Source organism: Rana temporaria, chromosome 2 (genome assembly GCF_905171775.1).
Source record: "Rana temporaria chromosome 2, aRanTem1.1, whole genome shotgun sequence".
Lineage (NCBI taxonomy): Eukaryota > Metazoa > Chordata > Amphibia > Anura > Ranidae > Rana > Rana temporaria.
The window spans coordinates 153,157,311-153,229,399 of NC_053490.1; positions in this window are offsets into that span (position 1 = coordinate 153,157,311).

The window sequence follows — 72,089 nt, forward strand, 5'->3', positions numbered from 1 at the left end:
AAATAAAGGAAAAAAGGTCATTTAAAACCGGCTTTGCGCCGCCCCCTCTGACGCAAGGAGAATGTCTGGGCTTTCCCAGTGACGTAGCAGAGTGTGCGTCAGAGGGGGACGGGGTCACGTGATGGGTGGCCCGCCTCCCCTATATAAGAAATGTCAAAACTGTTTCCAGCGGAGAGAGAAGGTCGGCGATGCTGCTCTGGATGGATGGATTTCTCATCGCTGGACCGGAAAGATCACCCGTAGCTTGATACAGACAACGTTGGACCGGGTAGCCGGATCGAGAGTGGATTTTTTTATTTATTTTTTATTAATAAAGGACTTTTTTCTACGGTGTCTGTGTGTTTTTTTTACAATAATTTACACTTCCTTCGTGAAATGGTAGGGGTACAATGTACCCCATTACCAATTTACATAGGGGGGGCAGGGTCTGGGGGTCCCCTTTGTTAAAGGGGTCTTCCAGATTCTGATAAGCCCCCCGCCCGCAGACCCCCACAACCACCGGGCAAGGGTTGTGGGGATGAGGCCCTTGTCCCCATCAACATGGGGACATCCTCCCCTTGTTGAGGGCATGTGGCCTGGAACAGTTCAGGAGAGGGGGGCCGCACTCTGTCCCCCCATCTTTTCTGCGGCTGGCCAGGTTAACATGCTCGGATAAGGGTCTGGTGTGGATTTTGGGGGGAACTCCACGCCATTTTTTTTTTAATTTGGGGTGGAGTTTCCCTTAAAATCCACATCAGACCTGAAGGGTCTGGAATGGATATTTGGGGGGAATCCCACGTCATTTTTTTTTTAAATTGATGGCGGGGTTCCCCTTAATATCCATACCAGACCTGAAGGGCCTGGTAATTGAATTTGGGGGGACGCCCACGCTATTTTTTTTTTTTTTATGAATGAATCCTCTCTGAATTGCCGAAGCCGACAATTCATTATAGCTGCAAAGCTGGTTTTAAATGACTTTTTTTTCCTTTCAGAAATGACACTTTGTGCAGTGCCATTACATAGCCGAACTCCGAACTCGAACCCGAACTTTCAGCAAATTATTCGGGTTCGGGTCCAAAAAAAAACAAAATTTGTGTTCGCTCAACTCTACTTTTCTCCACTCGAGAATCACACACTAATACCCATGAAGGACCATTCAGACTAATTATGCAATACGGAGCCCAATGGAAGGAGATAGAGGCCATCTTACGTAATCAATGGCATATCCTCAGACATCTGGTTGGTCTGATGGACATTGTGGGATCGAGGCCACATTTGGTGGACAAACGTGCCAGTAATTTAAACAACATATTGGTTCATTCTGAACATGTCCACACTGTCAGTAGAAATTGGATCACAAATATGCCCCAAGTTAAGGGTATGCACCCCTGTGGCCATTGTGGAATGTGTTGGCATGTAGATCGCTCTGAGACCCCGTACACACAAGAGGATTATCCGCTTGAAACGGTCCTCCGGACCGTTCCAGCGGATAAATCATATTGTGGATTTTGATCTGATGGTTGTACTAACTATCAGATCGAAATCCGTGCGGAATCCATCCACGGTGACGTGTCGCGCCGTCGCCGCGATGATGACGCGGCGACGTGCGCGACGCAGGATGATAAAGACTTCCACGCATGCGTCGAATCATTATGACGCATGCGAGGGAGAGGAGCGGACGGATTGATCCGGTGAGTCTGTACAGACCACCGGATCAATCCGCTGGACAGGATTCCAGCGGATAGATTTCTTAGCATGCTAAGAAATTTTTATCCGCTGGAAATCCATCGGCCGGAAATATATCCGCGGAAAAATATCCGCTGGGCCATACACACCACCGGATCTATCTGCTGGAACTGATCTGCGGATAAATCCCAGCGGATAGATCCGGTGGTGTGTACGAGGCCTGAGGTGTTCACTGATTCTGAAAGGAAAAAATAATTCAAGATTCAACAATTTATTAATTGTGTGACTTCTCGAGAATTGCATATTCTTGAATGTCCATGCAAAAAGCTGTATGTTGGCAAGACTAAACATCAGTTCCGAATAAGGATCAGTGAACATCTCAAAAGCATTAAACTAACCGAGGAGACCCCCGTGGCACAGCACTTTTTGGAATGCCATGGTGGTAAATCCTCAGGTCTGAGGTTTCAAGGCTTCTTTGCTTTGAACCTCTCAGCACGCAGAGTGACTTTGATCGTGTCCTGCTAAAAAATAAAAAATCCTGGATATTCAGATTAAATACTTTACAGCCGAAAGGGTTGAATAAAGAGCTAAGCATGGACTAGCGGTCTGTAGGCTGTCTATCTAAAGTGCCCATCCTGTAATTTGACAATTAGGAGACATATAGTACATCACAACTTTGTCCCCTTTTTCCAAGCCTCATGTAAACCTATAGCGCACACTTATGAACATGGTATGTATGCAAATCCTAGGAACTTAGGATCTGATTTAAAGATTTTTTTCTGCGGCTTTTTTTAGACGGGAGTTCTTTAAATTACACGCCACACAAATGATGTCTCTTGTTCATTGTTTTAAACCACTGCAATTTCCATTGTCACCACAAGATGTCCCCCTAACTTTACTATGACACAGCACAATCTGATTGGATATTGATTCCTTTAAAAAGCAGACTAAAATCTTTGTCATTTGTTCTGCATAAGTGCATGGTTAGTGCACGAAATGCATCAATGCAGGGGTCGCTAGACTAGCCCCATGCTGCACTATGCAATCCGGCCAACGTGTGTAACATCTCTGCACGTTTCCCACCTGTGGATCCATCTGGATTAGTCTGCTGTGTCAGGACTTTTGAGACCTAGGAGCCACCATACCTAAAGAACTTTTTCAAACAGCTGAGTAAACAAATCCCTATACTCAGCAGAGATACTACACCCCCTTGAACTGTTTCCATAGACTTTTACAGAAATTGTGTTTTAAATATTAACATTGGTTGTGCTTCAGAAATGATCAGCAGTCATCAATTAATATATCATCAGGAGAACTACTCATGGACTAGCTACGATGAAAACAGTCTTTAATAGACATTCAGAGCAATATCTCTTTTGAGATACAGTCCAATTACCAGTATCTAATTTCCATGCTAATTTTAGTTTACCTGATACATAGCAGCACCATCTAGTGTGCTTAGCTGGACGTACATGTGGATGTGTAAGTGTGGGGCCCTTAGGTCTGGCGCCTTTAGTGTGACAACGTTGTCTATTTTTACTGTTTTGTATGTATGTTTTTTATTGATGAATATGACAATGAATATTCCTCATATGCAACATTTAGCATTTAACGGAACTATAGCACACCTTTTGATACAACAATAAAGTTTATAATTAATTTCGGTAGACCGTGGCTGATTCTCCATAAGGGCTTTTCAGGGGCCCTCACTTGGCCCCATCTCCCTCACTTGGCCCCATCTCTATCTCTTTTTTTCTATAAAGTAAACTGTTGGCTGTCAACACCAAGCTGGCCAACCATGTCAGCAAAGAGATCCGGTAGCTGGGGAACCACACAAACAATCTCAAGGACAAAATGGATGCCGCAGTCCCGGTTATTGAAAATCATGAGCAAGATCTGACCGACATAAAAAAGGAAGGTGCTGACACGCTACTTCGCCTTGAGGACTTTGAAAATCGCTCCTGCCTGGCAATTTGCAATTTGCACCTCCTGAAACCGTTAAAGACCTCACTTCCACAGCAACAGCCTTGTTTCAGGAGTTGGTGCATGCCATCCCTATAGACCCCCTCGAATTTGACCGTATACACCAATCCCTGGTAGCTAAAAGGCCAGAGGGCCATTGTCATTAAGTTCACATACTTTTGCAATAAAATAAACTATTCTTCTGTCTGCCAGGTACAGATCTGACTTAAACTTCCAGAGGCACCGCTATCAGCTTTACTCGGATGTCTTCCAGATCACCCTCCAGTTGAAGCCTTTCGTTTGAATATCAGGGCTGAAATCACTCCATCGCTACCCCTGAGGAGGCACAATCTACTCTGTAATCCCTGCATCTCCTGCCAAAGGGTGGCACTGCCCCCAGTCCTGCACGCCTCTCCAGATCCCAACCACGCTCCAATCAACTCAGCAGCCTCTGGGAGAAGATGCCGGCCTGCAAGTGGTCCCTCCCTCTCACTCCTCCACGCTCAAGCCCTTCCTGCTCCTATTCAGGTTAAATGAGCTAGGGAGTTCCCTTTGACGCAATCTAATACCTGGTCTTCTTTTGAATGCCATTGCTCTAACCATGAGTTTTGGCCAACCAGCCACCTTGTTCCCTGTTCTCAGTTAACTGTTACAAAGTGGTACTATTTTTTTCCATCCCATCTACCCGAGGCTGACCCCCTCTCCACTAATCCCATCTGGATGGATGCTGTGCTACAACTCATGGGGGAACTGGGTCTGTGTCTCTTCAGGGTTTGTTGCCTTCCTTGCGCCCCCCACAGTGGGAGGTTTACCCCTTCAAGACCAGTGAGTACTTCTGGTTGTTATGTGATGGATGAACACCTAGCACCTCCAGACTGAGTGTCCTGTTGATATACCCCCTGGGCCTTTGTTCTGGAGTTTGACCTCCTGGTCCTGACAACCACGTTCTTGAGTTTTGGTTGTCTTGGAATACCTATCTCCACCTATGTGGCAATGCCTGCTGTGCCGCTCTAGTGTTTTGCCAGGGATGGGTTGGCCTCCACGCCTTCATTAAGTCTCTTCTCCCCTTCCCCCTCTCTTTCCCCTTCCCAGACTCTCCTGACCCCCTCTTACCCCCCCCCTTTTCCGACCCACCCCTTTTTTTTATATTAATGGTGATGTGGCGGCCACCCCTTCTCTAATGGTAAGTGACAATGATAATGTGCTCTTTATATACAGTAGGTTTACATAGGCAATCATCCAGGGACCTTGGGGTGTTGTGGACTCACGGTTATTGGTTTTCTGTATATATCTGTTAGCATTTGATAAGTCTTGTTGCCCCTCTGACCTTCCCAACGATGTGAATCTCCCTAACCCTTCCCTTCCCCATTCTTCTGTCTGTGTCTGTCACTCCATCCACCCTCCACTCCTTCTCTCTTTCTGCAAGGTATGTTGCCTTTTCCTTTCCTCATGTCTCTGTCTGCCTATTTTTACTTTCTATGTGTACTTCCCTTGGGCCTGGTAACTGCCCGTTTTTTTCCATCCCCAAGCCATCCCCAAGCGTTTTTCACACCCCCTGTTGGTTTCCATGAGTGCTCCATTGTTGATGATTTAGCAGCCATGTGTCCGGTGGCAGAGCCATCCCTCTAGATATCCTGACCAACTAGGATGCTATCCACCAATGTTGTGGCTTTTGTACAGTTTATATTTTTTTCTTTTTCTTCCTGTTATCTTCTTTCCCATCCTCCCTCTTCCCGTATGGACTCAGGATTAGATGGCAGTTTGATGGGCCACGCCTCATACCTTTTGTCCTAACTTTTTCAGCTGATCCAGAATACCTCCTTCTGCCATGGCCATGACCTAAACAAGACCAAGGATAAATCCAAGGACAAATCCAAGCTTAACCCACTGGCCAGCCCGCTGACAAACAAATCAACCTATCTAACAGTATGCTTTAAAATAGGGGTTTAGTCTGCACACATTTGCAAATACATGCGTAAGCCACAGAGCCTCGTCACGGCACCCTGATATCTGTGGTCCTATCTCTAGCTTATGAGAGACTCCACAATGGAAGCACATGCATTCTGATGGATAGGTGGAGGTCAGGTGGACTGAATAGAGCCCATCCCTTCTTAAAGGTACAGGAGCACAATGAGCACCCAGCAAATCACACAATGGCTGCAAACGTGTCAGTGTGCTGCCTGACCAATATAGCAGTAATACTACATCAAAAAAATGGTGTACACCACCCCCACCTATAACTGGCCATTGCAGCAAGTAGGCTAGGAAGGCAACATATGATATAAACATGACCAAGGATAAATCCAAGCTTTACTCACTGGCCAGCCCACTGACAACCAAATCAACCTATCTAACAGTATGCGTTAAAACAGGGGTTTAGTCTGCACACATTTGCACATACATGCGTAAGCCATAGAGTCTCGTCATGGCACACTGGTATCTGTGGTCCTATCTCTAGCTTATGAGAGACTCCACAATGGCAGCACATGCATTCTGATGGATAGGTGGAGGTCAGGTGGACTGAAGGGTGCCCACCCCTTCTTAAAGGTAGAGGAGCACACTGAGCACCCAGAAAATCACACAATGGCTGCAAAGGTGTCAGTGCGCTGCCTGACGAATATAGCAGTAATACTTCAACAAAAAATGGTGTCCACCACCTCCACCTATAACTGGCCATTGCAGCAAGTAGCATAGAAAGGCAATATATGATATAAACAAGACCAAGGATAAATCCAAGAAAAAATCCACGCTTTACTCACTGGCCAGCCACCCTTACGGCTGACTGCTGTGGATGGAACGCTGGTTGGTTCAGGAAGGCATCCACTGAAGCACCAACACAGATCCCACTGGGAGCTAGAGAATAATATTCCCCAGAGCACGGAGTCTAAGAGCCAGCAGGTGTTCACCAGATGCTCTGCTGGTGAGGATGGACTGCGCTGCAACTGGCTTCAGGTCACCTCCCCCAGCTCACATGCAATCCAGGACAACAAGGGATAGTAAGGAGATAGTCCAAAGGTCGGGGCAACTAGCAGACAAGGAAAGACAGAGAACATGCCAAAGATCAGGATCACAAGCAGGCAGAGATAGTCAAGAACAAGCCAAGATCGGTCTGGTAAAACTACCATTCATAATGGAGTAAGCACATTCATCACGCTGTAACAGACAAAAAAGCGCAAATCGTCTTTTACTAACAACGAATCAGCTAAAAGCAGCCCAAAGGCGAATAGAACTTCCCCTTCAGAGTGCCGTCGTACGTGTTGTACGTCACCACGATTTGTTCATCATTTTTCAAAAACAATGGTGTGTGGGCAACATAGTTTTTAATGATGAAGTTGGAAAAACATAGTTTTTTGGACATGCTGAAAAACAAAGTTTTTTGGACATGTTGAAAAACAACGTTTTTTTTCATGCCGCAAAACAACCGTGTGTACGCGGCATGACATGCGCAGCTGAGATTCCCTTGTTTTTAATTATTTAGACAACATTGTCTTCTTTTTTAATTGTGTAACCACTCTATCCATCTGCCACTTCCTCTCCTATTTGACTAATTATTGCTGTGTGTTTTTTCTTTAATTAAAGTTCATTGTACTATCCACAGTGTTCTGTTTTGGTCTTCTTTGAGAGAACTTTATTCTCTTAGGCCCAGATTCTCGTAGAATGGAGTAAATTTGGGTGGGCGTAACGTATCTCATTTACGTTACGCCGCCGCAAGTTTTTCACTCAAGTGCTTTATTCACAAAGCACTTGCGTGTAAAGTTGTGGCGGCGTAGCGTAAATCACCCGGCGTAAGCCCGCCTAATTCAAATTAGGCGGGTAGGGGGCGTGTAGAATTTAAATGAAGCGCGTTCCCGCGCCGAACGTACTGCGCATGCCCCATCCGTAAAATATCCCAGGGTGCATTGCTCCAAATGGACGTCATTGGTTTTGACGTGAACGTAAATGGCGTCCAGCCCCATTCACGGACGACTTACGCAAACAACGTAAATTTATAAATTTTGACGCGGGAATGACGGCCATACTTAACATTGGTTGCGCCTCATATTCGGGAATTCGCGTATCTAGCTAATTTGCATACTCGACGGGGAAAACAACGGAAACGCCACCTAGCGGGCAAAAAAAATGCAGTTAAGATCCGACAGCGTAAGAGCCTTATGCCTGTCGGATCTAATGGATATCTATGTGTAACTGATTCTAAGAATCAGTCGCATAGATACGATGGCCCAGATTAGGACTTACGACGGCGTACATGGCACTGCGCCATCGTAAGCCCTTTGAGAATCTGGGCCTTATTATTTTGTTATTGGCCCTTGGCCATCAGAACTGCATTTCACATAGCGTTCTTTGTGGATAAAGTTTGGATAGGTACACTGAATTATTTGTAGATTTACCCATACCACCTTTATGTAAGGTATTTCGGTTGATCCAGGCACCAACCCACATTTTTTGAGGCGGATGCCCGCTGGAAGGCACGCCCCTGCGCTTTACTTGAAAAAGCTTGTGATACTCTGGCCACACGTGTCTACTTCCCAGGCTGAGAAGGCCCTTCGGTGGGCCAGACATGAATTCTACACTTGTGCTAATAAGCCTGGACCCCTTGTTGGCCAGGAAAATTAATTCTGCTGGTAAACCGTATTGGTCTGTGTGGATTTGGACACATGCAGATGGCCTCACTTCTAATCCAGTGCAGATTGTTTTAGACTATGTGGAATTCCTCCCTTCCCTATATGCCAAACCATGCCCATTTCCAGCAGATACAGCAGAGTCATTTTTTTGCAACCTTAACCTCCCCACTTTATCTACTGCCGCTTGTGAGTCTCTTAATGCCAGCATCTCTGTAACGGAAGTGCTTCAGGCAATTAAATCCTTGAGTAACTTTTGGGCACAGATTGAGCCAGGAGATGGGATGGGGTGGCAAGTGAATCATAATCCATGTTTGCAGGATGTCTTGAGATATCATAATCCATGTTTGCAGGATGTCTTGAGATATCACAAGTTGTTGGCTTATTCAATGTGGGGACACATTCTTTTGAAAGGTGTTAATTGCATCTACTCCTAGACAGTTCATTGTCCCTTGTATAAAGATGTTAATCCAGGTCTGCTCCCAGACCTATAATTATGTATGCTAAATACTGTTTATGTGTGGAATGTACTTGTCGGAGACAGAACGTCTGTCTAGAGATGTGGATTGGAAGGAGATCATTGTGTGATGGTGTTTTGTTTGAGTTCTGTTAATGAAAGAATGTGATTGAAGCTTCCCCACGGTGTGATGTGTGGATGGGGACAGTTTGATTGTTCATGTGCCTTGAAAACTGTATAAAATCTCAGAGTGAACCATTAAAGTTGTCTACTTGACCCTTCAAAACGTAGCCCCATCTCGTTCTTGAAAGGGCATTCTATGGGACTATTATTCTGCTATTTTTACAGCTGCACCTGACTCTCTCTCTCTGGATCTCGTGGATGGGGATATACTGGCTGTACTTGCATATCGCAACTTGCCAGGGAAAAGGACGTCTCCAACGGGTGATACCCTCTCACTAGCTGGGTAGCCGTTACATTGGTGGCAGCAGTGGGATGGTCCTTTTATCCAGACAGCAAGTTCTGAATGGAGTCGCAGTACGCCAGGCTGAAAAAATCCACACTAAAAGATTTATTGGAGAGTCGTGGTAGGAGTGCCAGCAACAGACCACGGAGGGAGCTGATAGCTGACCTGCTGGAGCTGGACGAAATGGATGGATCCATGGAAGGAACGGAGCCCCTTGCACCGGTCAGCGAAGAAGATGTAATTACTGGTATTTTGCAGCGGAGATTATCCTTGTATCCAGAAACGTCCGTGGAACTAATCAACCAGCTGTTCCGGGAAGAAAGGGAGGAGATACAAACTAAGAGGGGACAAGAACTGGAACTGGTAAGAGCGAGACAACTCATTACACATGCAGTTCCTACTCCCCCACCTGCTGCTACAGGAAAGAAAATACCGTTCACTGCATTTAAAACTTTTGTAGAAAGTGAGGAGGAAATCGATGGATATTTGGTGGACTTTGAGAGGCAGTGCTCACTACACCAGGTACCACCAGACCAATGGGTTACTATTTTGTCTGGGAAATTGTCGGGCAGAGCCAATGAAGCCTTTCGGGCTCTTGCTCCAGAAGATATTCTACAATATCAGCAAGTTAAAAAGGCACTGCTAACCTGATATGCCGTAACTCCAGAAGCCTACCACCGTCGCTTCCGGGAGTCCAAGAAGAAGGCTGTGGACTCCCACATGGAATGGGCCAACCAGTTACAAAGGATGTCATCCCATTGGGTCCAAGGGTGCAAGGCCAACAATGGGGAGGATGTATTGCAGCTATTCTTAATGGAACATTTCTTCCAAGACCTGGCCGCATACATACAAGACTGGGTACGAGATCGCCGTCCCGCTAACTTAAACGAGGTGGCTTGGCTAGCAGATGAGTACGCAGAAACAAGGAAAGTAAGCCAGGGTACTACACGGCTGGATCATAAGGTAGAACCGCGTACTCCAACCACCACCCCACGCCCAGAGTTTCGGGCTCCAGTCCCACCAGGACCACCACGCCCTCAGGGGCCTAACAACTACCCCCGGGATTCGTCGAGGGTGACGTGCCACAACTGCAGCAACACGGGACATATTGCTCGTTATTGCCCATTGAGAGCTACCAATAACAACTGGAGACGCACAACACCCAACACAGAGGTCACTCCATCACGTCCCTCTGCGGCCCACTGCCTAGAGACCGAGGGGGGCCCTGAGGAATGTCTGGGAATTTTGTATGAGGCAGACCCAATACAAGCTGCCTCTCCAGATAACCGTCAGCATCACCGCCAGGAGGTACGGGTGAATGGACAAGTAGCACAAGGCCTAAGAGATACCGGGGCTACTATCACTTTGATTCAAAAACATCTGGTAAAGCCAGAGAACGTGTCTACTCGCACAGTTGCCGTCTGGGTCGCAGGGGGTGCTGTATTTCGCTTACCCACCGCCCGGGTTCACCTGGATTGGGGGGTTGGTTCGGGACATGTGAATGTGGGGGTGATGAAGGATTTGCCAGCAGATGTACTACTGGGGAATGATTTGGCCCCCCTTGTTTCTGCGTACGCCCCGATGTGCCCCGCTGAAGCCCTCACAGTGACTACCTGTGCCCCAACCCGCGTTGCTGGAACCAACTCGCTTGCTGCTGAGACCCGGGTAAGACTACCTTCCCCAACATGTACTGTAGATCTGGCACAATATCACAGTCTAAAATGGGAATGTGACAAGTTGGCCAGTGAGAAATCAGAGATGCTACGTCATGTATTATGAGATGTCCCGTGGCTTGAACATTGAAATGCACAAACAGGCTGAAATTGTCAAAAGATTAAATGGGATTTGCATCCAGGTGGTGCCTTATCTGTCCCAAGAGCATCAGCAACAGGTTTTGGGAGCCATTGAGAGAGCAAAGCAAGTGACTGTTCCAGAACTGAATTCCATTATTCACCTTCACCATCAGCTACCGACCTGGTACGCAAGATGGCAATGCTGATGGTTTATCCCGGCAAACAGACGTTATCCTGGCCTCCTAGTTCCGGACATCCCCAAGTTGACCCGAAAAGGATTAATCCGGGTCTGCCGGAGTGTTCCACAAGGAGGGAGCCATGTAACAGGAGTGACTTTTGGGCACAGATTGAGCCAGGAGATGGGGTGGCAAGTGAATCATAATCCATGTTTGCAGGATGTCTTGAGATATCATAATCCATGTTTGCAGGATGTCTTGAGATATCACAAGTTGTTGGCTTATTCAATGTGGGGACACATTCTTTTGAAATGTGTTAATTGCATCTACTCCTAGACAGTTCATTGTCCCTTGTATAAAGGTGTTAATCCAGGTCTGCTCCCAGACCTCTAATTATGTATGCTAAATACTGTTTATGTGTGGAATGTACTTGTCGTAGACAGAACATCTGTCTAGAGATGTGGATTGGAAGGAGATCATTGTGTGATGGTGTTTTGTTTGAGTTCTGTTAATGAAAGAATGTGATTGAAGCTTCCCCACGGTGTGATGTGTGGGTGGGGACAGTTCATGTGCCTTGAAAACTGTATAAAATCTCAGAGTGAACCATTAAAGTTGTCTACTTGACCCTTCAAAACGTAGCCCTGTCTCGTTCTTGAAAGGGCATTCTATGGGACTATTATTCTGCTATTTTTACAGCTGCACCTGACTCTCTCTCTCTCTCTGGATCTCGTGGATGGGGATATACCGGCTGTACTTGCATATCGCAACTTGCCAGGGAAAAGGACATCTCCAACGGCTGATACCCTCTCACTAGCTGGGTAGCCGTTACACCTTGAAATCCTCCACTACCCGGGGCCCTGACGTTTTTTACAGCTTGTACTATGAGAATTTTGCACCCCTTTTGGTGCCCTATTTGACAAACTATTTCAATGCATTGAAACAGGGTTCCTTTCTTTCTGCGGATGCTCTCAGAGCACATATAACTATGCTCCCCAAATCAGCGGATGACGCATTAGAGCCACAAGTCTTTAGACCTATCTCTCTCCTCAACAAGGATTTGAAAACCTTGGGGAAGATCCTGGGCAGCTGTATCAACCAATACCTAAGCCTCCTGGTCCATAGGGACCAGGTGGGCTTTGTTCCGAGTAGGCAGGCGGGCGACAACATTCGGAAAGTGACCCATCTTATTGATCTTCTCAACCACTGTAAAATCCCTGGGTTTCCCTTCTCCCTAGACATCTACAAGGCGTTTGACTCCCTGTCACAGGACTTGTTGTGATTCGTGTTGGGCCACTGGGGGTTTGGAGAAGCTTTTTTGACATGGATTATGGCCTTGTATTCAGTCCATTCAGCCATGGTCAAATATACAGGTTACTTTTCTGCCCCTTTCTCGATTCATAGGGGTACTACACATGGCTGCCCTCTCTCCCCGACTTTTTTTATCTTAGCTCTGGAACCCCTCGTTCTCGCACTTTGTCATGACCAAAACATAACTGGAATCCCATATACTGGACACAAATATAAGTTAAGCCTTTTTTCAGATGATGCACTTTTTATGCCACGTACACAGACCATTTTTAATGGTCTAGAAAAAAAATGTTTTTTCATAATGATTATTGTTAAACAGGCCTTGCCTACACACGATCGTGAAAAAAAAATGCTCTAGCAAAGCGCGGTGACGTACAACACGTACGACAGCACTATAAAGGGGAAGTTCCATTTGGATGACGCCACCCTTGGGGCTGCTTTTGCTGATTTTGTGTTAGTAAAAGACGATTTGCGCTTTTCAGTCTGTTACAGCGTGATGAATGTGCTATTTCCATTACGAACGCTAGTTTTAACATAACAAGCACTCCCATCTCATAACTTGCTTCTGAGCATGCACATTTTTTCACGTCGTTAAAGCCCACATGCGACCATTTTTTTTACGACGTTATAAACAACAACGTTATAAACAACAACGTTAAAAACAACGTGAAAATTTAGAGCATGTTCTAAATTTTTAATGCCCATTTTTTACGTCGTGAAAAATGCCCTGGAACCCACACACGATCGTTTTTAATGACATAAAAAATGTAATTTTTTACATCCCGAAAAACAGTCGCATGTATGCAGCATAACTCTGACAAACCCCATCACTACACTTCCCAACTTGCAGAAAGTCCTTTCTTGCTTTTCAGCTATCTCAGGCCTGTACATTAACTTAGACAGACAGTGGCTCTCAACATCACTCTTCCCTCTGACTTAGTTACATGCCTACAATCCCATTTTCCTTATTCCCCTATATCGCTTACTTGGGCATCAGACTGACACCCAATTACCAATCTTTATTTGTCGCCAATTATTACCCTCTCCTCCACTCCTTGTCCTCCCTCATGCAGTCATGGGAGTGTCCATACCTATCCTGGCTAGGCCTCATCAATTCTATAAAAATTACAATCCTGACCAAGATCCTGTACGCATTCTGCACTCGTCCAGTGTGGGTTCCCTCGCACTTCTACATCTAGTGCAGAAAAGGGTCCTGCATTTTGTCTGGGCTGATAAGTGCCCTAGAGTTCCTAAGGCCACCCTTTTTTATGCACAGACTCCAGGGCGGGCTGGGGGTCCCGAATATCTGCAAATATTACTTAGCAGCCCAGATCTCCCAGATTTTTCTCAGTAGACATACCCTTGTGGGTGCTCTTGAAAATTCCTAACTGTGTGCTTCTGCCTCTTCAGGTTCTCATTTGGCTTCCTCATAAACTACACCTGTCCACCCGTAGCCCCCTTATGCAGTATAGCCTGAAAACATGGGATTTTGTTAAATATTCGAGTAACCTAATGTTTCCCTTCTTGCCCCTCCTGCCCATTGTCCACAATCCCTTCCTCTGGGTATGCCTTTTCTTGGTGGACAGCCTGTGGCTTCTCGTAAGTCCAGCATTTTCTGACCTCACTGTCTTTTACGATGTAGGTGTCTATTCAGGAGACGCATCGGGCTCCTTGTTCTAAGTTTTTCTGGTACCTCCAACTCCAGCAATGGATTTAATCTCTCCATCGCACCTCTGCCTACCCCTTTTAGAAAACGGCCTTCGAACACATATGCGAACACTCTCCAGGCTCGTCTGGTCTCATCTCCACAATATACACATCCTTGAACAATAGAACGCCCCCTACTTGTCTCTCATTTGTTTCTCAGTGGGAACAGGACTTAGCGTCTGAAATAGACCTGGCAGACTGGAGCAAGGCCTGGTCCTCCATAGCAAAATGTTCATTTAACACGGTCACCTTTAAGGTGACATATAAAGTACTCCTATGCTGGTACTGGACGTTTTACACATCTGGTGGACTTGCCCACGACTGACAGGGCATCGGATGCCTGTGACTGACTTGCCCATCGATCACAAGTCCATATACCTCCCATGGCATCCCCTCCTTCCTTCCTTTTTCCCCTGTATTAACTTTTTCTCTTCTTATGCCTCTCTTCTTCTTTTTTGGGGTTAACATTGAACTCCCTGAGATAATCTGCATCACTATAAGGGTTTTAACCAGTCCAGTTTTGACATTGATACTCCTACGGATTTCCCTGGATCCCACTTCAACTTTCTAAATTTGGCGCATAACCACTGCCACTGTGTTCTTTCATTTGGTGGCCTGTATATGATGTTTTCTGTGCCTTGCCCCTCCAATGCTCACTAGATCGCTAAACAATGGAGGGGGTAGAGGCAGGCTCAGGCTCTCAGCGGTGCGCATGTGGGGAACAGGTCATCTTTTTAAGGCAACCACAACAGCAACTTGGCAAAAACACAATTTAAATGACATTCTTGGGAGAGGCCTTTAAGCTGTATGCAGTGTTTTTCCTGAAGGTACTTTGGAGAACAGCGGCCATGTGTTCGGCTGGGATTTTGCGATGCCTATAACAGAATAGCAGTGGCGCCTATTTTACTTAGTATTACAAGACTAAGACACTCTGTATACCACCCCTGTTACTAGGACCTCTTTACCGTGAGCAACATTTTTCTAGTGCCCTTTATTGATACATCTGGACTTAATAGCCTGAGATGTTAACCCCTATATTATAGACCAAATGTGTGGCCCCCTGGTGGAGCTCTTTTCTGGCTTGTGGGACCTTTAGGCATGCACCACTGGGTGCCCATTTTGCATCTGACTGCTGTGAAATGTGAAATGCCTATTGCAGCCCTCCTCGAGTTAATGTGTACTCACTCAACTCTATTGTATCATTCCCCTCCAAGTCCCTGAAGAAGCTAACAAGGTGAAACACATTGGATTGTATTTCTCCTCCTGTATGTGATTTATAGCTTTGTGTATAGTGTGATCCCATTCTATTAATGAGTGTCAGTTACACCACTCCTTGGGGAGGAATTACTATCTTTGGGGGGTGTTTGGTATTGCAGTGAGTTGTGATGAATTGTTCATGGTTTGAGGGGTTGTCTATTATGAATGTGTATGCTCCTCAAAGTTTTTCCGATGGGAAAACTGCCAAAAAAACGCCGGACAAAAAAGAGAACTGGTTCTCTTTTCTCCCGCTGGGAAAACCGTCAGACTTTTGCCTGGCGGTTTTTGGCAGTTTTCCTATGGGAAAAACTGTGATGGAGCATGCACACGGCCGGGATTCCCAGCCAAAGCTCCATCACAATTTTCCTGCCAGGAAAACCGGCCGCGTGTGGAGGAAATACTGAACCGAGCAGGTTCTCGGCTTTCCCATCAGGATTTCCAACGGTAACTTTTCCCGACGGAAATCCTGTACGTGTGTACGAGGCATAAGAGTTGGTTTCAGCACTTGTAAAATCCCAATCCTTTTCTCTTTTTGTATGTCATTATTGTGGGGATGTGGTGCAGATTTTCAACTGAGCTCATTTCCTTTGTTGACACGTGGTGTTAAGGAACAGCACAGTTCTAGTGTTTTTTATTTATTTTTTTTACAAGTGGTGAATCGAACAGGAAGTAGTATTCTGGCATCATATATTGTGAATAAATAAATGTTTTTTTTTTTATTATTATTTATCATGGCTTAACCAGTTGCTGACTGTGCTATAGCTAGTCGTGACCAAGAGATCACATAGTAGTAAACAATAATTCCAGGAAATACATATTGTATACTACTGTCCACTTGATCACTGATGGCTACAGTGATCAAATGGCAGACACATCATAACAGTGATTGCATACAGCATGCTCCCAGGGAGTTTGCACAAGCGCTGCATGTGGGGTAATGTATTAGTATATCTATCCACATAGGAGCTGCTTCTGTCTGGTCATTTATCTACTGTGATCGGATGGGAAGCAGTTGAGGACTGTGTGTGCTTATTTATATTTAACTGTAGCACGGGTCTACTACCAAAGTTATCATTTAAGAAATGTATTGTTTCTTTAGAAAGGTTTTGGCTCCCTCTAGTGGCCATTGAAACTTTATCAGGATATTTCCGTCTGATTAAGAAAAACAGTTATGCATTGTAGGATATATAGGACAATGAGGAAGTAATCATGTTGTTAAATCAGGCTGGGAACTACACACCCACAATGCCAAGCTACAAACCCACAATGCCAAGTCACATCACAGCCTGCTGGGTAAGCAGATAAAAGGACAGGCTTAGCCTGCTTTCTCTCTCTCTGGACGCCATTCAACAACCAGCAAGAGGCCTGGGTGTGTGCCCAGGACTGGGAGAGCCTGCGGCCTACAGCAGAGAGTGGATCGCCTACCCCAGATGGATACTTGTAAGCAGCCCTGCTGATTGAGCAGGAGAACCAGCCAGCACTTCAGAGCTTTTGAAGCCACCTGCCTTCCAGCATACCGGGAGGAGCAGCACAGCATGGAGGTGCCATCTACACTGACGGAGTCCACAGCCAGCTGGGATCCAGAGTGGTGAGAAGGCACTTGCCTAGCCATGTAGTGACCATACTATTGTTAAGCGATTGTCTGCTATACAGACTGTCACTGAGACCTGTAGTTCCACGGCGGTGGATCTATTGCACCTGAGTATTCTATAGCTGGATTCTGGGGTTTTCTGTTTCCTTTTCCCTCATGCTGCTTGGTCAGTACTCTACTGTGCACTCACAGAAGAAATTACAAGTGGGGATAGTTTGCAGCTAAGTAATCAATCTCACCATATTCTACAGTTACTGTTTCCCTTGCTATTTTGGATTACAAATACTTGCACCACCTCACACATTAAGCTAGCTGAAGACAAGAAAACTGGACCTGGAGGAACTTTCAATACTTTATTCTTTCACAAGGCTTTACTGCTATACAATTGTGTATCACTCTGAACTGCACTCTAGGGGGAGCCATTTAGCAACATACAGTTGGAAATTGTACTTTTATTACTGTGTTCACTGTTGTGTATTCTGCGTGCAGTGGTCTGTGTGCTGGGGCCTCAATGGGGAGGTGCTTCAATACAAGTATTAAAGTATTGAGGATCTATTCCACTGTACACCTGTTCACATACCCTTATCAGGTTGCTATTGGATACAGTGGTGTGACGTTATTGCATTGAACAAATATCTCTGCCAATCAATGCTTGTGTTATTCACTTGTTATTCATATAATTTCTTTATGTTATTATTCACCATTTTTCATCATAGAAAACTTTTACAAGTTGTTCATTGATATCTTGTGTGAGTCTCTATTTACTGCCACAACTGATGAAGTGACGGAACCCAGGGTCTCTGTAAATATACTATATGCTCTTTCATTATTGTGTCACTTTCTGTTGCTGGGTTCTACGCTACCATTGTTAAGCAGGTGTGCCAGAGGTGTCAAGACAGTTCTTGGGGTTGAGTGCAGAACCAAACAAATGTTAAGCGGCTCCTACGGGGGTAGCGCTACATAACTATTTGTAGGAATGAGTAAGGGGTGATAATGTACCCCTGTACCCATTCCCCATGTAGGGGGCACATATCTGGTTACCCCATCTTCTAAAGGGGGCTTATATATTCCATTAAAACTTCCATATTCCTCCATCTCCTTTTGGTGGAAGAGTGAGGTGGGGAAAGGGCCTCAATATTAGGACAACAATAACATTAAAGTACTGCCAAAAGAAGAAAACAAATCTGGTTCAGAAAGAAGGGGGTGCAGGCTTACTTTCCTCCTGGTCAGAAAGGAATACGGATAAATATGACTGCAATTTATTAATTAACCACATAAAAACACATTAAATAACACAAAAGTGACAGTATCTCCACAGCACTAGTAAAATTAGACGTTAGTCTAAACAAGGACAGGTGGCCACCACAGCCATACACACAGCTTACATACACCTGCAGGAATCAAAGAACTGGGGCATGGTAAAGAATATCACAGGGCTGGATTGAAGATAATATAGCCGCAAACAAATCTGTGAAGCTAGGTACAATTCCAGTCAAATTCTATCACCAGTTCATAGAGGACTATTCCACATGGAGATGAAGTAGATTAAACTACAATTCAATGGTGGACAGCAGCAAGTGAGTCATTGGAAACACTGCTAGTTTGGCAGTGATAGGTGTGATTACCATATAGTAGGATCTGTTTGAACCAAGCAAGGATTGCTATAGAGGCTGCAATCAGCAAGATGTACCATACTTCGGTACAGCTGAAAAACAAGATCACAATATCACAGAAACTGCTTATTGCTCAGATCTTACCACCCTTGGAAAATAGTCAGTTTCTGTAGATTACAGCACTTCCTCTGGTTACAAAAGCCGACGTTTCTGCAAGTTCCTCCAGCAGTAGGATAGGAAGTGCACCTTCAATTCAGGTCCTCGGCATACAGGAACCAGAGGGTTGAGTTCCAGGGTTTTGGTTCCAGGGTGGATGAATGCCTTTGTAATGCCTTTGAATGCCTTTGTGAAGAGGCCAGTAGATGGCAGTGTAAATAGGCAGTCAGCATGCAGTTTCAAATCCTTGCTGTGTATCTCAAGATAATGTCCATGCAGTGATGTATGCTGGAGTATAAATACATTCTCAAGTTGGGAGAGAGGGCCCCCAGTAAAGATATAATCAGGTGGCTGGAATGATGGTCAGTCCTGCTTCATCGCTGATAAGCGTAATGCTTACATGTTTTGATCCTAACAGATCTTCATCGGAGCATAGATGTGTGTTCAGGATCTCCTATTAAATAGCCCAGGGTAATTAATGATTGTTTGATTTCAGCTGGGTTAATTAGAAATCAGATACATCCAACACAGTGACATTCAAGACAAACAGACTAACTAATGGAGTGATATGGTAGCATATTGCCCGAATTTTTAAAATACCCAAATAAAAAATTGTAAATATAGAGAATAATTATCTTAGCACATTAGAAATAAAGGTTGTATAGCAGGATATATCCTGTTAATTGGGAGAATGACACTGATTTTAGGAAAAATGGTAATAAATAAATCTAAGGGGTATATCAGCCAATAAGGTTATTAACCATTTATGTCGCAGAAGGATATTTTACATACATTTCCATTCCTCAGTGCCATATCTCCCAATTTTGCACACAGGTATTGCATATATTCTGAAAGTGCTCAGGTATAGGTCTCATGTCATATACAGACAGATCAGGAAGGGGAAATGGAGTGGGGGGGGTGGAGGATTGTGGAGTGGAGTGGGGTAGGGGGTTTAGCCATAATAGAATAGCAGATTGCCATTAATAGATGCCTTTTTCACGAAGACATACATAATACTTAGATTGAACGTTTTTTCCAAGTCATCCCATTAAAGGGAGTATATATAGGCAAAAGATCAGCTAAGCTTAAACAAGATAGGATGATCCACAGTAGTATTCTATTCAATATGGCAGCATAGGTCATGTACCCTAGGTAATTAGGACCAGGCATAGAGGGTATTTCAACAACCATAGTATTACCTGTGACCCATCAAAGGGGTCTAAGGGTCCAGGAAGACCACTAGATTGCATTCATTGCTTAACCCATGAGGCTGGAGACTGCCTATATTGTATATCCACATTTTCTCTTTGCGGTAGAGAATCCTGTCAAAATCGCCCCTCCTTGGGGGTAGATTAAGCCTGTAGATACCCCTACATCTAAGTCCATCAGGGACACCATTGTGGTATTTTAGAAAATGTAGAGATAGTGGTCGATTGTCATCTTTTTTGTTAATGCTTTGGACATGTTCACTTAGGCGGATTTTTAGTTACCGACATACATCAGACCGCACGGGCAGGTGAGTAGGTAGATTACTCGGGTAGTCGAGCAGTTAATGAAACTGTTGATTACAAAGTGTTTAGTGCCATCGGCACTGTAAAAGGTGTCAGTTTTGTCTATATACTTACACATGGAGCATCTACCGCAGGGATACATCCCTTTTAGAGGTGGCAGATCTGTAAGCCAGTTGGATTCAGTAGTTCTCTGGCACTCAGAGTGTACCAGGCAGTCTTTTAGGTTAGTGGATCTTCTTGCTGTTAGAAGGGGACGGTCACCCACAATACTCCCCAGGATGGGTGCTTCAGATAATATGTGCCAGTGCTGATTAAGTATAGATTTTACCTTTTCCCACTGTTCACCATGTTTTGTTATTATCCTGATTGGGGTTGTTTGAATTTTAGGTGCTTGTAACCTATCCACACTTAGCAAGAAGATCCTTTCTATCTGTTTGGTATGCACGTTTCTTGGCTTTACGAATGCAGTTATTGGAGTATCCTTTCTCCCTAAACCTGCTGTACAAGTCTTGTGATTCAAGTGCAAAATCATTTTCGTTAGAACAGTTCCTTCAAGTTCGGAGGAACTGTCCAACTGGAATGCCATGAATAAGCGATCTAGGGTGGTCACTGTTTTTTGTGTTATTTAATGTGTTTTTATGTGGATAATTAATAAATTGCAGTCATATTTATCCGTATTCCTTTCTGACCAATTCTTTCTCTCCCATTTTTTGATATGCAGTATTAATTTAGAGCAATGCAGATAGTAGTATTTAATATTATATCTATGACTACTATCAAATTGGATAATATGATTTGGTTAGTGTGACTAATGCAGGATTGCTTTTTGTCACCTACCTCTGACTGCATTAGATGAGTCACCAATGCCTATATTTTCGTGAATTATTTTACTTTCCTCCTGGCCATGACGACCCAATCTACCTGTCTTATTAAGGGTTTATGGAAAATGTTAATTACTGCGCTGTTCCTAGAAATTTGTGAATGATACTGCTGCAACTTTCATGTGAGACACACACACCACAGTACAATGAAAAATTATAAGCTGCGCAAATATCTGTGATAATAAAATTAGATTAACGTGCATAAATATAATGTGCATACACATAAAGTGAAGAGACTGTCTCGTGTCTCCTCCACTATGTTAAATGAGTGATCACTGTGACAATATAACATACAAATAACAGATGTATGAATGAGAGAAAAAAACAGAGTTTATAGAACATTGATCATAGTCTCTCTGTGAAAAAAAAAAAAAAAAAAAAAAAAAAATGTTATAGAGAGCAGGCTGGTGTGCTCTACACCTTGTAAAATCCACACTGCAATGTCCAAAACAGAAACAGAATTCCAGAAGGGAGTTTCAAAAATGTAGATTCCTCACACCCAGAATCTGTGGTGACATGTATACAGCACCCAGGAAGGAGTGAGATAAATAATGAAAGGGATCCTCCACCACTAGGTAGCAGCCGCTTACCAGATTGTATGATCCCTTGGTTAGAGAGATCACACTCGCTTGAGGATTATTCCCCAGCCCTGGGTCTCTGCGTCTCAATGAAAAGGTATCATCAGAAGTATCCAACCCAAGTGTCCACAGCAACAGATAAATTGATGGCCTATATAGAACAGAAAAGCACTTCCATAGTGTAACCCGTTAAAAACATTTATTAAAAAAACACTCATATTGCACTTACAATTGTGCTGGTAATAAGTAGGCGATACAGTTTGTCTATTCGAGCCGGCCAGCTCTCGATCACATCATGTAGCTTCCGGGTCTGGCAAAGTACGCAATGACGTCAGCACGCCGCTTACCCTATGCTGTTTCGTCAAAATTTACGTCTTCCAGGGGCACGGGCAGCACTCTGACTCACCACCTTAAGTATTCCACACTACATCAGGTACCACCCAGCTCTGACTTCCTGGTGTCCTGACTGGAAGCATCGCCATCTTGAATACTGCAGTGTGAATTAAGCGGCGTGCTGACGTCATCATGTACTGTGCCAGACCCGGAAGCTACAGGCTGTGATTCTTGCTGCTTCAGGCCTCCAGCTTAGGCCTTGGGTCTGCTCCTCAGACCAAAAGAGTTTCTTAAGCCCCGTACACACGATCGGAATTTCCGATGGAAAAAGTATGTCTGACTTTTTCCATCGGAAATTCCGATCGTGTGTATGCCCCATCGGAAATTCCAATTAATTACATCAGAGTTTACTCACAGAATTTTGGTTGGACAAAGGTCCAGCCGTGTGTACGGGGCTTTTGAGTCAATCTCTCTCCTAGCTTACTCTTGATCAGCTCCCTGCTGCTCTGTCACAAAATACAACTGCCTCCTGCAGACATGCATGCTCTGGCTGTCCCATGCAGCCTCTGACTCCTCTCAGAGGAATGGGAGTCCACCGGACTCCCATGCACAGACTTCCTGTCTGTTGGGTGGTGCCCTGACCAATAGTCAGGTCACAACTAAATAGCCCAGCACACGGCTGTGCAATCAGCGTGCCTGTCTCTCCAAAATCTTCCAGGAAGCATGGGGTCCCACTACCAAAATATATACTGTATATACATTTTTTTGGGGGGCGTGGCTTGGCGCTTGATGGCGACGGACACACACTAGAGAGGCTCCGTGAGGAAACCCGGCTCACAGCCTGAAACCCTGCCCGAACCAAGCCAGAAATGGGCAAAAAGTTGTTCCAGACCCCGCAGACCCGCTACAAACGAAGCACGGTGGCGGTGTCAGCCCGGAACATTACATACCTCTTTAAAAACAGCGCGGTCTCCAGTGGCAGCATGGCGGGAAAAAAGATGGCGCGGCCGCAGTGGGAAGACGAAGAATCTAGCGAGGACTCACTCTCTGTGGCGGAGGACTCAGGTAGGGGATACAATCACCCGAATCACCCCCTGACATACGCAGACATGTCTGGGTTTGTAGCTGACATCAAATCCACATTCTCAGCGGCCATCACTGCCCTTAAATCCAACCTGCTTGTCCTCACCGAGAAGCTAACAGCAGTCGAAGCTGGTGGAAAACACAGGGACAAGAGACTGCATAGGCTGGAGAATGTAGTGATCTCCCATTCCTCCCACCTTATTGATATAAATCGGCATTTGGAGGACCTGGACAATAGGGGGAGAAGGGCAAACATAAGGGTGAGGGGGATCCCTGAGTCAGTGGAGAACGTACAGATCATCCCAACCCTACAGAGAGTGTTTAACAGCCTCCTGGAGAGACAAGAGGATGTGGCTATTGATTTTGTTTGCGCTCACAGAGGCCTCAGGCCTAAGGGACCTGACATTGCTCCTCCACGTGATATAATCTGTTGCCTGCAGAACTATCCACTTAAGGAAGAAATTATGAATAAGGCCAGGAGAAACGACAGTGTTGTGTTCAACAGGGAGACTATCATGCTATTCCATGATCTGTCGCAAATTACTCTCAAGAATCGCAGGGCCCTGCGGCCTTTACTGGACGTGCTGAGAGAGAAGGAATTGACCTACTCATGGCGTTTTCCATTTGCACTGGCTGTTACACGTGCTGGCAGACAACACGTGCTGCACACCCCTGCAGACCTCCCTGAATTTTTTGAGGCGCTGGACATAGAACCTGTCGCAGTTCTGGAGTGGTACCAGGAGTTTGCCCTCCCCAGAGCTGAGGGGGGTCCGCTTAGGCCCCCGCTCTCTACACCGGAGAAAAGGCTCCCCAAAAGACCTAAACAGAACCGAGGCCACGGTTCACAAAGTGGAACACCTAACCCCAGGCAAGGCCCGTTCAGGGCTCAAGAGGAATACTAGACGGCGCACGTCTCTAGCTGACTGTTTTGTGCCCCCATTTTTCTTTCCTTTTTTTTATAATTTTTATTCTATGTCTCTCAAGTTAATGCCCTTATTATGCGGATTTTACACACACAAGCTGGACGGTTCTCAGGGGAACGTTGGGCTCCCACAATTCTACGTGTGCACATCTCAGCAGACTATACGGTCATCTACCGCCATCTACTGACCATTCATGGAACTGACACTCACTGTATGGCGTGACAACAATAGATGGTTTGAACACTGCTACCAGAGATATACGCCGAATGGGGGAGATGGACGCAGCTCTGCCATGTCGCCTCGAGCTGTAGTGTGCCTTTCCTACCCGGATGGGTGGGCATCTCTCTCAGGGATACTTTTCCAGCCTGATATATATGCCGCAATGTTTAATGTTGCTTGTTTTGCAGGGTTTTTTACGAGACTGCCCTTTTCAAAGGGGACACTTTACTTGAATTTGCATACTTCCTATTATCCTTTTTTATGCAGATGGTGATTTTCTTCCTTTTCCTATTTGCTCCACTGGGAGAATTGGTTCTACCGTTGTTCTTTTTGCCTGTTTATCATCAGCCCTTGCAGGGTTTCTATACCGCAACTCCAGCCTCCGTGCTACCCACGCATGAAGGCTGGACATATAATATTATTAATATGCCGGGTTTCCTCTCATCTCACCTGAGCTGTGAAAGGGAGTTTATTTTGTTATTTTTATTATTGTTGAACGACTTTTTCATTGGTGATAACGGATTCCCCAGGTTGCTGCCTATCGGCGGTGACATGGAGTCCTGAGACGACTCTTTAGAGGTGATCTAGTGATGTTTGCCTCCGTTGTCGTCTCGCTGTTACACCACGACCTCACAGAGTGGGTCCCGCGGTGGTATTTACGCTTGCGGACCCATTACTTATAACTTCGGGGTGTTCACCACATCCCGAGGTGTTAATTGCACTCTCTCCTTATCTCTCCTCCCCCTCTCCTTTTTCCCTTTTCTCATACCTTTTTTCTATCCCACCTTCCCTCCCTGTCTCCACCCCTATCACTGGGGCTCTCTATAACGAGCGAAACTGCATATCACCACACCAGTACCTGTCTAACCAGTTATCTCATTTTCAGATTCTGTCAGCTGCGACACTAGTGGGCACTCCATATGGCGTATTCATCACTGGGTCAGGGCCCTACGGTCATCTTGCATAACATACAAGGGCTGAACATACCAGAGAAGCGGACCACGCTACTTAGGGAATTATATGAATGGAACATCTTTGATAGTATGGTCTCAAGTGGTTGCCGACACCCCTGATGAACAGGAAAAAATGGAGAATCCCCCAAGGTGGGGCTTTTAAGGCAACAGTAATTCAAATAGTCAAGGTAGATACAAAAATATATAGTAGTTTAATAATGACAGAAAATATGATAAACATATATAGCACAATGGTTTAAAAACAACACATATTGGGGTGTAATTTGAAAAGAGTAGAGAGTCCACAGTATAAATACAGGGCCCAACGCGTTTCGGGTTTCCTTCTTCAGGGACCGAAGTATGTGTGGAGTCAAAGAGTCTAATAAACAACTTTTCTAGAAAAACAAATAAATAGCAATGTGTTGAAAATAATAACATACAATGGAGAAATACATATTAAACTGGCACAGATAAGAAAACATCATACCACCCAAGACGTTTCAACGGCTCAGCACACCCCTAAGTGGAACATCGCGGTCAGGACGCATAAAACACCTCAGATGGTGAAGAGAGGAATGAGGACTGGCATCCTATATCGATCACAATGTAGCAAGACCTTTGGCCTGAAGTGTCACAGCGTAAAAAGGTTAGGTTATTATATTTTTACCTGTCCCAAAAATAAAAGGACAAGATAATATCAAAGGTGCCAAGCAGAAAAAAGCGCAAGAGAAAGCTGAACCAAAGAAATGTATATAAGGTAAAGAACATACCTGTAATATCGAGTAGTGGCCAAAGAGGTCAGTAGAGAGCTCAGAAGCTGGAAATGTGAAAGTAATAGAAATGGGAATTAGAGATATAAAAAGTATGGGGAATGAACATGTAAAAAAAAAGAGAAATGAAAACGGACTGGGAGTCTAGCTGGGAGACATCCAAGGGAGGCAGTACTCACATGGGGGAATACACAGTCAATATAAAGTATGTACTGACACTGCAGCCGTCCAGCGATGTCTGACATTGTGGGGCTGCTTGGCTTTAAATAGGAGAAAGGAGGGAAGGGCGAGTGAGGTGGGAGGCGTCTGTCATAGACAGCATGGGTTGCTATGGGTCAGTATGGGAGAGGGGCAGGACTGGAACGTGGTGACGTGTTGCGCTCTGAGTGAGGAGGGGGAGGACGGATGTGCCTCGCTGTCCTCACAGAGAAGCCCGCACTGGTGACGTAGGTGTAGCAGGGCCGCATGGATACGCAAATGCGTCATGTGTAAGATGGGTGGGACGGAGAGAGAGGGCGGATGATACGTCCTACTCTCTCACCGTTGCCCATAATCGCGGCCTCACAGCGTGAATGGCGTCGATACGCCAAAGCACCGAAGGAGCGCAATAGCATGTGACTAGGGGAATCACATGACAAGGGGGCTGGAAATATACAGGGTAAATGACTGGTTGGACGGGATAAGCCAGAACGGTGTGATGCAACAGCATCATCAACGCAGGCATAGAGAAATTGTGTACATAGAAGATGATTGGATTACTTATTATAGCACCAGCTAAGGGAAGAACAGTAATAGGAAAGGAATACCATGTTAGAAAATGCTAAGTGCACATAAAGGTGTATATGTAAATTTGTTTATAAAAATACAGGTATGATCGAACCTAACATTAAAGGGACAGCAACATAAAAATATGTAAGGGAATATAATTATGCAAAAATATGGACACAGGGGCCAATATGGTCCAGGGGCAATGAGGAAAGACAGGGGCATGGGGGATGTCCACTGTGTAATCCATGCCCCTGTTATAGGCGCAAGTATCGACCCAAGGTCAGGAACACCCAGAGGTGCAAGGGGACCAGGTCTGAAAAAGCCGTCTCCCATACGAAGAGGAGGGACGGCTTACGTGCGCCTAGCTAGAGAGTGACAATAGGAGGAATGCCAATCGAGCCTGTCTGCGCCTGAAAAGCGAAGTCCCCGGGGGTATGTAGAGGGGTACATGAACATAATGATAAATGCAGGGAACATTCGGTGTATGACACTGACATATGGAGTTGTCAGAATAAAAAAGGTAGCAGACGAAGACAGTAGATGACAAAAAAAGAAAAAAGAAAATGAAAATATTTAGCAAAAAAGTCCCCATAGTACAGATTAGTCTTTTTCACATCCCCCGGAAACCTTCCAAAAAGGGCCTGAAGCTAATCTGCTCATTGAGGCCAGGAGGAAGATTGGCCTCTAGTTCAGCAATCCAACGGGTTTCATGCTGTAGCAGGATCTTGTTCCAATCCCCACCTCTGGGGCTTGGATGGATCCTATCAAGGATTAAAAATTTAACCCCTGAGAAATGTCCATTGTGTTGAGACAAGATGTGGCGCCCTAGTGGTAAGTCTGGGTTAGCAGAACGCATGGCATGTAGGTGCCGGGAAGCTTGCTTAAAAAAAGGTAATTTAGTTTTTCCCACGTAGAACCTGTTACATTGACACGTGAGTAAGTATATTACATCCAATTAGCGAAGTGTCTCGGTCTGTAAGGCCGACCATTGGGTAATACAATGTCTCGCTCTATGTTGATGTATCGACAAATAGAGCAACCCCTGCACGTGAAGGTACCCTTCCTTTTACAAGGATCTTTCCTGAAGCTGTCCTTGAACTCACTAGCCACGAGGTGGTCTTTGAGTGAGCAGGCCCGTCGATAAGTTATCGCTGGCTCTTTAGGTACAAACGGACCGAGTTGAGGGTCAAAGGAGAGTAGGTGCCAGAATTGTTTTAAGATCCCTCTCGTTTGTTGATGTTGAGTGTGGTACTTCGTGATTAGTCTGGTAACATCACTGCCATCGGGAGACTTCTGGCCTGATTTGACCAATAGGTGTGACCTAGTTTGTCCGTTGGCCCATTGAAAGGATCTTTTGAGGATTTTTTTGGAGTAACCTCTGTGTAGTAATCTATCACGTAATCCAGCTGCCTCCCGTAGAAAGGATTCCTGGGTAGAACAATTGCGTCTAAGGCGTAGGTATTGACTATAGGGTATTGATCCTATCAGAGATGTAGGGTGTGCACTGGTGGCGTGCAGTATTGTATTACCAGCCGTGGGTTTTCTGTAGAGCCCTGTTGATAGGTACCCATCAGGGTTTTTAAACAGGGTAACATCAAGAAAGGCGATTTGAGAGTTGCTAGAGGATACTGTGAACATTAGGTTCAGCTCATTGCAGTTCATGATGGACATAAATGACTCGAGCTCCTCAGTAGATCCCTCCCAAATCATGAGGACATCATCGATATATCTGAACCATCCAGATACGAGGTGAATGAAGGGTTCTACCGGGGTACTGGTCAAGAATAGTTTTTCCCACTCCCCCAGGTACAGGTTGGCATACGATGGGGCACACAAGGTCCCCATCGCAACCCCCTGCACCTGGAGGAAGTGGGAGCCGTCAAACGAGAAGACACCGTGGTAGAGTATAAACTCCAGGGCCATGATGAGGAATTCCCCAAGCTTCCGGTCGACCCGAAAGATGGGAAATAAAACATCCCTTACAGCGGCCAAACCCAAGGAGTGTGGGATGGAGCTATAAAGGGCCTCTACTTCGATGGCTACCAGTAATGCTCCTGGAGATACTCTAAGGTGCTCAACTTTGTTTAGAAGATGGATGGTGTCCTTGATGTATGATGAGAGGTGCGTTACAAAAGGTTTCAAATGTGAATCGACAAAGATACTCAAGTTCTCCGTCAGGACGCCACTGCCAGATACAATGGGTCGCCCCGGTGGATTTGTGAGATCCTTGTGGATTTTAGGTAAGCAGTAGAAAGTTGGAATTTTGGGGTATTTGGTACGAATAAACTCCCATACATCATGGTTCACTGCGCCCTGAGAAAAAGCTCCATCTACCAGAGCATAAAATTCAGTTTCAAATTTTATAATGGTAGATGTAGGAATGGAAATATACCAGTCCCTATTCGAAAGAATTTTTACACACATGGCCTTGTATTGATCATTGGTTTGGATCACGATGTTGCCCCCCTTATCAGAGGGCTTGATGGTAAGTGAGTGGCAGTCTTTAAGTTTCTCTAGTGCCTCGTTTGATTGGTAAGCAACTTGTCTGGTGTTGCGTGGTTTTCGTAGTTTCTTGATCTCTGCTGTCGTGAGTGCTACAAAGGCAGCCAAGTTCGAATTCGTTTGTAATGGAGGGAACTTATCGGACTTAATTTTCAATGTGTTAGAAGGTCGTTCAGATACTAGAGTGGGGATGGATTCCGACATAAGGGTTTCTATGTCCGAGATGTCATCAAAATCAGAGAGGTCTGCCTCGTCACAAGGTGATAGAAGCAGATCCATATCTTCTTTGTGCTGTTGAGCACTGATATGAGAGATTTCTGTTTTAGGTTTGGAGTAAAGACTCTTAAGTAACAACTTCCTCGCGAACAAGTGAATATCCTTTATAATTTCAAAGGTGTCCAGGGGTGCTACTGGACAGAAAGAGAGGCCCTTGGTTAGTAATGTCGTTTCATCAATAGAGAGTTCATAATTGGAAAGATTTATTATATCGAGACCAGCATTGGATCTCGATTTGTCATCAATTAATTTGGGAGGGTCTAGGTATCTTGCCGTGTGTGGACGACTTGGGGAAAAAACCCTATATCCGTGGTCTCTCTGATTGTGGGTCTTAGCCCTTCATGAGTAAGTTGGGTACTGTGTTGTTGTGAAGTCGAGAACACAGGGAACAGCCCAGTTGTTTGAGCTGGGGAATTGCTGTGTTGATTGGATCTATCAGAGTCAGCGTGGGTATTGGTGGGTCCTGGCTGTTGGACTATGCGTTTCTTGATGGTATTATCATCTTTGTCCGACAGGGCTCGTTTTGGTTTAGCATTCCTATTTCTAGTGGAGTTTTGTGTGGGGGCATTGTTGGGAACATTTGATGAGGCCTTATAGCCCTTTTTAGGAATAAAGGCATTACCTCCTTTGGAGGAATTTTGTTGGATGGAATAGGCCGTTTGCCATTTGTAGGCTTTGCCTTCTTGAAAGGACCGTTTGTCCCTCCAAAATTTTGTTCCATTTTATTCCAGCTTCTGAGCTCTCTACTGACCTCTTTGGCCACTACTCGATATTACAGGTATGTTCTTTACCTTATATACATTTCTTTGGTTCAGCTTTCTCTTGCGTTTTTTTCTGCTTGGCACCTTTGATATCATCTTGTCCTTTTATTTTTGGGACAGGTAAAAATATAATAACCTAACCTTTTTACGCTGTGACACTTCGGGCCAAAGGTCTTGCTACATTGTGATCGATATAGGATGCCAGTCCTCATTCCTCTCTTCACCATCTGAGGTTTTTTATGCGTCCTGACCGCGATGTTCCACTTAGGGGTGTGCTGAGCCGTTGAAACGTCTTGGGTGGTATGATGTTTTCTTATCTGTGCCAGTTTAATATGTATTTCTCCATTGTATGTTATTATTTTCAACACATTGCTATTTATTTGTTTTTCTAGAAAAGTTGTTTATTAGACTCTTTGACTCCACACATACTTCGATCCCTGAAGAAGGAAACACGAAACGCGTTGGGCCCTGTATTTATACTGTGGACTCTCTACTCTTTTCAAATTACACCCCAATATGTGTTGTTTTTAAACCATTGTGCTATATATGTTTATCATATTTTCTGTCATTATTAAACTACTATATATTTTTGTATCTACCTTGACTATTTGAATTACTATTGCCTTAAAAGCCCCACCTTGGGGGATTCTCCATTTTTTCCTACTTAGGGAATTAAAGAAAGGTAAACCACATTTCGCTTTTTTGCAGGAGACTCACTTTTAGACCAACAAGGTACCAAAATTGACCAACCCGTATTTCACGATGGCCCTACACGCGACCAATGACTTGAATAAGTCTAAGGGGGTATCTATCCTAATAAGCAAAAATGCACCCTTCCAACTGACTGATAGGTTGACCGACCCGGACGGCAGATACATATTCATCAATGGTAGTTATGCTGGCTCTCCAATTATGTTGGCGAATGTCTACTTCCCCAATTCAGCACATGTGAGTTTCTGCCAACGCATGATTCTGGCCTTGACGGGCTTTATGTCCGGCTGCCTGGTATTAGGGGGAGATTTCAATGTCCCACTGAACCCTCTGTTGGACACCTCGACGGGTAAGACCTGCATATCTTACAAAATTCTAAAAAAAATAAAGTCACTTTTGCAGTCCTTACACCTGGTGGATACGTGGAGATTTCTCCACCCATCAGATAAGGATTTCACATTCCACTCCATTCCCCACAACCGTTATTCTCGTATCGACCACTTGTACATATCCCAAAGGGATCTAGCTAGGGTGACTGGGGCTAAAATAGGACTCCAGACTTCATCAGACCATGCACCCACGTCCCTGACGATCGTAGAGTCCCTCTCGACCCATTCAGCCTCCTGGAGATTGAACGCATCACTCCTGACAGATCCAGCACTGTTACCTCAAATAACAGACAATATCGTGAATGTTTTCAAGCAGAACGACTCTGTGGAGACGGACCCTATGATGGTCTGGGGAGCTCACAAGTGTACGATCAGGGGTGACTTGATACGCTTGGGAGCCCGACGCAAGAGACTTCAGGAGGCTGAAGTCACCAAACTATTAAGCGTAATCTTCTCACTGGAGGCCAAACACAAACATTCCCTGTCAGAACAAACAGCTACAGAGCTTCTGGAAGCCAGAAAGAAGCTACAAGCTGCACTTGCCATTAAGACAAAACGTTTCCTATTTTTCAAGAAAAAAATATATTATGAGGCAGGAGACAAGTCGGGTAAGCTGTTGGTGAGGGCACTACGTGACCCTCACTCCTCCACTCACATCTCTGGGATCAGGAATGAGTCAGGCACACTAGACGTTAAAACCGAGGACATTGCGGCCCATTTTCATGAGTACTATACTAAGCTGTACAACCTACCAATACAACACAGGCCTTCTGGAATAGGGGGGGACTAGGAGTCAGGCTATACTAGACTACCTGAGACAGAGTGGCCTACCCAGACTGTCGGCAGATGCCATACCCACCCTAGAAGAACAGATTTCCCTTTTGGAAATCCACTGTGCCATTAAGGCCTTGAAACCTGGGAAAAGTCCCGGTCCTGATGGTTTCACCTCAATCTACTACAAGACCTTTGGTGACATTTTGGCAGGCCCCATGCAAAAAGCCTTTAACTCCCTGACAGACCCTAGACCCCTACTGTAGGATTTCCACTCTGCACACATCACGGTTATCCCTAAAGCAGATAAGGACCCCAAAGCTTGCTCCAGCTATAGACCTATCTCCCTCTTAAACATCAACCTGAAGCTGCTGACGAAGATCTTGGCCAACAGGTTGAGGCAGGGGCGGACTGACAACTCATGGGGCCCCCGGGCAATAGAAGACTATGGGGCCCCTGGGCTTACAGATGGCCACCAAGCCAGGAGGCAGTGCAGAGGCGGGGCAGCTAAAATCTCGGGATTTTCACATCAGAAGCATGTTGGTTTCAGACATATCAGGGACAGATGTAAAAAAACATAGATTTTTACATACTGTCCCTGGTTTTACTGAGCCTGGCAACCCTGATGGGGCCCCCTACTGACATGGGGCCCTCGGGCACTGCCCGAGTGACTCAATGGTCAGTCCGCTCCTGGGTTGAGGCCACTTTTACCTGGTGTAATTGGTCCAGAGCAGGTGGGTTTTATGCCGTGGAGGGAGGCAAAGGACAATATCATTAAGGCCCTTTTGCTCATGCAAGCCGCCCGTACGCAACAAGTCGAGAGTCTTCTCCTGTCCACGGACGCGGAGAAGGCTTTCGACAGAGTGTCATGGGACTTTATGTTTGCAACTTGCGCTCACATAGGCCTTAGCTCATGTATGATGGGATGGATCACATCACTATACCACCACCCATCCACCAGGGTCAAAATTAATGGGTCGCTATCGGACGTGATAGAAATTCAAAATGGGATGCGCCAGGGTTGCCCGCTATCCCCACTACTGTTTATCCTCTGGCTGGAACCATTCATCCGTACGGTTAACAAAGACAGCTCAATACAGGGGATCTCGAGTCGAGGCAGGATGTACAAAACGGCGGCGTATGCGGACGACCTCCTATTTTTTGTGACAGGCCCACATATCACCATCCCAAACCTCTTGAAGGCATTTAACCATTATGGTTATCTCACCAACCTCAAAATAAACCTGACAAAATCGAAAGCAATGAATCTTACATTGCCAGCCTTGACTCTCACCAAGACGCAGTTCAATTGTCCCTTTAGATGGGAAAGCAAGGCCCTAAAATACCTAGGAATCTGGCTGACCCCATCCCTAGCGTCATTATATGATGCTAATTTCACGCCACTACTGCATAGAATTGAGGGAAATTTAAAACTATGGAATACGGGATATTTTTCCTGGTTTGGGAGGGCAGCCATAATCAAGATGGTGATGCTACCCAGGCTCGTGTACCTTTTGAGGGCCCTGCCCATCGTTTTTCCTACCAGGTTCTTTAAAAAACTCCAGACCGCACTTCTGACCTTTCTCTGGTCACATAAGAGGGCAAGAATTAAATTCACTCTCTTGACCAGGCCAAAGGAGGAAGGAGGAATGGGACTACCAGACTTCAGGGGATACTACATAGCGGCACACGTCACAAGAGTTGTAGATTGGCACTGCCATAGAGAGGCTAAGGACTGGGTAGCCTTGGAGGATGATCTAAGTCCCTACCCGCTCCTTTTCTCCCCCTGGAATCCGGGAGTGAGAAAATCGCGCCTACTGCTCCACCAACCCCTCATGGCAAATACCCTGACGGTTTTCGACATGGGGACCAAGTGCTCCTCTATTTCCTCAGTGAGAGGCCCACTTACACCGCTCTCAGACAACCCAGATTTTCAGCTGGGACTCGGTACATGGATACTCTGTCATCCACCTACTAATAAGACACTCAAAGCAGGAGATTGCTTCCAGGGGGGACATTCATGGAGTACCAGACACTTAAACAGGTCAATGAATTACCTACCTTGCTGTTCTGGACGTATCTACAAATACGTAGCTATACTTGTGACAAGATGAACAAAATACATTTCACCAGACAGTTGACTGACTTAGACGAGGTCTGTGCCAAAGGTGGTCTCCTGCAAAGAACGACGTCCGTCATTTATAAGTGGTTGCAAGTACCTTCCACCAAAACAGAAGATAGATTCCAAAAGGGCTGGTCCAAAGCACTGGGGAGGACCATATCAGAGAAACAATGGCGGAATGCTTGTGTTCTAGCACACAAATGTTCTATTAGCACAAAAATTCAGGAAACGTCCTATAAGTTGCTCACGGATTGGTATGTTACACCAGCTAAGTCGAATTCCTGGTATGCTCAGACGTCTAGTGTATGTTGGAGATGTGGAGAGGAAGTGGGCACGCTAATACACATTTGGTGGCATTGCCCTCGCCTGGCCAGCTTTTGGCAACAGGTCAAGGACCTAATTAAACAAGTGCCTGCTCCACATCTCCTCTTTTTCATTGAAGCGGTATAAGAACTCGCTGACGAAACATATGCTGAACACCGCTAAGGCCCTGATCCCAACCCTCTGGAAGACTCCAAGGGTCCCCACTGTTACACATTGGCTAGAAAAGATCTCTGAGGTCTGCGAGATGGAGGACACTCTTGCGCAGGCCTCGGACAGCGTAGATAGATTCCACAAGACTTGGTCGCCCTGGTTCGAATTTCGCTTTCTGAGGCCTATGAGACACTTCTGGGTACCTGTTGAATAACTGAGTGCTGCTTAACCGAGACACGGTTGAGTACTGGGATAGTAGACTGACATGGCCAGTTACTGCTCTTCACCTTATATCCTTTCCCCCACTTCTTTCATTTCTGACCCCCTTTCCTACCCCCCCCCCTGCCCTGCCTTTCCTGCTTAGCAGGACTGTTAAACTTCACTCAATGGTATGGTAATGGGAAGTACACGCCAGGAGCTACAGACGACTTTGTCACACTATAGCATCATATGACTTTGCAATGATGATGTTTAGCCTATAGTTTACACAAGATTTTATATAATCAGTCATTTGAAGAACGGGTTCCATATCAGGAATGGTTAAGTTTAGCTTTAAGTCATGTCGAGGAACGTGATTCTTATTATTCACTGAAATAGTCTCGGTTGTCAATTTTGGATGTATAAGACTTCTGTGTATGATTGTCATTATCATGCTGTACTGTTATGTCTCTTGCACTTCTATTTTGTTCTTTACTGGAACCCTAATAAACTTTGGAATGTTAAAAAAAAAACATTTTTGTTTTTCATGTTTTTTTGTTTTTGCTTTGTTACATGTCCCCTAAGGAAGTGCCAAACGTTCCATTACGTTTTCAACAATAGTTTGCCTGAGGCTATAAAACGGGAAGTGACCTTTTAATACCCAACCTCGACAGAGGTAGGCTTCCATCTCTAAAGATTTGCGAAAGCAAGAAAAAAGCAAAAAAGAATGTGGGACTTTAAATGAGGCCTCTCTGTTGTTACGTATAGATATAACCATTTGATAATAACTATGAAGGATTAATTAACCCAATCCTCGGTGGATAATCCCCATGGCCATAATATAATATAATGCGTTATTAATTTAATACGTTGAAGGATTTGATAAATAAGAAAAATATATAGTGCATCATATAAAAATACATAATGCATGAGGTTTATAAAGAAAACCATAATTAAATAATAATAACATATTAAATATTTAATCTTAAATAAACATGATTGGTACAAAAGGCAATGATACATACACCAATGGATCAATTGTACATGATTGTTGTAAAAAATACAGGCAATACATAATATAAAGATAAAAATAAAAAGCAAATATTAAGAAATCCATGATAGTAAGTACACAATACATTGGCACCCTTGAGTACGGACTTGACGCGTTTCATGGTGTTTAAAACCATTCATCACGAGTAGGATGCTATAGAATAAATGAATATAAAGGTAGGTAAATAGGCAAACATAATAAGGTATGCTCTCCATCTAAGAAACAAGAAGCACAGTCTAGCAATGGATACTTTACCTATGGAGGTAACTCATAGGTGTAACTCTATGGCTCCTAGGATGGGGTGGAGATGGTTCGGAGATAATTCTCTTGTCCAAGGTTGAAGCAGGAGACACCCTCCCAGTTCCCCTATGAAAGTAGGGTGGACTAGGTTGGAGACCATGAGGCCCGACAGTCTGGAATGGAACCAGGTGTCTGCAACTCAACTACAGGGTTGGAGGTATATGTCACTGGAATGTGATGGTGCAACTGTAAGTGGATAGAGTGAAGAAAATAAGTAGCATCTATAATAGCAAAAAATTGGGAAACAAAAATGAAAAATCAAGCTAGTCACACAGGTGAAGGGGAGAAGAAAATGTGTGTGTGTGTGTATATATATATATATATATATATATATATATATATATATATATATATATATATATATATATATTAAAGGGAGGGTGCAAGGAGAGAGGGGAGGAGAAAGGGGAGGAAGGAAGGGTGAACGGAGAGTGGTTGAGGTAAAGATGTATGGGTGTGCCTGTATAAATGAAAAGGTATATGAAATGGGAGAGTGTGTGTTTGGGTATGGTGAGTTGATATGCTGTTATAGCACAAGTAGCCATCGCGTGTGGAAGCCACATATGGAAACATGCCAGCATGGCGCCAAGGTGCTGAGGTCAATCCCCTGCCTCCACTGCCAGGAGGAGGTGGGAGGGGGTAAGGAACTGGGCACCTTGCAACCCAAGATCAAGAAATAAAAGCACCAAAGCCATCGTCCCTGGCCCTGTAAAGTAGATAGATCTAGGTGATGCATCTAACTACGGTATGGCAAAGAGTGACATAAGTACACTGGGTATAAAAACCCAGTGTAGATGGACATAAGGAAATTAAATGTGGTCACTGGATAAACTTAATAGGTATTATTAGAAAATATATTTGGAATACTTTTAAAGGTGGATGCCACAAAAGAAATCATATAAATGACAATGAATATGTATGTATAAGTATAATAAATTAACTGTGTTGGGTATGGTTGGTCACTGAAAAAAGTTGGTGTCTGCCACCCGGTATGAAGTAGGCTAAAAAAATAGTTTGCCTGAGTTGAAAATGGCCAGAGTTTATTTTAAGATTCACCTGGCCTTGACTTCAGTGTAGTTTAATTTTAAGTTTGGGTGTTTCAGACCTTAGGCAGGATTCAATAAACCCCCCCACAAAATGAACCAGCACAGATTCATCCATCCCTAGTAACAGGAACATATTCTCTTTTACCAAAAGAGAATATTTTGGTAAAATTTTAGTTTTTTCCACGTTAGCGCATTTTAGCATATTTTTTTCTTCCAATGGATCAAAAACTTTAAAAAACACTGGTGAGCGATGTTTTTGAGCATCTATCGACGTTTATCAGCGTTAGAGCGTTTTTACAGCTGAAAAACATCTCTCAGAATCCACTACATTTGTTTTGTTTTTTACTGCTCAAAAAAACCACTGCCCAAAACTGCTGATAACAGCCTATGTGTGCATGAATGAATGAATGACTTGTATAGCGCAACGCATGCAAACTGAATCGCCTCTGGGCACTTTTTCCAGCCAGTATCTGCTTGGCTGGTGCGGTCATTTTTACCCCGTAGGATCATGACACGCTAGGGACACACAGTCATACACACATATATACATATATACTGGGCCAATTTGGACGAGATCCAATTTACCTACCAGCATGTCTTTGGAGTGTGGGAGGAAACCGGAGTTACCGGAGGAAACCCACGCAGACACAGGGAGAACATGCAAACTCCAGGCAGATGGTGTCATGGTTGGGATTCAAACCAGCGAACCTTTTGCTGCTAGGCGAAAGTGCTACTCACTGCACCACTGTGCTGCCCTTGTGCCCTATGGACACATAGGATAATGTGATGGAGAGTTTAATGACTGTATAAAGAAAAGTCTACAGCCAAAAACAGCTGCTGTAAAAACGTCAAAAAAAAGACGTCCAGTGTGCATGAGGCCTTAATGTCTTTTGAACTAGGGACAGAGGTGAGGCTTAAAGGAAAGCATCCCAATTGCCTTGTATATGTTTAACCCAATAGTCTCGCGGTGAGTTAGAACAGCGCCTCCTATAATTTGCACTAGAACGGGGAGATGCTGATATAAACAAGCATCTCCCCACTCTGCCTAGTGACAAGGACAGTGATCACCGCTTCCTGTAATCGGAAGCGGTGATCACTGACTTGTCACACACAGCCCATCCCCCCTATAGTAAGAATCACTCACTAGGGCACACTTAACCCCTACAGCGCCAACTAGTGATTAACCCATTCACTGCCAGTGTAATTTTCACAGTGATCCGTGCATTTTAATCTCCCTTGCGGTATGATTATTTCAGATTTTAGGTGCTGAAAGCGGTACCATTATTTTGCAAGGAAATTTGGCTTTTTATACTGTAGGCCTGTAATTCTTAGGAATAACTCACTTAAATCTGACCAAACAAGAGTCTAGTAGGCTTCTTGGTTTTGAAAAAGTTTGAAAAACAAAACATAAATTATAATATAATAAATAATTATAGATAATTATAACAAATAATAATATAATTATAATAAAAAATATTCAATAATGTAATCAACTCAAAATCACTGAAATTTACTTAGTTGCATAATTGTCACTGCCATTACTTTTATTTTTTTATGACGAATTTCCCCACAAATTGCTATCGCTCAATTCTGCAAGTGTTTATAATTTTTTATTGCTGTTTTCTAGCTGCTCTAAAACCACTTTTGACATAAAGGGACACTTTTGGTTGCTATGGACAATCTACAGTTTGCAGGCAGAAAGAACAGTTTTTATTATATAAAAGTACATGTAGGGCACTGGGCAGACCACTAGGGACAAGGGGTGTGTGTATTTTTTACATACAGTACTGTAATCTATAAGATTACAGTATACTGTAATGTAATGTATTTGTTTACTTTTTTGAATTTGGCGCTGTTCTTCGCCCCTGTGCGTCGTAACATCGCAGGGAATGGAGATCGGCGGCACAGGAGGACACTGTTTGAATCGAGCGAGGACCCGCACGCTCACATAGCGCGGCGGCATCGCTGGATCCAGGGACAAGGCAAGTAACTTGTGGCTGCAGCGAGGCGAGCCCGAGTCTGGCTCGGGGATACCGCTCTTGGTATAAAAATCTTACCCTGAGCCAGACTCGGGAATACCGCCAGGGGGGTTAATAGCATTGATTGCTGTAAAAATGACAATGGTCCAAAATGTGTCAAAAGTGTCTGATGTGTCCGTCATAAAGTCGCATTACTAGTAAAAAAATATTTTTTAATAAAAATGCCATAAATCTTTCTTCTATTTTGTAGACGCTATAACTTTTGCGCAAACCCATCAATAAACGCTTATTGCAATTTTTTTTGTTCTACCAAAAATATGTAGAAGAATATGTATCGGCCTAAACTGAGGAAAAACATTTTTTTTTATATATATATTTTTGGGGATATTTATTATAGCAATAAGTAAAAAATATTGCATTTTTTTTTTTCAAAATTGATGCTCTATTTTTGTTTATAGCGCAAAAAATAAAAGTCGTAGAGGTGATCAAATACCACCAAAAGAAAGCTCTATTTGTGGGGAAAAAAGAACGTCAATTTGGTTTGGGAGCCACGTCGCACGACCGCACAATTGTCAGTTAAAGCGACGCAGAGCCAAATCACAAAAAGTGTCCCGGTCATTGACCAGCAAAATGGTGCGGGCTTAAGTGGTTAATAATGCCTTCTTTGGAGGGAGGAAACCAGCCGGGATGACGTGGTGCACGTGAAGCACGCACGTCGGAGGGAGGAGCAGCCAGCGCGACTGATCTGACCCGGCTACGGCGGCGAGGGATGGAGGGAGCTAGACCCGGCGGTGCTCCAGCGACGGTGGACGCGTTGCAGGGCGGAAGTCTACCAAGCGGCTAGCCCGTCCACCCCGCAGACCACATCAGCCCCCGCCGCTCTCCGGGAGTCTCTCGTCCCCCGGCCCCCCCGCTTCCCCCCGGCGGCAGATAAAACACTGCATGGAGAGATCGCAGGGAGGCTTTCTTCTGTGGCGCACCTGTCAGCTGCTCGCCCCCCCTCCCTGCTCGGAGTGATTTTGGGACATCTCGGCGTCTCGTGGAAGAGAAATTTTCTTTTTTCTAAAATCCAGAAGATCGGCAAATAGGTAATATTAACCCTTTTCTCACTCACAAAAGATTGTATGGTGGCAATGCGTGGACCTTGAGACCTAGCTCTAGCAGCGTGGACAGGGTAAGATAGTGAGCCCACCTACTTTATTCACAATATTCCAAGTGTTATAATGGTGTCTTGCTTTCTTATATACACCCTAAGAATCTAAGCATGTGTGGTCTACTAGCAATCAGCTCTGTTCGTTGCGGACATTGATACTGACACTGACTAAGGGGGATAAGTTGAAAAATATCGGATACCCCAGAGTCACTGTATCTACCTTTGTAAATAATAGTCCGGCTACTTATTAAAAAAAAAAAAAAAAAAGAGAGAGTCAAATTGCAACAGAAGCAAAAGCATATACGGACTATAAGTTCTTGGACCACACACACAGTTGTAATAGCCCCCGAGAGCAAGTTGGATAAATATCAGCCACTTAAGCGTCACCATACTTACCTTTGCAGAGCTCTGTTAAACCACTGGGGGACTGGGCTAGAGCTTCAGTGGCAACGTCAGAGAGGTCTCTCCCTTACCGAACCTGACCTGGATTGTGGGGCGGGCGTGCTAGACTGGGGGCAGCCAGAAAACCGAGAGCAGAGGTCAATACCAGGGCATAGCGTCCAGCAGCCCCACTTTTCTTGAGGTCTCTGCACACCCCCAAAGGGGGAAAGTAATAGGGGAAGGGAAAGGGGAAGGAAAAAAAAAAAAAAAGGAAAGGGGTGTATACAGCCCCTTCTCCCCCCCCGGTTCGTCATTGCTCGGGAGCTGCTGGGTCCCTCACTGTGGAGGACCCCCCAAGAAGGTCTCTGGCTCTAAGAGGGTGGTCTCACCTTCCTTCTCTTTTGTATACATCCTAACGTCCTGGGTAATTTACTGAAAACTTTTGAACTTTCAAGGTTCCCCGGAGACAGCCGGAGCAATAATTTTCCTTTCGTCTCCCCTTTTTTTTTTTTTTTTTTTTTTTTGTTTTTTGGCTGTGTTCTTTAAATCTATTAATAGATGCAATCAACATATCCCTAACATTTTCAACTAGTCCCTCAGTAAACGATAAAAACTACCGTTAAAGGGTAAAAAGAAAGAGAAAAAGGGGGGGGGAGACTTGCCCCTTCTTATCCAAACTGGGGAAACGCATTAGAACGATAAAGAAATATAATATGAACAGGTCAACCAGGGGGGCTGCCCCGAAAATCCCTAAAGAGGTCTCTTCTACCAGTACGATTAGACACTATATGACTCCGGACGGGAGCTCTAAGAGTCCAGGCACGACAAAAAAAGTGGAAAAAACTGGGACCAATAAAAAGGGAGTGGGGGGGGTGGCAACCCCAATTGCTGACATTTCAATAGAATCTGAACACGTAGCCAGCTAAATGGTCGACACCAGCCTGGACTCCCATGTCCCCACCATGGGAGAAATGGAGGCTATGTTAAAGAGGTTGGAGAACGTAATAAGAGGGGAAATCAGCACATTAAGAACGGACCTATTCCACATGTTGGAGCGAGTAGAGGAAGCAGAGAAAAAGATAGAAAAGCAGGACCTTGACCTTATTGAATTAAAAAATCAACATCTGTCCCTGAAACAAAACCAGAGGTGGCTGCAATACCGTTTAGAAGATCAAGAGAACCGGAATAGAAGGCAAAATTTAAGAATACGATCTATTAAGGAGGAGAAGGGTGAAGACCTGAGAAAAATTCTCAATGATTTGTTCCTCCCCCTCCTCGAAAATGGCTCGGGAGGTCCCCTCAAATTAGAACGGGTTCATCGGGTGGGGAAGATCAGGGAGGGAGGAGGAAACTGGCACAGGGATATTATTGCTAGGTTCAGACATTTCGAACATAAAGAGGAGATCTGGCGAAAACTGAGAAGAAAGCCACCGTTATCCTATGCCGGGATGGAGATTCAGATTTTCACGGACTTGGCCTGGGAAACCCTGGCCAGAAGAAGACATCAAAAGCCCTTACTGGAACAGATGCGATTATTCAACATAAACTACCAATGGGGATTCCCGGCCTGTTTGATAGGCCTCAAAGAAGGGGTGTCAGCAAAATTAATATTCCCCGAGGATCTGGCGGGGTTCTGCCGCAAATTGGATATGCCTGCTGTGGACTTACCCGGATGGGTCGAATAGCTAGTTGAAAGCAGCAAGGCCCCCGGGGCGGCCCCGAGGGATGCGATTTGGTGTTGCGGGGGGGAGTGGGGGGAAGGGGGGGGGACGACCGGAGAGGGGAATAGGGAGGGTAGATCCGTCACCCCACCCACATAAGACCAAGTACCCGGGGATTCCTGGGGAAAAAGGGCGGGAGGAGCGCGGAGGCGCTCCACCTCATCCATAAGAACCGATGGGTAGGGGATACCAAGGATCCCTACGGTTCACAGGCGGTGTACCGGCCTGGGTAGGGGGGGGAGGGGGGAGGGATAGAGGGGGGTATGTGGGTTTGGAAGGGGAGAAGGAGTCTCCATCTCCAAAACAGGGAGGGAATAGGGAAAATGGCTCCCAAGGAATCTCATGGAAAGTTCAGCAGGAAATGATTTTAATATAGAAAATGACAGAAGTAATTTTTTTATCTTATAACGTTAAGGGATTAAACTCAGTCGTCAAAAGACTAAAGGTCCTTGCCGAGATTGAACAACTTAGAGCGGATGTTGTCTTTATCCAGGAATCCCATTTAACCAGAGACGCGAATATCAAGCTTTTTTCCCCTGCATACCCCACTTGGTTTTATGGGGACTCCATCTCAAAACGCGCTAGGGGCGTGGCAATAGGGTTTACAAGGGGGTTCGGGTTCACCCTTGAGGCAAGGATGACAGACCCAGAAGGGAGATTTATATTTCTTACGGTAAGGATCGATAACATAGTCTATACCTTAGCAAATATCTACGCCCCAAATGTACACCAAACTCAATACTTAGGGAAAATTCTGGGAAAATTGAATGATTTTGCCGAGGGGTATATAATCCTGATGGGTGATTTGAATTTCGTCTTTGATCCGAAAGAAGATAGCACGTTCCGTGTGAAGGAGACAAGAAATGTGCACTTACAAAGAATTAAACAAAAGATTCATGACTGCCAACTAGTTGTTGTCTGGCGGATTTTCCATCCAAATGAACATGATTACACGTTTTACTCTCCTCCCCACGGAACATACTCCAGAATTGACTACATCCTGGCGGATCATAGGCTGCTGGACTCTATAACGGAGACGGACATAGGTATAATGACTGTGTCAGATCATGCACCAATCTCCATGAAAATTAAATTATCTATACAAAAGAGACAGCGGCCGTTGTGGCGCCTAGATGATAGCCTGATATGCGATGTAGGAGGGGCAAGTAGGGTGGAGGCGGAACTAAAACAATTTTTTCTTATCAATGAAACGGAAGGAATTACCAGCGCAACCCTTTGGGAGACGCACAAAGCTTATATTAGAGGAATTTTAATTGCGGAGGGCGTTAAAAAAAAAAAAGAGAGAAAAAGTAAAGCAAACACCCTGATTAAAGATATAGAGTCCCTAGAATGCAAACACAAAGCGCAGGGATCAAAAGAGATTTATCATAATCTAATTATAAAAAGAGACGCTCTCAAGGAGATCATGGAACAGGAAGCGAGAAATAAATTAAATTGTATTTCCAAAGAGAGATACCTTTGGGGTAACAAACCAAGCAAGCTCTTAGCTAAAATGGCTCAAAAAAAGAAAGCTAGAAATTACATTGAAAAAATTAAAAGTAAAGACGGGACCATGGTCAACGCAACCAGAGAAATTGCGGAAACATTCAAAAAATATTATGAGGAACTATACACATTAAAACATCCAGGGTGGCAGGCAGGGGAGAGGGAGGGAAAGACCCGAGATTTCCTTGACGGGGCAGGACTCCCTAGATTAGAGGAGATGGAAAGTTCCAACATGGACCAGCTACTGCGGCAGTGGTCGCAATAATTTTGAAAGAAGGAAAAGATAGCTCTCTCTGTACGGGATACAGACCTATCTCTCTGTTAAATACAGATATTAAGCTTTTTGCCAAAATTCTTGCGGGGCGCCTGAAAGGGGTTATGCACTCCTTGGTACACCCCGACCAGGTAGGCTTTGTGCCCAACAGAGAGGGCAAAGACAACAGTCTAAGGGCAATTCTCCTGATGCAGACCATAAGGCAGAATGAGCCCCCAGGACTATTCCTGTCAGTAGATGCTGAAAAAGCTTTTGACAGGGTAGACTGGGGGCTCATGATGGAGACTCTTAATGTTATGGGATTAGGAAATAGGATGTCCCGGTGGATAAAAGCACTCTATCACCATCCCACTGCAAAAATAAAAATTAATGGTACACTATCTGACCCATTCGAGATGAAAAATGGGACAAGACAAGGTTGTCCCCTCTCCCCCCTCCTTTTCATTCTATCTTTAGAGCCGCTGCTGTCTACCATACGTAACGACCCTGACATTAACGGAGTTAGAGTAGAAGGGGAGGAACATAAATTATCGGCTTTTGCCGACGATATTTTGTTTTTCTTAACCAATCCGGCCCATTCTATTCCAAAGCTCTCTAAAGTTTTGCAACAATATGGTGCGATCTCAAATTTTAAAATCAATGTAACTAAATCTGAAATTTTGAATATTAATTTAAACAAAAAGGAGGTGTGTCGTGTCAAGGAAATCTGCGCCTTCCCCTGGACCAAAGAACTAAAGTACCTAGGTATCAAACTGGCCAATACAGAGCAGAAGATGTATAAAATAAATTATGTTCCCTTACTAAATGAGATCAAGAGCGAATTAAAAAGAACGATTAATAAACCCATATCATGGATCGGACGCATTAATATGCTGAAGATGGTCGTAGTACCAAAAATTCTTTATAAATTCCTATTAGTTCCCATAGCCCTCCCTCAGCAATTTTTGAGAATCCTTAACACCTTGCTACTAAACTATGTCTGGAAAAATAAGAAGCACAGAATATCCCTCTCCACCCTAAAACAGGGTAAGCCACTCGGCGGTCTGGCAGTCCCGGACATTAAAAGTTACTATAAGGCGGCGGTTTTAGCTCGCGCGGTAGAATGGGCACGGGATAGGATTGATAAAAGGTGGGTGCAAATTGAGAAAGCACTAACAAGTAAATATTTGAATAATATTATCTGGATCCCTGCACAACATAGAGCACTAGATCACAAAATACATGATTTAACACGGGACACTTTAAGAATGTGGGACAGGACTTTGACACAATTAGAAGGGAAATTTAATTCCCCATTAATGAATCTAAAAGAAAACCCGTACTTTGCTCCAGGCGAAAATAAAATTGGAGGGAATTGGATTAAGGTAGACACTGTTCACTTAGGGGATATTATTAAAGATGGAGAGATAATGTCCTATGAAGATTTGAGATCCAAAACGGATTTATGGAATCTGGACAGGTGGCATTATTCCCAGTTGCATCACTTCGTGCGGCACCTCCCCCGCCCATTACGGACGGAGGCGGAGCTAACCCCACTGGAGAAGATTTGCAAATCTAAAAATTCAAAGGGCACTATCACTAAATTATATGGGATATTGGTAAAGATAGGTTCACGGAGTGAAGCACCTTTCATAGATAAATGGGAAAGAGAGTTAGGAATCACAAGAGGGACAAATAGTTATAATAGGATTATGCACTTAACCCATTCCTCAGCAATCGATATACGAACTGCCGAAACAAATTATAAGTGTATCTCCGGGTGGTATATCACCCCGGAGAAAGCAAACAAATTTAAAGCGGGTCAGACCGCAGAGTGCTGGCGGGGTTGCTCAGAAAGAGGCACAATGGCCCACCTTTGGTGGTTATGCCCAAAAATACAAACTTATTGGGACAAAATTCTGAGTCAAATTAAAACTATTACGGGCGAAGAATTAAAGAAAGACCCCTGGGTGGTGCTCTTTCATTGCAGCCAAGAGGGGGTAAAAAAATACAAGCAGTCCTTACTTCCTCACCTTTTAAACGCTGCTAAGAAACTTATACCCAAAAAGTGGCAGGAGATGGAATGCCCACACGTCTGGAATTGGATAGACGAAGTGGAGGAAACGTATAGGTTGGAAGAGTTAAAGGATAGTCACCTAGAGACGATCGGGGATCACAGGGCGAAATGGGAAAAATGGAGGGAATACAAAAAAACATGGAGTTATGCTGAGAGAGTCAGGGTATGCTACTAACGAGTTGTATGTAAGTAGTTTTATAGTAGAAACTATATCATTCCCTTCTATGGTCATTTCCTAAAGCGATTCATATATTTTTTCTGTTTTCTTTGTTCTTTTACTCTCAGATGAACGTTTGAGACTGTTCTTGTACTCGAGTGAAAAGCTATGAGATTCCTGGGAGCCATGAGGGGGAGGGGGGGGGGTGCAAATAATTTATAAAGTTGGCTATATGGTAATGTGTCCCGCTCAGTCCAGCTGGGACGTGGAGGGCTAAGGAAGTGGGGCCAGGACTTCACGGCCCCATCGGTTGGCTGATACATATATTGTCAAGTACACTAATAATTCAAAGGTGGAAAAAAAAAAAAAGAAAAAATATACGCACTGAATATATACCACACATGATGCAAACCACAAACTGAGACGTAAGAAGCATCAAATCATGAGCTGGTCTCTAGAATTTGGTAAAAGCTGAGGTGGTAAAAAAATAAATAAAAAAAAATAATGCCTTCTTTTTCAGAAGTTTAAAAAGTATTTTTCATTGAGAAATGAGAAAAGACATGTGAAGACTTGGAGCTCTGCCAGCATATCAACAAAAAGACTATGGCCCGGATTCACATACATCGGCGCATATTTATGCCGGCGTAACGTATCTAATATACGCTACGCCAACGCAGCGCAGAGAGGCACGCACCAAATTCACAAAGCCTCCGCTGCCCAAACTGCGCTGGGTTTCCTCGGCGTAAGCCGTCGTAGGTGTAAGTGGGCGTGAGCCATGCTAATGAGGCGTGACCCCATGTAAATAATGGGCCGAGCGCCATACAAGTGCTTAAAAGGAACGGCGCATGCGCTGTCCCTTGGACGCATCCCAGTGCGCATGCTCAGAATCACATCGGAACTACTCCCTAAGATACGTCGAATCACTGTCTACGACGTGAACGTAACCTACGCCTAGCCATATTCATGTACTACGTAAACAACGTAAAATACGACGACTGTGTTCCCTGGTGCAGCCATTTGCATGGATGCTGCTGACTTACACCTGCTTTATGGGGCATAACTTTACACCGGACGTACAAAGAAATTAAATATGAATAAAAACAGGATTGTTAAGTGTACTTACCAATGTTCATATCAATATCTATCCTCAGGGAGATTACAATGTAAGGTCCCCAACGCATATTCATAAATACATACTGGGTCGAATTTAGACAGAAGCCAATTAACCTACCAGCATGTCTTTGGAGTTTAGGAGGAAACAAAAAAAAAACAGCGGAAATCCACACAGGCAGAACATGCAAAGGCAGGTAGTGAAAAGGTTGGGAATAAAACCAACTACAATAATGCTACTAGGTAGAAGTGCTAACCACTGTGCTTCCCCTAATATGAGCCCACATCCAATTAAACGTTTTTTTACTTACTGGTACTCAAATTGTCCAGGGTCCTATTAACTGAATTAGAGAAGCCAGTCATATAATGCTGCGTACACACGTTCAGTCCATCCGATGAGAACGGACCAATGGACCGTTTTCATTGGTTAACCGATAAAGCTGACTGATGGTCCGTCGCGCCTACACACCATCGGTTAAAAACAACGATCGTGTCAGAACGCGGTGACGTAAAACACAATGACGTGCTGAAAAAGCGAAGTTCAATGCTTCCAAGAATGCGTCGACTTGATTCTGAGCATGCGTGGATTTTTAACCGATGGTTGTGCCTACTAACGATAATTTTTTCCCATCGGTTAGGAATCCATCAGTTAAATTTAAAGCAAGTTGGCTTTTTTTAACCTAAGGTTAAATAACCTATGGGGCCCACACACGATCGGTTTTGACCGATAAAAACGGTCCATCAGACCGTTGTCCTCTGTTTAATCTATCGTGTGTATGAGGCCTAACAGTGAACCAACTACAAGACCTACTAGGGATAAACCAAGAAGCAGAAAATCAATTAAACACTTGCTTACTGGCCACTTATACCTCCTTTCTGCCCAGGCCAATTTCAGCTTTCAGCGCTGTCACACTTTGAATAACAATTGTGTGGTCATGCAACACTGTACCCAAACAATTTTTTTTATAATTTTTCACACAAATAGAGACTTATTTTGGTAGTATTTAATCACCACAAACAAAACATGTTTCATAGTCTGTTATAAAATGTTGCAAACAGGTCATTTTTCTCCTTCACTGATGTGTGCTGATGAGGCTGCCTTGATGGGCACTGATGGGCCTGATAGGCTGCACTGATGGGCACTGATAGGTACTTATGAGACGGCACACATGAGGCAGCACTGATGGGCAATGATAGGTGGCACTGAAGGGCACTAAAGCCCTGTACACACGTTCGGTTTGTCCTATGAAAACAGACCAATGGACTGTTTTCATTGGTCAAACCGATCGTGTGTGGGCCCCATCGGTTTGTTTTCCATCGGTAAAAAAATAGAACATGTTTTACAATTTTCCTATGGATAAAAAAACGATAGAAAAAAATGATCGTCTGTGTGAAAGTCGATTGATCAAAAATCCATGCATGCTCAGAATCAAGTCGGAAGCATTGAACTTAATTTTTCTCAGCTTGTCGTAGTGTTTTACGACACCGTATTGGACACAGACGGATTTTTGACCGATGGTGTGTAGGCAAGACTGATGAAAGTCAGCTTCATCAGATATCCAACGAAAAACTCCATCGTATTAGATTCCATCAGATATCCGATTGTGTGTACAGGGCTTTAGAGGTGACACTGATAGGCAGCACTGATAGGTGTCACTGATGGAAACCCATAAGTGACACTGATAGCCAACAAACTTTATAAAAACCATAAGATAGATATCTCAAAAAAGAACATGGGGCAGATCCACATACATCTGCGTGGGCGCAGCGTATGTGAGATACGCTAAGCCGCTGTAACTTACTTTGCTCTTCTTTGAATCCTGAAAGAATTTGCGCCGTAAGTTACGGCGGCGTAGTGTATCTCTCGCAGCGTAAGGGCGCGGAATTCAAATGCGGCGAGTAGGGGGCGTGTTTCATTTAAATGAAGCATGTCCCCGCACCGAACGAACTGCGCATGCCCTGTCCGTCAAAACTCCCAGGGTGCATTGCTCCAAATGATGTCGCAAGGACGTCATTGTTTTCGACGTGAATGTAAATGGCGTCCAGCCCCATTCACGGACGACTTACGCAAACAACGTAATATGTTCAAAATTATACGCGGGAACGACGACCATACTTAACATTGAGTACGTTACCAGATAGCAGCTTTAACTATATGCCGGAAAAAGCCGAACAGAAACGATGTAAAAAAATGCGACGGCCGCTCGTACGTTCGTGGATTGTCGGAAATAGCTAATTTGCATACTCAACGCGGATTACGATGGGAACGGCACCTAGCGGACGCCGAAAAATTGCATCTAAGATCCGAAGGCGTACGAAGACGTACGCCTGTCGGATCTAACCCAGATGCCATTGTATCTTGTTTTGAGGATTCAAAACAAAGATACGACGCGGGAATTTTGAAATTACGCCGGCGTATCAATAGATACGCCGGCGTACTTTCTTTGTGGATCTGCCCCCATGTCTAGGACATGCCCTTCAGCATGTGAGTGAGCATTTATTTCCACACATTGACACTTGTGTATATTTGACAATTTGGCCACAGATCTGCATAGAGCAACAATTGCCTACAATATATTTGAATAATATATTAATAATGTAAAAATTTAAATATTAAAGGTAGCATGTGAATTCATTGTGCTGTATATACTGTATGTACACATTTTGGCCATTTCCTGAGGAAATTGTCAGGCACCTCCTGCCGACATCTCTCAATTGAAAATTCAAAAGAACGGGGCAAAAAATGGTCTGCCAAAAAGTGGTTGCAAAAAGTGACTGCATTCAATCAGTTGCAACAGCTGTTCAAGTATTTTGATTGCTGGCTATCAAAATACAATAACTGCAGCTGAACGAAAAAAAATTAATCAGTGGCCAGCTTAACAAAAATATGCTTATCCCAGAAGCTATAAAGTTTTTGGGTGAATATAATTCTATATGGAGAATAGTAGTCACAAGGTTATGTCTTAAATGGCAAAGAACAGCAAGTCATTCAGAAAGTAATGGGCTTGGCATTCCAAGTTTAGTTTAGTCATACATCAGTCATTTTCTGTTTTGTTAATGTCAGTTGTTTGTAGGATGATGAATGGCTGGTTCAAACATTAGAACTTGACAACAACCAAAGGCACAGATTCAGTCATTTATAATCATGCTGTTGCAAATTTAACTTTAAAGAATCCAGCATTAGTTTTAACAGCTTAATATACACTTTTCAGTTTGTATTTAAAAATAAGTGCTTTTATCACTTTTGTGGCCCCCCAAGCTCCGCACGGGGTAAGGATGAGCTTGGTTTTAATATATATATATATATATATATATATATATATATATATATATATATATATATATATATATATATATATATATATTCTCTAATCTAATAATAAAAAAAAAAATAGCTCATCCTTGCCCTAAGTGGAGCTTGGGGGCCACAGAAGAGATAAAGGCCAGATTTCTCAGGGGATAAAGAAGAGAAAATATATATTTTTTTTTACAACCTAAGCTCATCCTTACCCTGAGCGGAGCTCTGGGATTTGTTGGGGGCCAAAGAGGAGATATATATTCACTACACATAGCCACAAAGGTAGGAGAATGTCAGGCAAAATGGTTGGCCCTCACGCACATTCACTTCATCAAAAAAGTTTGGACACCCCTAGTTTAGGAGATACCCCCTGTGTCTGCATGTGCCAAAGTGATTGGCACATGCGCACTGAAGCAATGGCACGTTGTGCTGTTGCTTCAGTTAGATATACCGTTACCGGGAGTAAAAGCATTGCGACTCTGGGTAATCACAGTGCCAGAGCCACGATACCCGGAAGTAAGCTCTGGGAGAGATGTCCGCAGCCGGAGTGGGGGTCGAGGACGAATGTGGGGGCTTCCATCTAAGGTAACAATATGAAGGAAGTAGAGATTTCAGGATTTTTAAAGGTGCGATATCACAACAACGAAAATATATGAACAATATTTATTTATATAGAAAAAGTTAAAAGTGCAAAATATTAATTTCACCCAATAATACAGTACAATTTCATGGGTGTGCAACCTCACTGTGCCATCAAACGCAGACACTGTGCCCATCAAACGCAGCCACTGTGCCCATCTAAACGCAGCCACTGTGCCCATCTAAACGCAGCCACTGTGCCCATCTAAACGCAGCCACTGTGACCATCTAAACGCAGCCAATGTGCCCATCTAAACACAGCCACTGTGCCCATCTAAACACAGCTACTGTGCCCATCAAGCACAGCCACTGTGCCCATCAAACACAGCCACTGTACCCATCAAACACAGCCACTGTACCCATCAATTGCCACCACTGTGCCCCATCAAACGCAGCCACTGTGTCCCATCAAACGCAGCCACTTGTGCCCATCAAACACAGCCACTTGTGCCCATCAAACGCAGCCACTTGTGCCCATCAAATGCAGCTACTGTGCCCATCAAATGCTCCCACTGTGCCCCATCAAATGCAGCCACAGTGCAAGTCAATTACAGCCTCACTGTGCCCGTCAAATGCAGACCCACAATGCCCCAGCCATTTTCATTGCACAGACTTGCAGGGTAGTTGTGGTGTACTCTATTCATGGTGAAATGCCATTTAATTCTTTGCCATTGAACAGCACTGAGTGGCTGCATCTCTTTTCAGGTGGGGTGGTCAGGGGTGGTAAAATTTCAGCTCAAATGCCTGCTTGTACTGCCCCTCCCAGCTGTGTGAATGAGCCCCTGCTGAACAGGTAAAAGAGATATAAAGTAATCTGGAATGGAAATGGTGTGTCAGGCAGTGATTGGAATGGTCAGATCTGACACAGAGGATGCAGGATATGTGAGCAGTGAAGATATATGTGAGGGAAAGAAAACAGCAGAAAGTGAAGGTGGGGGGGGATCAGTGTGACCAGTGTGACAGGGAAGATCTACACACTTGCAGTACAGGAGAGAGGGGGATTAAGGTTGGAGGTGAAAGATGTTGCTGTAGCAGGAGTCATAAGTGACAATAGCTCCCCCCCTTCCCCCAGTCCTGACCCTCCGTGTACTGTACCTTCTATGTTTTCAGTGTGCACTGCTGGCTGTCACATGGAGATGGATGGAGGAAGGAGGCAGGCAGTGTGAGCTGAGTCAGGCAAATGCAGCCAGTGTAAATCCACATACGAGCAGAAATGGAAAAAAAATAGTCCCTCCAGCTACAGTCTTCCTGACTTCACTAGAACCGAAAGTGAAAGTAACACGGCTGCCGGGAAGGGGGAAGCACCTCCCAAGTCCTACAGCGATTGCTAATGGTCAGACACAAAGACAGGCAGAAGTCTGACCAATGAGAGTGCTGGGGCTATTAGCTCTGCGCCTCGGAGCAACACAAAACCCCACAAATTTAGTGTCTCGTCTGCAATCACAGAATTGTAGTGGCATGCTCCCATAGTGCACTGGGGCCGGCGCCCTAGCAGAGTAAAGGGAGCCGCCACTGTCTGTATCATAGAATTGTTCTACATATATATGGATGTAATAAAGGCCAAGAGATCAAAGAACCCCTACATAATGGATCATCTGGTGTACCACAGAGGCTGGTAAGTATTTGAAAGACCCACAAGCCCAGATTTGGGGCCCTTCTGGAACCTGAAGGTGAGAAGAAAAGTTTTGATAGAAACACTGAGGCCGCGTACACACGGTCGGTCCAAACCGATGAAAACGGCCTGAAGTCCAGTTTCATCGGTCCAAACTGAACGTGTGTACGGCCCATTGGTCTGTTGTCCTTCGGACAAAAATTATCAGGCCGTTTTCATTGGATGAACTGATCGTGTGTACAGGGCTTAAACCTGCAAAAATCTAAAGAATGGGGAAAATCAGAACCACTGACTGAAAAGATTCCAGAACAATCAGAATGCTCAGAAAATCGCACAAGGAAATCTAGAGCTACCTGTAAATGTTGATGGATGCAAATAGGTTCAAGAGTTATATACAGGACAAATCCAAGAGAGGGGCTAATATCTAGTACTGCAAAGAAGGACCTCAAAATCGAAAGAATTAAAAAAAAAATCCAATGATAGAAAACATCCAAAGTAATAAAAGAACTCTAATGAAAATAGATAAGAGCTAATCACCTAGATCAGTCATCTCCAAACTGCAGCTCTGGGGCCAGATGTGGCCCTTTGCCTGCCTTTATCCGGCCCTTGGGGCACTATTCCTCTTACTGTAATGAGGCACTTTTCATCCAACTGACACCCAACAACGAGGCATAATTCCCTCCAGTCAAAGGATGATGCGTGTCCCCGAAATCCTCCTATTGCTGGGTTGAACTCCAGGAGCGTTCTCTGTGTACACTAGTGGTGTAGGTCTCGATGAGGTGGAGTCAGCTCACAGGTGGCCACAAGTAATTAACAGGAGCAAAAATGGAGATAAAAAACTCTCATCGTGAAGTAAGTAAGCACTTAAAGAAATTTAATGAAGATAAAACGTTTTTTAGTTCCATACAGATTGTCCATATTGATGTCCAAGGGCAGAAGCTTTTACACAAGTTGATTCACTGGATTTATACACATTGGACTTTATCCATATGTTTTGATATATTAGTCGCATTTGGTTTTAAGTTTTGGATTTTATTTATGGTTCACCTTTTGCCAATTTTCGTTCATCTATAGATGGTATCAGTCTTTTGACTGTCTTCATATTCACTTTTAGATTTTCAGTTTGCGCTCATCACTTCCACTTTATACCCTATATTTGTTGTTAGCACATTTTAGATTTGAGCAGCATTTTGAGTTATTGTATTGGTCACTTATCATTTTCACTGTTGGCGAGCGCTTTAGTTACCCACTTTTTTTGCCATGGTAATGTTTATGCCCACTGATGCCAGGAACATTTCCACTACCACTGGCTACTTGCCAGCCCCCCTAAAGTCTGAAGAACAATAAACTGGCCCTTTGTTTATAAAGTTTGGAGACCCCTGACCTAGATCGCAGTTTGCATCAGATACATCGTCCCCCTTTGACATCCAGGCCATACTGAAGTCCTATGGCAAAGGGTTTAAATAGCAGCCTCCACCTCCCCACTGGGGACCAGTTTGACACCAAAACCCGGGGAGGAGCGGACGTTTGCAGTTACGTCCAACCGTGTGGTTTGTCGCACCAGAAGTGGCGCAATCACGCCTAGGACAGAAACCAGAAGTGACGCCGCAGGACTCCATAGTGCATCGGAAGTGATGCAAGCATCAAAACCAAGAACCACGGACAACCGTCAGCACAAATCGGAAACAGCGGACGTGCAAGTTAGCACAATCAGCTGGAGATGGATTAGTCCTAACAGGCAGATATGTGGTAACAGTCAATAACAGTTACAGATGACAAAGTCCATCACACCTAATATCAACCAATAAAGCAGAGGGGATTCTCTCAAACATTCAGGGGAGGAGCGAGCCCAACCACTTGGAGGGACGCATGGTGACCACCACTAATGCCCTGATCTGGCAACAGTGGAAGAACGCCCTGGGCGTCCATGTGGTCAACTGATCCAAAACTCAAGGGGCAAAAATATAAATAGTGTTAAAACTGGTCTATAGTGCCCCTTTCACGCGGGGCGGATCAGTAATGATCTGCCCTGTGAACCTCCGCTTGCTCAACGGGGATCGCTCCGTTGATCCCCGCTGAGCCGGTGGATGACAGTGCGGTCCCAGCATACTGTGCCGGGACCGCCCTGTCTTTTTTCCATTTTCCCATATGGGGGGATCGGATGAAAATGGACCGTCTGTCCGTGTTCACCCGATCCGATCTACCAGACAGATGGAAAAGAAGGTTTTTCCTCCATCACACTTTGGCGGATCGGAGCGGGTCGGATGTCAGCGGGCATGTCACCGCTGACATTTGTGGGTCCATAGAGGAGCACGGATCGCCCGTTCAGGTCCGCCTAAAAAACTGTCAGGCGGACCTGAACGAGCCACCCGTGTGAAAGAGCCCTAACAGATCCCAAGATTAAATAAATTGAATATAAGATCTCCAGCCTATTGTATGTATAAATTTGGTAAATCCAATTACCAGTAGTTCTATATTTCCTACGGTCACAACACTCGGGGCTCAAGCCACATCAAGGGTTACAACTTCATAAAGTACACACAGCAAGCCAAAGAAGGCTAGATATTGACCACATTTAACAAGGAGAGGGAGAGTAATTTCCAAAGAACTCATAAGGAACATACAAAATTCTCATTTTTGTTTTCTCTTTAATTTTTCTATTCTAATTTTGTATATTGAAACATTTGCATCAATGGCTACCTATAGGGGAGCATGATTTGATGGGCTGAAAGACAAAATTCATCAGGCTCAAGGTTCTTCCTATGGGGGGGATCACTTTGGATCATTTATTTTCCAGTTTGAAAATATTGCTAGAAAAAAAGGCTGTGTGTTCTGGAATAATTATTTACCAAAATATATATTGAGGATGAAATTGTTCCCTGGGGCCTGCGTATAGAAATCTTCCCAATTTTTTTTCAAAATTGAATCTGAATTTAAGCCAGATTGGGAGTTAAATCTCCAAATATGCTCCTTCAAGATGATGGATGCAGTCTGTCAAAACTATATTAAGGAACTTGAGATCATCAATTGCAAAATTGAAAGATTGTACACAGACAACAGTGGTTTGATTACTGATGACACCTTTGCAGATAGGGAATCAACCCTAGAAAAATATCTTGAATCTTTCTTTGCAGGCATCCTAAAAACCAAAGATAAAAAGGATTATAGAGATAGGTTGGCCTATGAAAGGAATACGGCCTATAGATGGTCTTCTGACTATCTCAGAAAAAGAAACAAACCCTTCTCCCATAGACAAACTAATTCCAACCCTTATCCAACAGATTCTGATGAATTCTCACTGTCTTCTGTCTCTTCATCCCTAGCAGGAGTTAACTCTAAAATGGCAACTGGTTCACAAAAACGTAAAACAGATCGACCAGCATCGACAGCATCGGCTTCCAAACGTATCCAGGACAATACTTGTCCTGGTTTTCGATCACAAACTAAAACTGCACAGCTTCCTTCCTCTGGAGATGGTCACTTTATTCCTTCTGTTTCTGCACCTATTTCTTTATCAACACAAAAGGTAAGCAAGGGCAACTGGTAACACAATTTCGGGGGACTCACAGGTTATCCCCAGTTTGGGGGACCTTCACACAGCATCGCTTTTCTCCCCTCCACCAAGTTTGGAGCCCAAAAAGGTACCAAACCTTCCTACAACACTCAAAGAAACAGCCAAAATGGCTTCCAAGTAATAAATTTTTCCTCATATACACTAACCGAAGATCATACCCAGATCTTAGGTCTGGGACTGACCTTCTGTCCCGATCAAGAAGTCGATGGTTTTTGAAATGATCAAGGACATAAATATTTTCTCTAGAAAATTGATGTACAAAATCATCTATGACAAAGACGGTAAGGGTTCTCCGAGCAGTATTTGTTCAGATGACATTTGGAAAGACAAAACAATCAATGAGGTTAAAGCCCTCAATGATCTGATTGAATTATGGAAGCAAGGTAATCCTTTTGATGACCTTGAAGAACCCCTGCTGAATCCATCTCAAATTCCATCTGCTGAGAGACAATTTCCCCTGCCCAAACTCTATAAACCCAAATCTAGATCTTTTCCCATCCTACCCTAACATTTGGGTTTTTACACAACAGGTGACCAAGAAAATATAGGCCACTAAATAATACAAAGGAAAAACTGCGCTAACCAAATAATAAAAAATACAGTGCATCAATAAAGATCAAAGGCAGCAGTTTTATGAGATAAGCATAAACAACATAATATTGTGTAGCATCTGTGTACTTTCAGTCCAGGTGCTATCTTAAATTTATAGGGGGATGAGAGAGTTACTTGGCTCTCATCCGGTTAATTTGTGTAAATTGGGCCTCTGTTCTAGCTGGGCTGTACTGTTGGTTTATTCTGTGTTCCTGAGGTGCTTTTCCACCCCGGGACGGCAGGTGGCGACAGTGGAGTCCAGGCCGGAGTGTCTCTCTCCAGCAGCCAATCAGAGGGGTTTTTCCCTCGCAGGGCATGCTGGGGGAGGGTTCTTCTTGAGCAGACACCTTCGGGCGGGGTTCTTGTTGCGGATGCGGCACCCACCTTCAGGGTGTGCGCACATCATGGCCCCCGGCGGTATGGCCTTCCAGGCCGGGGTGCGTGTGCAGCGCGGTGTTCTTGGTTCCGGGACCATGCTGGCCCAGAGCAACTGAAGCTGTGGTGGGGCCCGTGTGCAGCGCGGTGTTCTTGGTTCTGGGACCATGCTGGCCCAGAGCAACTGAAGCTGTGGCGGGGCCCCAGTGATCTACTGGGTCCCTCAAACTTTGAGAGAAGATCCCAAGCGAGTTGTGCTGTTCGGTGGGGAGTCAGTCTGAGGAGAGCCCGGAGGCAGGCAATCCAACAGGGCCTCGTCAATCCACCGGGGATCAAGGTGACCGGACATTGAGAGTTTGTCTGTTGGCAACCTGTCAGTTGGTGACCATTTGAGAGCTACCTGAGGGAGATTCAGGCACTAAATTTACTAAGGAGGATTTACCTCACGATCTACATTCTGGAGAAGGGGGTCTGTGGCAGAGGTCCCGTTCTGACCTTTATTTCTACTAAGTCTGTGGCAGAGACTTATTTTCTCCTCAAGTTTCCGAGTGATACCCTGGCTGCCAGGTCGGTGTGAGAGGCCTGTCCAGGTACACTATACCCACTCCGGCTGGAGTGGCGACGTAAAGAAAAGTGCCGCTAGAAGCAGGACTGCTTCCGTATTGTTCAAGCCTGAATCTGCTACTCTCCTCCTTTTCACCCATCTTCTTCCTATCCTACAAACATCTCACAGGGTGAGCATACCCCCGCTGACATATCAAATACAACAATCTATAAATAGTCACTTCCCCACTCTGGAGGTCACCACCGTAGCCAAAAACCTGCATATAAAAAGAAAATAATCCCACAGAAGAAACCAAGATATAGTATCCCTGGGGATAAAAAGAGGGCTACTAAGGCAGTGACTGCCTTAGTATCCCTCTTTTTATCCCCAGGGATACTATATCTTGGTTTCCTCTGTGGGATCATTTTCTTTTCTTCCTATCCTACCTCAAGTTACTGTTTTGCTGTGTTGGGTGAAATAAAGCTACAAAAAGACACCTGCTGCTTGGATATTCCGTCATTGCTCTCATCATCATCTCATCATCATCATACCCCTAGACGCTCACAGAGGTAACACGCCATCCCTATTTTATCCAGCGGCTCCTGCGGGGGTAGCGCTACAATAAGTAAAAACAGTGCCAATGCAGGAAACCAGCAACCAAGGTTAGCAACGGAATCAAAGTCCCAAATGTGTGGACTAAATCACATCAGAGCCCACAGGATAAAACTGCACCACCGTGATAATGACTACTGTGTGGAAACCACCACCTTATGGAAAGCCGCTTACCAGAACAACCAGATTCATAAGCATTAGGGATGAGCCGAACACCCCCCTGTTCGGTTCGCACCAGAACTTGCGAACACACCAAACGTACGTATGAACTTTAGAACCCTATTAAAGTCTATGGGACTCGAACGTTTGAAATCTAAAGTGCTAATTTTAAAGGCTAATATGCAAGTTATTGTCCTAAAAAGTGTTTGGGGACCCGGGTCCTGCCCCAGGGGACATATATCAATGCAAAAAAAGTTTTAAAAACAGCCGTTTTTTCGGGAGCAGTGAAGTTAATAATGCTAAAAGTGAAACAATAAAAGTGAAATATTCCTTTAAATTTTGTACCTAGTGGGGGTGTAAAGTAAGCATGTGAAATAGCGCATGTTTCCAGTACTTAGAACTGTCACTGCACAAAGTGTCATTTCTGAAAGAAAAAAAGTCATTTAAAACCAGACTTGCGGCTATAATGAATTGTTGGCTCCCGGCAATTCAGAGAGGGTTCATTCATAAAAAAAAAAAATAGCAAGGGGGTTCCCCCAAATTCAATTACCAGGCCCTTCAGGTCTGGTATGGATATTAAGGGGAAGCCCGCCGTCAATTAAAAAAAAAAACGCGGTGTTCCCCCAAATATTCATTCCAGACCCTTCAGGTCTGGTGTGGATTTTAAGGGGAACTCCACCCCAATTTTTTTTTTAAATGGCGTGGAGTTCCCCCAAAAATCCACACCAGACCCCTTATCCGAGCACGTTAACCTGGCCAGCCGCAGAAAAGAACCATACCAGGCCACATGCCCTCAACATGGGAAGGATGTCCCCATGTTGATGGGGACAAGGGCCTCATCCCACAACCCTTGCCTGGTGGTTGTGGGGGTCTGCAGGCGGGGAGCTTATCAGAATCTGAAAGACCCCCAGATCCTGCCCCCCCCCCCTATGTGAATTGGTAATGGGATACATAGTACCCCTACCATTTCACGAAGGAAGTGTAAATAGTTGTAAAAAACACACACAACGTAGAAAAATGTCCTTCAGATGAACACATATGAATATCACATTACATGAACATGCATATGAAGAATTTGAACAGAGGTGCAAACATAGTGAATACAGAAATAAAATAAATAATAAAAATACAGGTGTTGTAAATAATAAAAAAACAAAGAAGACAAGCAAAAAAAGAAGCATCACAAGCTGATCAACAAGAAAGGCTACTAGTGAGGTTAATAAGGCTTTGGCCGACTTCAATTGGGTGGAATTTGGATAGAAACCTGAAGAAGGGGTCCAAGGTAGGGGGGAAGTGTGGAAGAAGTAAAGGGAGTCTAAGAACAGTTAAATCCTCAGATGGAGTAAGGGGTTAAACTATGGCAAGACAAAACAAATAAGAGCAGTATGTATGATGCTAATGATGTGTTCAAAGAAGGGGAACAATACATAGAGCGATCCCATAGATCCCATATCTTGTCGAACCTATCAACAGCATCCTCTATCATGGCTGTCATATGCTCCATTCTGCAAATGTCTCTGATAGTTTTTATAAGCTGAGCCTGATTTGGAGGTGAGGTGGACACTATAAAGTTTTAATGCTTTGGTATAGAACCCCCCATGTCCTAAACGCACTTGATCATTCCATTCCAAAACATTTCTGGCATTGTTGACAAGACACAAGGCCTTGAGTTCACATTTTCTAGCATTGTAATACAACCATTCTGGCAACAGGTACTTCAAGTGCTTCAACGAGTGTATCCTTAGCATAGGTCCCTATTCTTTGAATACTCGGCCTGCCTTATTCTGGAATGCCTAAATATGCAAATAAACATATTACTTATATTTTGACAGTGGTTGGGAGACAGGCTCTGCTCCACTAGAGATCTATACATGATATGCCATGTCCCACCAATTGCCTGAACCATACTTGTCAGTACTGAACTTCAGTTTTATATTATTAATTAACATGGCGCTATTGCCTTGTTATATCACAAATTGAACACTGACATAGGAGATGTGTTTTGTACTAGTAACATTGAGTACTGACTTATGTTATTGGCTTAATTGTAAAGCACTCATCATTCCTTTAACTTCTCAATGGCTTAATATATCTTTGAAATAAGGCCCCTTTTATCAACCATTGTTGAAAATGTATGAGTGTAGTCTTAGTCAGGGACATGTCACTATGTTTCGGCTTGCTAAGTAAGTACATAGCAGAACTGCAAGTATTGAAATAATCTTTAATTAGGGATATTTTTCTCCTTCATTAAATTACAAAATGCCTTTACAGTGTTTCCAGTGTATACTTGATGAACAAACTGAATCCCCACCCAGTGCTAGAAACCAAATACCAGATTACCCACTTCCACATAAAAAATATTCTCCAATAAAGGGATATAAATTGAAGCTTCCATAGTTCATACTTTTCTTCATTTCCATATCCTCCATATAATGATAATGGTCAAGTTTTGAAACAATTTAGTAAAGTTACCTGCTTCCAACTGAGCTACCAAATTATACCTTGAATTATAATCTAAGAGAATCATTTGAAAATAATGTTCTTTATTATTTATACCCCACCCAGCAAAATGCTGTAGCTGGGCTGCTAGAAAGGAACAACTTGGCATGTGTCACTGTCAGACCCCTTCTATTTTTTGGCAACTGAAAAGCTGATAATTTAATTTTGGCCTTTCCAAATCATGGCCCAAAAAAAGAAGCCAATTTTTTGAACCATGTTCAAATAATCCAAAGAGGGGTGTTTTGTAAAGCATGTAATACCTGTGAGACCCAAATCATTTTGAGTATGTTTACCTTCCTGTAATTGAAAGTTGTAGTTTATTCCAGCTTTTAGCTATCTCCCGTGGGCTTACCAGTGCGCTGCCGACTACTCTGTTGTGTTGGCTCAATCTGAATACAACCGGATGCAACCGCTTCGTAGTATTTCACATAGAGGGATTCATTTGCCTCTTCTCGAGCCTGTGGAGATCCATTAGCTGACTACCATTTCCATTATTGGAATTTCTCTATCTGATAAAGTTCCCTATATACCCCTCTGTATATGTGGGTTGGAGCACTTTAAGAGAGTGAAATTTACTTCCCATTCCTGTTTGTCCTGAAGAAGCCTCACGGCGAAACGTGTAGATGTACAGGGGACATTTGTGTTATACTTTTTATGGTTTCTTTCTTGATACTGTGCTGTACTGTATATACATTTTTTTGTAATAAAGCAATTTTTTATTATTACTGTTTGTGTTGCCTGCAAAGTCCAACCATATATTACCTTTTTAGAGTAATTTTTTCTTCTCCATAATTTACGGATGTGGCATTGTGAGTGCTTCCCCTCCTTTCCCCTATTTTGTTATTCCAGGTACAAAAAAATGCTAACCTGGTTTAGTAAGACCTCCTATTATAAGGTCAATACAACAAAATCATTTATACTTGACATCAACTTGGACACTACCACAAAAAACGTATTACAAACTCAACACCAATTTAAATGGGCAGAGAAAGAAATTTTCTACCTAGGGATCAAACTGACCAGATCAACCAAATCCCTCTTTGCATCTAACTTCTAGCCCCTGCTTCCTAAGATCCAAACTGAATCCCAGGAAATAACGAAACACGAACTGTCTTGGTCTGGTCTGGTAGACTGGCAGCCTTTAAAATAATTTGTCTTCCACAAATTCTATACTATTTCGAACCCTGCCAATCCCCATCCATCAGGTCCCTCCAATCTGTCTTGAACGTTCACCTCTGGAAAGGTAAAAGACCCAGATGTGCCCACTCCAAACTGATCAAAAGCAAACTAGCAGGTGGGGTCGGTTCCATAGACTTCAAAGATTATCATCTTGCAACCAATCTTGCCCAACTGCCAGATTGGTTTCGCACTCGCCCTGCCACTCTCTGGGGACAAATAGAGAACTCTTCCCTCCTGCACTCTGACTTGAAAAGTTGGTTAATGAGTACCCCGTTGGGGGCAAATATTACATCCTCCTTCTCTCCAACCATGAAGGCCTCAGCGCAAGCATGGAAAAAAATGGTCACCTTCTTAAACTACGCTTCTCCCACTGCTCTCCATCAAATACCTCTAGAGTCCCTCCAATTTCTATCACCTGACCTACTGTAACACTGATACCTTGGTCCCTTAAAGGATTAAGCTCCCTACAAAACCTATTTCAAGGGTCACAACTTAAGCCCTTCGCCACATTACAAAAGGAGTTTAATCTTCCCTCCACAGATTACTATACCTACCTAAGGATATGTCACTGTATTTAGAACATACCGGTTCCTCTGTACGCTATTCCCCCGAAAACCTGGGAATTCCTCACAAACAAGCTCTCCAAAACGAAAGGTATCTCCCATTTCTACAACCGTCTTCATTGTAAACAACTATTTTCTAAGACACCCGCGCATCTACAATGGGAAGCAGATCTATCATGCTGCTTTTCCAATGACCAATGGTCCTCAGCACTCCACTCCATATTTAAGTCCACTAAATGCTCAGCTTTATGGGAACTTACCCAAAAAATTACACTACGCTGGTATTTAACTCCGGCCAAGATAGCATACTTTTCTTCCCAAGACTCTAATATCTGTTGGCGATGCAATGCCCTTAAAAGCGATTTGATCCACACATTCTGGTCCTGCCCCCCCTACAGCCGTTCTGGGAAGATATCTTCAAACTCCTATCTAATGTCACAAAGCCAGTTAATACCTTCCCCGGCCCTGGCGGTACTGAATCTAAGGATTGAAGAAATACCCCCTTCCTATGAATATGTCACATCCCACATTCTCTTGGCATCCAGACTGAGTATAACAAGGTTGTGGAAGTCAGGAAAAGTCCCGACAACTGCCCAAATGGTTGATCTTGTAAATCTGCACTACAGTTACAAATCCATTATGGCAGCTTGCACTGGACAAGCCGAAAAGATCAGGAAAGCCTGGGTCCCCTAGACCACCTGGTCTAGAGCTGGGCCGGATTGAAGCAAAAAAGAAAACAAGCCCCCACGTGACCCGCCTGGACAGGCCCAATCTCAAAATTACTTAGCTGGTTCTTGTCCACTGGATGCCTGACTCTTAGCAGACTTTCGTAAGGGTGCCTGCCCTCTGCTCCAATTTCTTTTGAAGTCCCGGCTGGGCCTGTAAGACCGTGCTTCCCTTGAATGCTCATTACTGTGTCCTTAGGGCTGGGGTCTCTTCTGATCAAACAGACGACTATCCTGGGGTAGGAAGCCTGACTTCCCACCTGTGGCCCAGCTATAGCGCTATCTAGCCTGTTGCCAAAAAACGAGGACCCCCCAAAGGGTATCCTGCACCAGGCTTGTTTGGATGCTGGATCAGCGAGCCAAGGACATAGCTATAAGGCCCACTTAGCTGTGACTGAGGATAGAATAGTCCGGGCCAGCCGGCGGATAAGATCAGTAGAAGCCTCCCCCAGGAAGGCTGCTGCCAGCTTCAGTTCCTGGACTGTCGAGCCTCTTGCCAGCTCTTCTGAAACACCCCTGAGTACAGAGTCCACATTCTCTGTCCAGGCTTCCATAGCCTTGGACATAGCTGCTAGGGCCAGGGCAGGATTGCAAGCCACACCGACTAGCCCATAAATTCTCTTGAGGTCTTAGTCTATTCTCCTCTCAAGTCCGTCCTTGAAGGATACAGCATTCTCTAAGGAAAGAGTGACATGTTTACCCAGACTCGTCCACAAGGGGAGCATTTTCCAGATGTTTCAATTCCTCTGTTTTGAAGGGGTATAATCTGGAGGTTTCTTGTCTACTTTGCTCCACTCCTCATCAATGATATCCTTCAATTTTGAAAGGAGCAGAAAGATAGAACTTTCTTTTCCCAGATGTTTAAAGAACTTCCTTTGTTAAGCCGGCGGAGTGGAAGGATCTTCCCACTTAAGGGCCCCTTTGACCGCTTTGACTAGTAGGGAAAAAAGAGCGAGGTTGAGACCGGCAAATTATCTCCCTCTAACTCACTGAAGATCCGGGAGAAGCATCTTAGGGGTGGGATGGGCCTGTATCCTCCTGGGCCTCGTCAGCCAGGGAGCCAGATAGGGTGGTGGACTAGCTCCTTTAGGGATTGTTGCACCACACGCTTAACAAGAGACTCTATCTGTTGGTTTTCTGTCTCTTTATCCCCAACTGCCCGGGCATAACATGGGTCACACAACGACTTGGCATCCGGGACTCATGTCCCACATCCCCAGCAGGCTCTGCGATCAGAGCGGCTGTCATGGCAGTGGGTGCAGTGTCTGGAGGAGAAATGGGGACATCTCCTCTGCTGATGGGCCCTGGACGGAGAGTCACGTCTGGACTTGGATGATGAGTGATGCTGTTGCAGCCTGCCAAGGTCTCTGTCATCTCGATTATTTGGTGGTCTGATCTGGAAGGGCTATAGAAAGAAATAAAACGGGGATGGGAAACCCAAAGTTAATGCATTCTTTATTTGAATATGAATAATCTCAGCCCCTCCCCCTCATCTGCACATACCTTGTGCGTGAGGTCAATTTTGGGGAGACCCCAAGCCATTTTTTTTGTTTTTTCACCCACCAATCTCACCCTAATATATATAATTTTGCACTTGTTATTTTTACACTAACAGGAAAAATAATTTGTAACACATTTTCATTTAATGTAAATATACTATTATGAACTTTACAAAAATAATGTTATATTTTTAATTTTTACTGAAATTTGTTAATCAATGTTCAGTATGATATTAATTTTAGGATAAAGATTGTAATTCGGCATTTACAGAATAGGAACAGGTGATACATAAACGAAAAAAAAAAAAAACTTTTAATGCATCTCTTAGTCTGAAGAAATCTTTTTTATTTTGTGCATTATTTATTTAGTCTGTTTGCTTTACAGGCTGTGGCAGTATTCACAGGGAGACCTATTGAACCAAGCCGTAATAGATGTAATACATCAATACATTTGAGCTGAACAGCTTTAATTAGGCCTTCCCAGTCATTTCATCAATTCATTTGAGTGCCGGTGGGATTTGGATAACCCTATGCCTCCTGTAGTGCATGAGAATTACAACACTTCAGTATCATTCTGCCATTCACTTCACAAGGTTAGGCAATTATCCTTATTCCATTGAGTTTCATTCTTAAATCACAAAAATGTGTTAAAGTAGAGCACTGCTTAACTTTAAAATCCAAAAACTTTTTTTAATATAGAACATCATTAAGTTGACATTTACCCTATTAGTATTATGCTATCACACATATCACTAATTCTATCATAATTTATGAAATATTTAGTATTTACAGTAATCATATTTTTCGGACAGAATGCTTTAAAAATAAATAAAACTGCACACTATTCCTACAGAAGGTACACATTTAACTTTTTGTTAAATCAAAGACATTTCTATATATCCCTAAATAGTACATTTGACTATTATCTTGTACAATATATTAAGATCAGAACATTTGTAAAATTTTCCCTAGCCTTGATCACAAGCATGACAATTTTATATATTCTGGTTAAATACAGTTTTTTCAAGATACTTTTCCCTTGCTCACATTTTCCCAGTATAATCTATAGATAAATCTGAGTAAATTGATATGCCAATTTAAGGACTGTTCTTTGAACCTTTTCATATCCAGTTTTCTCATCTAATTGTCTATTACAACAGATTATTTAAAAATGTTGCTTATTTTAATTGAGTCTTTGTTGATAACTCACATTTTAAACAGCTGAGTGTCTATTGATTTCAAACTTTTTAATGTTATAAAGAGAGCAGCAAGTTACACATCTACAACTGTGTCACAGTATCCTAAAGAAAATCTGTACCTTTAGACCCCTTTCACACTGGGGTGATTTTCAGGTGACTTAGCGCTGGAAATAGCCTCTGCTAAGCACCTAAAAAACCGCCTCCCATTCATTAATTCATTTAATTATGGCTTGATGTATGAAAATGCACTATATTTGTATGACTATTTAAGATCAATTTTGATTTAGATGGCAGCAATTCAAGTCTGCTAGCTCCTGACGAAGTGGTCCATGAAACACATTGAGTGGAAAGACTTGCTTTAAATCACTACAGTGGTTTAAAATTAGTGTTTTATAATTGTATTTTTATTATATGTTTACTTTTTTTAAAGAATCAAAATAAAATGTTGCACATTTTACTAAAATGTTGTGCCTCAGATTTAGGGATGTGGCATGAAAACTAAACTATCTTTGATCAATTCTATAATGGAGTGCTTATGGTTTAGATAGCTTCTGCATTTTTAAAATAAAAAAGGAATTTTTGTAATAAAAGAGGCAGTGAGGTGATTTACTAAGACAAATAGGCTGCTCATTTTGAAGAGAATTTTCCCTTGGCTTAGTGAATGGGATAAAGCTGTGCTGGCTTATATCAATCATTTATGTGCAAGCAAAAATATTGGCTGTTTTTATTTTCCTTGCACATGATTGGTGGAGTTGGGTGAATAGTTTAGGCCAGAGCATGAGTTCAGGCCGTACATTGGCTGTTTTCCCGTGTGACGAACACCCAAATTATCAGAGCGTTCAACAATTTGTTTGGCCCACTGAACAACCACAGCGCACTGCATCACTGTGCTGTATAACATGATTTAAGGGAACAGGATACTTTTTTTTGGGTAACAAACACTTTAACACAATGTGACCAGAGCAATAAAAAGTTACCATAGTAATATTGTACTACTCTGGGAAAGTGATCTGGATTTTTTTTAAACAATATGTTTGCCTATAGCAGTGAATTAAATTGCTTTAACCACTTGCGGACCACCCACTGTATATATACTGTGGCAGGGCGGGCACTCTGTGCCAGATCTCATACCTAGTACCTAGTGCGCCTGCAGGGGCCCACTCCCGCTGATTATACACAGCAGGAGCTGATTGGTAGGTATGATGGACTTGATGTCTGCCGGCACCCACCGATGCGTCTGTACATAGTGAGAACTGTGATTTACCTATGTAAACAAGGCAGATTGCCGTTCTGTCAGTGCAGAAGGCATGGATCCTGTGTCTCTGCAAAGCAGGGGCACAGATCCATGCCTTCCCCTAGTACAAGCACCTCCCCCACAATAAGAAAACAACATCTAGGCACACAGTTAACCCTTTGATCGTCCATGATGTAAACCCATTCCCAGAGCCATAAGTACAGTGACAGTACATATTTTTTTTAGCACTGATCACTGTATAGATGTCACTCGTCCCCAAAAAGTGTCAAAAAAGTGTCAATTAGTGTCTGATTTGGCTGCCTCAGCATCACAATCCCTCTATAATGTCGCCACCATTACTAGTAAAGAAATTATAATGAAAATATACGATAGTTTGTAGACACTATAACTTTTGCGTAAGCCAATGAATATCCGCTTTATGGGATTTTTTTTGCCTAAAATATGTAGCACAATACTGATTGGCCTTAATTTATAAAGACATTTTTTTTTTCATTTTTTTATTGGATGTGTTTTATAGCAGAAGGTAAAAAATATATATTTTGTTTTTTCAAAACTGACAGTCTTTTTTGTTTATAGCGCAAAATTAAACTCACAGAGGTGATCAAATACAAACAGAAGAAAGTTCTATTTGTGAGAAAAAAAGACATACATTTTATGTGGGTACTGTGTTGCACGACCAAGCAATTTTTACAGTTAAAACTGATTCATTCAGTTTGTTTTGTTGTAATTAGCTGCAATTGGTCAAAGCTAATCACATGGTACAGATGGGCTGTGATTGTCCAATCACAATTAGCAACATGATTGTACGCAATGGAGGGCATGAAAGGAAGCCATCTATCGTGTACAACTGTCATGTGACCTGCTGTGATTGGTCATGGCGGTCACATGGTACAGGCAGTGAGATGTTACACTGATCAATCATTGGCTGTGTCCCATGAAAACAGCCCCTACAGATGCATGAGCAGTGCTTTCTGACAGGATGTCATATGATGTCCAGTTAGGATGGAAAAGCCACTGCCTGGCAGTCATCCTGCTATAGGCCATCCAGGAAGGTGTTAACTAAAATCACAGCAATGCTTTAAATAATCAAGAAAATTCAAGAGAATTAAATTCTTAAAGTAAATTGAACTATTAGATGAAGTAACTGAGTTAACTTACTTGACCTGAAATCTTTACAATCAAAAACAATAGAAAAAAAATAATGATTACATTTAGAAGCCCTATGTTCATATTTTAAGATTCTATTTTCGATGTATTTTACATTTACAGTACACACAGTCAGGTCCATAAATATTAAGACATTGACACAATTCTAATCTTTTTAGCTCTATACACCACCACAATGGATTTGAAATTAAACAAAGATGTGCATTAACTGCAGACTTTCAGCTTTAATTTGAGGGTATTTACATCCAAATCGGGTGAACAGTGTAGGAATTACAACAGTTTGTATATGTGCCTCCCACTTTTTAAGGGACAAAAAGTAATGGGACAATTCGCTGCTCAGCTGTTCCATGGCCAGGTGTGTGTTATTTCCTCATTATCCCATTTACAAGGAGCAGATACAAGGTCCAGAGTTAATTTCAAGTGTGCTATTTACGTTTGGAATCGGTTGCTGTCAACTCTCAATATGAGATCCAAAGAGCTGTCACTGTCAGTGAAGCAAGCCATCATTAGGCTGAAAAAAACAAAACATTTGAGATAGCAAAAACATTAGGTGTGGCCAAATCAACTGTTTGGAACATCCTTAAAAAGAAAGAACACACCTGTGAGCTTAGCAACACCAAAAGAATGACCACAGAAAACAACTGTGGTGGATGACCGAATAATTATTTCCCTGGTGAAGAAAATACCCTTCACCCAACAGTTGGCCAGATCGAGAACACTCTCCAGGACGTAGGTGTATGTGTGTCAAAGTCAACAATCAAGAGAAGACTTCACCAGAGTGAATACAGTGGGTTCACCACAAAATGTAAACCATTAGTGAGCCTCAAAAACAGAAAGCCCAGATTAGAGTTTGCTAAATAACATCTAAAAAAGCCTTCACAGTTCTGGAACAACATCCTATGGACAGATGACACCAAGATCAACTTGTACCAGAGTAATGGGAAGAGAAGAGTATGGAGAAGGAAAGGAACTGCTCACGATCCAAAGCATACCACCTCTACAGTGAAGCATGGTGTGGTGGTGTCATGGCGTGAACATGTATGGCTGCCAATGGAACTGGTTCTCTTGTATTTAATTGCTGATGTGACTGCTGACAAAAGCAGCAGGATGAATTATGAAGTGTTTCGGGCAATATTATCTGCTCATATTCAGCCAAATGCTCCAGAACTCATTGGACGACACTTCACAGTGCAGATGGACAATGACCCGAAGCATACCGCGAAAGCAACCAAAGAGTTTTTTAAGGGAAAGTAGTGGAATGTTATACAATGGCCAAGTCAATCACCTGACCTGAATCTGATTGAGCATGCATTTCACTTGCTGAAGACAAATCTGAAACCCAGTGTCTGGTGATGTCTATGCGTTCCAGGCTTCAGGCTGTAATTGACTGCAAAGGTTTTGCAATCAAGTATTAAAAAGTGAAAGTTTGATTTATGATTGTTAATCTGTCCCATTACTTTTGGTCCCATAAACAGTGGGAGGCACATATAAAAACTGTTGTAATTCCTACACTGTTCACCTGATTTGGATGTAAATACCCTCAAATTAAATCTGTAAGTCTGCAGTTAAAGCACATATTTTTGTTTTCATTTTAAATCCATTGCGGTGGTGTATAGAGGCAAAAAGATTAGAATTGTCCCAATATTTATGGACCTGACTGTAGTTGATTCATTGAAGTTTGAAGCTTTGATTATTGTTCGCCATTATAGCTCATAAAGGGCTACGCTAGCATTCTCAAAAAAGGTGTTTAAAATTGAAAAACTTTAACCACTTGCCGCCCGCCAATGACATATTGACGTCGGCAAAGTGGTTGTAGAATCCTGGCTGGACGTCATATGACATCCTCAGGATTCTGAGGCGCTGCGTGCCCCCGGGGGCGCGCATCGCGGCGATCGTTGTTGCAGGGTGTCAGTCTGACACCCCCGCAACACCGATCAAGGCAAAGAGTCTCTCACGGAGACTCTTTACCACGTGATCAGCCGTGTCCAATCACGGCTGATCACGATGTAAATAGGAAAAGCCGGTAATCTGTAATCTGTCAGACGCCAGTAGATGAGAGCCGATCGGCTGCTCCTGTGACAGGGGGGGGGTTTGTGCTGATCGATTATCAGCACAGCCCCCCCCGAGGATGCCCACTGGACCACCAGGGATGGCCATATAGACCACCAGGGATAAAAAAATAAAAAAAAGGATGCCACCCTAGACCACCAGGGATGAGGAGGACACACAAAATGGATGCCAATCAGTGCCGCAATGGATGCCAATCAGTGCCCACAATGGGCATCACTGATTGGCAGGCATTTTTTGGCACTGATTGGCATCCATTAGTACAACACATACAATAGTGCCCATCTATGCCCATCCGTGCCACCTATCAGTGCCCATCCATGCCGCCTATCAGTGCCCATACGTGCCCGTCCGTGCCGCCCATCCGTGCCCCTCCGTGCCACCTATCCGTGCCCGTCCGTGGCGCCTATCCGTGCCCAGCTGTGCCGCCTGTGACGGTATTAGAATGATATCCCCGTCAAACATTCCCTTCTTCCATAAGAACATCACCCAATATTCCACGAGGAGAAATATTCCTGGAATCGCCCAATAAGCCACACATGAGTCAGGCTTAATGCTGGAACAAGACAGACTTTAACGGTACAACACACAGCTTATATGTAATTTACAAAACTGTTACAATGACAATCTCCGCCCCCCCTCACACTGGGGCTTCCATACAGATTATAGGCAGACACTTCGGAGTCGACCCTGAAGACACATTTCTTTAGATAATGACATCAGTGGAGTTAATTACTAGTTGTAACAGAATACGTTATCTAGACAGCTTGACCCCGCATAGAAGAGGTAATTACCACAATGAAGC